General features: G+C 41.1%; 1 protein-coding gene and 1 long non-coding RNA gene across 2 annotated transcripts; both read right to left on the minus strand.

Annotated features, from left to right (window-relative positions):
* Positions 1–1,185: 1,185 nt before the first annotated feature.
* Positions 1,186–5,566, minus strand: LOC142099147 (uncharacterized). The gene is made up of 3 exons (XR_012678481.1): positions 5,463–5,566; positions 2,607–2,698; positions 1,186–1,374 (listed from the first exon to the last, which is right to left on the minus strand). It is a non-coding gene; the product is annotated as an uncharacterized LOC142099147 (long non-coding RNA).
* A 1,459-nt stretch (positions 5,567–7,025) lies between these two features.
* Positions 7,026–33,931, minus strand: LOC142099987 (uncharacterized). The gene is made up of 11 exons (XM_075183994.1): positions 33,824–33,931; positions 33,656–33,717; positions 32,531–32,590; positions 29,274–29,330; positions 27,822–27,875; positions 25,440–25,508; positions 21,702–21,749; positions 14,564–14,608; positions 13,555–13,602; positions 12,262–12,306; positions 7,026–7,139 (listed from the first exon to the last, which is right to left on the minus strand). Exons 1-11 carry the CDS (start codon positions 33,876–33,878, stop codon positions 7,026–7,028), a joined length of 657 nt encoding a protein of 218 aa, XP_075040095.1. The 5' UTR covers positions 33,879–33,931.
* Between the last annotated feature and the right edge of the window lie 38,158 nt (positions 33,932–72,089).

The raw sequence follows: 72,089 nt of genomic DNA on the forward strand, positions 1-72,089 counted from the left end.
GCTGTGCTGTGTCCTTCTAAGGGCATTGTTATTTCCCCAGCACAGCACAGCACGAGATATAGCAGGGCAGAGGACCACCTAACACAACCTCCCTCTACCCTGATCAATGCCCGATTGAAGATGGCGGCGGCTAGCGGGGAATTTATAGGATCCGAGTATCGCGAGATCCGACAGCGGGATTATGACTCAGAGCCTCGAATTCAGTTTTGCAATTGGCGGGAATACCCGGATCTGTCTCGGATCCGGCTCGGATCGGCAACGTTCGGATGGGCTCGGATTTCAGATATCCGAGCCCGCTCATCTCTACTCAAAATACACTGTAAATTTAAGTCATATTACCTCTGTGGTTTTATATTGGGAATCCCTTTGTATGTAAAATTAAAAGTGAAAATGTATCTCTGCTGCATTGCTAATACTAAGTTAGAGCTCACAAATGTATGTGACTTAGGGGGGAAATTCAATTCCCCCCGAAGTAACGCCGGGTTAAAACTTTTACCGTTATTACAGCAGTTTTAACCCGGCTTTCAGAGATCTGCGAGCACAAAGCCGGCGTTAGAACTACCGTAATTACGGTAATAATGCACAGGCCGCGTTACTTTTAACAATAACGCGGCCAATTGAATATGCCCCTTAATGTTTGCATATGTGTTACATTAATGCTCTAGTTGTCAATGAGGAATCCCTTTGCCTGTAATTGAATTCTCACAGTAACCTTTGTGAGACATCACAGTTGTATCTTATATTTTGCTCATTTGTTGAAAAAATGTAATTCAGAGATACTTCGTACATATAGGTTACATTTTTTTCTGGCTAGAGGTAAAAATGAAGTTAGTATGTGACAGATATCTTGTATTTTAACACTGTGAATTTTGAATTTGTCTTGTTGAGTTTAGTAGCAGAACTTTGTATTACAGCTGTTCATTTACATATATGTTTATTGTTTCCTTCATATAACTACAACCCAGGGGCAGGCTGGGCTGGAGGGCACCAGTATTTTTTTTTCCCATTTAAAATGTTCCTAATAGGCTGCTGAGTTGAGTTTTACCCCCCAGGCTAAAATTTGCCAGCTCTCCCCTACTACTACCATTTGGAGTTTCTTATTTTCATTTGTTTTTTTGGTTTTTAAGTGTATAAAATTTTCTGATTAATTCATCTGGATTTTTAACGAAATAATTACAATACACGTTTTATTTGCAATAGATTTATTGATTAAAGAAATCATTCAGGAGATAAAGCAACAATCAACAATTCTCAAAAACATGGAGCGTCCAATGCGAATGAGAATTTCAGACAATCATTAATATTAATTTGCACAGATTTGGAATCAGTTTTCTCCCTTGGAAGGCGATGTGTTATGGTTGGAGTCCTCTGCATCTGTAAAATAATATTGAACAATATAAATATATAGCAGTTTGATCCAAGAATGAATGAATAATTAAGCTCATACTATATCATTTGTTAAAACAAAACAGATCTTTAATTGAAGTAGCTTAAATTTAAAAAATGTCTATACAGTACATGTTAGTTTTGCACGCTGTGCATGATAATAAAATAAGAGGGCAAGTTAAACAGATATTTACACATCTAGGTTACATTTCCTCTGGGGACCTTAGACAGAAGAGAGTAAGATGCCTTCAGTTTATTCTATGTGCTCTGAGTATTCTCATACTCTTCTATGCTGCATGACAGCTTTCTATACTGTGTGGACTGTGTCCTTGTACAACAGTTACACAGCCAATTTGTGTGAATTCTGGAGCAGTGTCTAATGTTACTGTTGGACATTTATTGAAGCTATTGCTCTGGAGAATACACAAACACTTCCATACACTAGTGAAACATTAATAAGTGCAGGTGTATCTTTTCTCCACCATAAGATTACATCTATGTATTTGCAAATATTTTCACCAGTCTCAAAGAATTACTAAAATAAATCAAATGAGTTTAAAAAAAAAACGACAACACCTGAGAAACACTTTGATGCAACATTGAAGTTTTTCTTTCTATATCACTTTTTTATTGCCAGTGACAATGGGCATTTCAGACAGTGATTGAGCTCATTATAACATTACATAATATACAAAAGTGTGTTATTGCCAGCAACAGTATTGCTATCAGTAGTAATATACATGAGTTTGCATGGGAAAGCCTATATAACAAGTATTGTGATAGTAGTTAAAACTCTGCGATGCATGTTCTGTTATCACCATATCGGAATGGTGGTAACAGAGCAAAACTATTAAAAAAAAAATGTAATTATTTAAATATAATAAATAGTATTTTAATGTATAATTTTTTAGATTTTTTTTTTTTTGTCCTTTTTGTTACCAAAAAATCATCTATTTCCCAACAAATTTTTTTTTAGCTGTGCTTTCAGTTCTAAGCGATGTCTGTACACACACTGACCAACTGAAGATGTAAGTTATCCCTAACCACTCTGGGCCAGTATCGCTGGGGCAGCAGAGAATCACTTAGCTTCTACGTTATTAAATTGCAGCAAAAAATAGATATCAAATCGGGCTGCAGTGCTCCAGCAGAAGCGCAACATGGTTATATGTAAAGTTATACGTGCAACCTGTTACTTTAATTGCTATCTGTTTTACACTTACCAAATCAGATTTCAACCGATAGGTGCAGGAGCTAAACCAGGTAAAGAAGGTGCACCAAGTCCACCAGGGCCACTGCCACCTCCACCTCCAAGCTTACATGGAATAAATAGGATAGTATTATAAGCAACTTGAAAAAACCAAGTTGTAACATAACCAGTTATTCTAGTACATGGGGCTAAATAGACAGCCTACATTCATAACAGTCTGGAATACATTGTTTGTGATCTCTCCCTGAAAGTCATATACATTTGGAAAGTATGGCTAAGACTGTAGTTGGCTATACTAACGTCCAAGCCCAAGGGTAGGTAACATTTGCATAGACACCACCAGTCAGCTGTGAAGTTGCAGCTATCAGATTATTCCCATGTGATCAGATTCATGTGTGGCCCATATCACAGGGCTCCAGTGCTCTCTGATGGCAAGTAAGGATTTATCATGTCACATTATTGCAGGGATTTATTGTAAGCTCCAGCTTTATATATGAGGATGGAACAGACACTTTATACTGTTATGATATATTCCAGATCAATATGTATTTAAAGAGTGTGAACATTAAGCATATTCTGGAAGGGATTGGTCATGCCTCAAAAAAAGGTAATTTATATAGCCAAAAAGGTGGCATTACTCCATAAATGCCATTTGTGACATTGTGCTATTATTCTCAAGCCAATGTACCCCTTTATATGGGTTAAGTACAAGGCTCAGCGCAAGATGGGGGTGAATGTGGAGGTACAAATGTTACTCATTATTATGGGGGACATGGAATAGGGTGTTTCTAGTTGTATGCTGGCTAAGTGCAGGAAAGTGCCATATCTTGTGTTATAGGACAAGTTGCTTAAATTAACTTGATCAGAGGGAAATAGCACATGTAGGGGGTGTTACTGCTTTACAGGGTAGTTACAAATCTATTTATCCCTTCTGAGTTCCCTGATTTATACAGGTTCTGATAAGTATACAATCTCCCTATATGGGTTTATGGTAATTTGTACTCTCCATCAGCATATAGTTCCTCTCTATGCAGCCTATCTATAATAGCACTATTATATCAGACAAACCATATTGTCACAGCTCACCATTTATGCTAATTATGCTTCAGTGTGTATATCATACATTACTATTATACTCATAATTGTTACACTGTTACCATAACATGATTATGTGCTAAATGTTTGGACAAATAGTTTCCATATACTGTACTCTTATATATTTTTATAACAGTGTACACTGTGGGGTTTAAAAGTACAATTGTTATATTATTAATGTCATTTTAGTTGTACTTGAAGTAATACATTTTTCATATATAAGATTGATGTATGATTTGTAAACACAACTAAATCTGTGGTTGGTTTTCAGGATAACAGCAGTTACGCTGGTTATTTTATATTCTAATGTATGTGGCAGTAATAGGGAGACTCAATGGGATGGACTTTGTACACTATATATGGGTAAGTACAGCTTTATTCACCCCAATACCAATGAGTCTCAAGACTCTTGGAAGAAGAAGGGGAGAATGCTCAGAACCCGCCTCCCAAAACAGGGACAAGGACTAAGTGCAGTTATTCATATTAATAACAGCAACCAAAGGTTATCATAGAGCCACAATCGGACAAGAAGCCAATCATTGAAGCTTAGACGCTTTACTGCCAATGGGATCAGGTTTGCAAGATATCATTGGCCAGTGTGTGTCTGCTGGACCTGATTGGTTTCCCATCATAGATCTGCTATTTATACTATGTGCAGCCACATTTGTCACTTTGTAGAGGGATAGTAAATAAAGAAGCTGTTTTCTTTATAATTGCTCCTGAGGCTTCTCACTCACAGCACAGGAGAGAAGGCAGATAGCAGATTGGTTGGGGTCTAAATGAGAGGATCATCTGGGGGGAGGGGGAAATAATAAGACTAAAAGGAGAAGAGAGAGAAATAAGAGGAGGAAGACAACAGAGGTGAGAGAGACCAGAGAGTTGAGGGATGAAGGAAAGGGCACATGAGACAAAGCATCTGGGGAGAACAAGGAAAACTGAGGGAAGAAAAGAAACTTAGTTGGGGGAGGGAGACTGGGTGGGAGAGGCCTTGGTGGATACAAGAGCATTGAGAAGAAAAGTTCTTTCCCTGGTGACAGATGAAATGTGCTGGTGCTGAGAATACAGTGTGAGCAGATGTACAGAACAAGCACAGCAGAAGAAGGCATTGGATCTGCTGACAGTGCTGGAACACGTGTGACTGACAGCATTGAGATAAGTGTGTGTGTGTGTGTGTGTGTGTTTATGTAAATGTGTTCAGCAGTGTTCCATAAATTGTTTACCAATAGTCTTTTCGTTAATGTACTGTTAGTGTAAATGTTGGCACTAGATAACATTTTACATTATGGGCCTGATTCAGAGTGAAGCAAACATTTGCATGGCGTATACTCAGAAAGTGAACATACATAACTGGGGCGATTCAGACCTCAGGGAAGGGGTGTTCTAATGTAGGTAATGTACACTAAGGGCTTGTTCGAACAATTGTGTATGGATTCAGTCTGGGACATAGATTCAGATACGGTTGAAAAAGCAGTTTTATTTGAGGATGTCATGGGCAGGTGTAAGTAGTGGAAGATGATGATGACAAACACCAGAACTAGTGAACCGCTTGTAATTAGAGGTTTGCATATGATTCACTGACGCTTATTGAGTCTATAGTAGTTGCTCAGCCGCAGATTAGGATTTGCCAAGCGTGTTGTAGCAAAGATAAAAAAAGTTGTTGTTTTTTTTTGTACGTATGTCGGAGATTTCTGTCTGTAGATTATTTATTGCTGCTCATTAATGTTTGAATTTACTAGCAAATATTTTACAATATTATTTAGTATTTCACACTTACCAGAGTACACGCAGGGTCTAGTGGAGGCAGTTGCAGAACTCCACTCACAGTTGCCTGAAATAAAATTATACTCTATTTGAGTCTGCATAATAGACTTTGCAAAATAATTGAACTGTATAAAGTACTTTACCAATGTCATTGATTTAAAATATTGAGCTACCAATTTTCCACTATGTTATGACAAAATAAAATCACAACGTGCAGTGCTCTTTTTCCTAAATGGATTTGAAATAACTTTAATGTTTTTGGGTTTATAATGCGGCATATTGGTTATAACAAAATACAATGGAATACCTACTAAAGGTGACTATTGGCTCAAACAACAAAACATAGCCAACATATTTCATACCTGAACGTTGATTTCATTAACTTTGTTTGTTACATAGTTTGATCCTGAGATAACATCTGCATTGCTAACATGTGGAATTCCCCATCATAGTGTAACTTGTAGTAACTGTGATACTGAATAGTCAATGACTGAATTGTAAGTCTAAATGTAAGAGGTCAAATCACAAAAATGCCTTCAATTTGTCTTTAAATTGCATCTTAAAATGAATACTTTCAAACCAAATTCACAAATGTGAATGTATTTAAACATTTTTAATATGGATTTTAAAATGCAGAATTAAACAAAAAAGTTTCGGATTTTGAGCTAACTCCAGCTTTGTGCATCTTACTGCCTGTCTATTAATTAGATTTACACATGTGTTAAGACAGTAACACCAGATTGCATATCTATGTGATTATACAACATACATTGTAATTTAAACTTTATAGTGCAATAATACCAAAATATAATATACTTAATATTTACCACTATTTTCTGAACTGTTTCGCGTGCTAGGCCATCAAGCAGATTACCCAAATTAGGTGTTTCATTCTGAAACATGATATTGTTTTAGTTATACAGCATAGTAAATCATATTGCAGACTCCACAAGAAGCATTATAATGTCAACATATAATGCAGCCCTTTCCAGAGAATATTTAATCATTCACATTAGTTCCTGCTTAACACGATGTCTAAACATCAGATCTACACTGAACTACAGAGGAGAAATAAACGTGTAGCCTGGAATGATTGTCAAATATTAAATAAGGTTTGTTGGCCAAATGTAGCAACATATGATCATTGTAATTTTATAGTCCTTATGCCCAGAATCTTAGGCAGGTGATTTATTAAATAGACGTCAAAATGTTTCTATTCTCTTCATTCTGCAGCACTAAATATTGCAAATTAGAAACTAAATAAGGTGCTATGGCAGACCACTGTATACACCCCCACTGCGACCACTGGTCTTACCATTTTGTATGTGCTTTATTGAATTTACTAACATGCCTGTGACTACCTTCAACATTCTTGGAGTTGGAGACATTCCCATTTTGGGGCTCATTACCAATATACCCTACGTGTGGACCTTACTTACAAAAATGGAGCATGGCCTCATTGTGTCCGGATGTGTATAAATAGGTAATAACAAGGTATGGCAATCACAGAGGGTGATAGCCTGGTCTAGGGGCATAGCAATTTTAAACTTGAGAATGTTCGTACTAGAAAGAAATGTTATATAAGATTAAATGATGTGATAGAACTAGTATTTGAACTAAGATATAGAAAATATCTTACCAATAATTTTAAAGCTTTCAGAACATCTCCGAGAATACAGGGAATACGATTCTTAAAAATAGAAGACAGAATTAATGGCAACATTTAACACTTTTACTTGTATCTGTTAAGCTGAAGACTACAAAGTTCTAACACTGTTCTTGCACCATGTGTGGATGGCCCACTGCAGGGGCATTTGTACGATAGGCTCACCAGAGACCTCACGCCCAGCCCCACAACCAAGCTTACCATAGCGATGTAGTGCATTTCTTATTGGGAAAAGGTGCAATCGCATGTTGTTTGCCTCTAACTGTACCCCATTATCTTCTGGGGGGGATTACTGGATTGCACAATTTAGTTAAGAGAAATGGGCTATATTAGTAGTTCACCATCACTGGTGTCCTCCTGCAGGAAGGAAGCCTTTGGGCTTTATTATACCTTTGGATTATCAGTTTCCAGAATATCAGGTATAAATTGGAAAATGTTCTTGTAAAAATACCCTGTGGAAATTGTAACATTATTGCATACTGTATGTTCACACTGAACATTATAAAATAATAGCACACCTGGATTGTCCTGCATGAAGATAATAGTACTTTAGTTCAGGGTTTATCAATCCCATTGCTCAAGTTCATGCTTTGAATATCTCCTTAATCATACATCAGTAAAGTATTTGTTCTTTCCACTAAGGAAAGTCTTCAAAAAAGATCATGTCTGTCTAACCTATGGCCACTGAGCTACATTTATCTTCTTTTATCCTAATGGGCTCCTAGGTTGATTAGGGAAATTAGAACCCAAGATCACTATTTGAAAAAATAAAATTAGAAAATAGAAGAAAGCAATGAGGGAGAGGGAACCAAAAGAGTTTCTTATCATATGATGCTTTATCTGTAACAACAGTCCTACGGGCAAACAAAACTACAAAATAGTGAAAGCACAAAATAACATAATATATCTAAATTCCTATATAAACAATTAAAAAAATCATATGTATATTATTATATAGAAAAAAACTATAGTTTCCAAAAAGATTAATTATTAAAAAAACCTGTGTATGTATATAATCGCCTTGTAACAAAGTGTAAAACATTAAAAAACAGCAGCATCTGTAGCATACAATCGCTCAAGAGGAAAAAAATGGTATTAGTATAGCATCCGGCACAAAAGGGTTCCATATAATATCCACAATTATGAGCTGCACTTTATAGAACTATATCACCATGCATTAAACAGTAATTTAGTTGTTTCCAATATTGATTAGGAGGAATAAGAGAGATCCTTTCATAAATAGTTCACCAAATGAAGTAGTATGAAAACTGCTTCATAAGAGGATTTGTGTATTTCAAAATGACTTTATAAGCTGATATATCCACCTGAGTTGAGTGGAAAAATATGGAGACTAGCATATAAATTCCCTAAGAGGAGAGAAGATCAGTTCTTGGTAAATAAAGAAATTCTTATAATACACTGCTTACAACCCGTGTTCCAGAGCGGCAGATAGAATCCACAGTGAAAGATGTTGTGAGACTAGCGTTCAAATCCCATGATAAAAAAGGCAATCGTAGATATAAAGATAAATAATTGCGGGGTCCTGCAACCACCCATATTTCAGAACGGCAGATGTAGCTGCACAGTCCTATAATCGGATGTCTCCTGCACTGATCACTATGTCAGCGTGCTTGTTTTGCTCAGTTTGATTTAGATGTAATCCCGGCATTCCCTGTACCAATTGTGTACCAAGATCCTTCACCTGATTCATTTCCTTTGATGGTGTATAATTGGATCCAATGGAACTCTCAATATTTAAATAGCGGATATCCAATTGTAGAACAGGTTTTTTTTAAAACACACCTGTAAATAATCTCAATGGGAATGTGCAATTAAAATTCAAACACTTAAATTAAAATTTATCAATCTAACTGTGTATGTACATTATCAAATATCTGTGGACGGCTCATAGCACACTAAAAAAAAATCACCATCACTATACATAAAATAATATAATTAAAATAAGCATATAGGGCCTGATTCATTAAGGAAAGTTAAGCAAAAATTAGTCAGTTTCAACCTTGGCAAAATCATGTTGCTTTGGAGGGGGGGTGGTAAATAAAAAAATGTGATGACAGATTTATAGTTGGGGTATAGATTGTCCTATAGATTGTAAACTTGCGAGCAGGGTTCTCTTACCTCTCTGTCTGTATGTATTACCCAGTATTGTCTTATCAATGTTTGTTCCCAATTGTAAAGCGCTAAGGAATTTGCTGGCGCTATAGAAATAAATGTTGATGATGATGATGGTATGTCCTAGATCAACTTTAAATTTCAGTGCAAATATAAGGCGATCAAGTATTTGTATGCTATATGAAAAAACAGCCAGTATTTAACTTGTGTGCACAATAATAAACTGATTTGCACCCCATACATTGCAACATGATTTGTCCAGGAGATAAATTACTATTTTTTTGCCTTACTTTTCTTAATGAATCAGGCCCATAGTGTTTATAACTTCAAACCATTAGAAAATGTATTTTTATATTATAATTTTACAACCAACAATACATAAATAATAAACAAAGAATAACAATAGATAAGATGAAAATAATATGAAATCGTAGGTTAAAAATTAACAAAATATTTCTCAACTATATTGCACTCTTCACTCAGAATTCAAGTGCAGGCAAACACTTCATAGACTTGCATTTATTTTGCTAGGCTTATTAAGCTGATTATCAGAAAATACTCTGCTACAAACACAACTTTAGGAGGGTTGCAGAGGACCAGTATGGCACCCTCTGCTTTCTACTAATAAATATTGCTATGGAAGTTGGAGTGTGAAAATTTAAAAACCAGTGCAAAGTGGATGTAGTACCATTTGAGGCAATTATCTAATCATTTATTAGCAGCCCCTTGAAGTAATTTGTAAACTATTTTGGGTTAAAATGGCTATAGGCTGTAAATGTATATTCCATGTTATTGCTATTCATATATTTTTGTGTTATATGTAAGCAATGCTTAAATGAATCATGTAAAGGGACAGGGAGAAAGTTAGATATATCTGGGCTTCATAGCAAAATTTTGAAGGGACACTCACCCCTCCTGTCCCTTTCTCTCTACTCACCTACCTTGCCGAACTGTCTGCCCCATTGGATGAGGGGATGGGAACAATAGCAATGGGCAGAAATTATTTTGGGAGTCCCAAAATGCTGGCATTCTGGAGCTTCAAATGCCCAGTGGTGTTGGCACATTAAGCTCTCTGCTGACCATCAAAGGGGAGCAGGGTCCAGAGTAACATGGGTGACAGATACCAGGGGTCTGGTAACTGAGGGATCCTGATAGACCCACTTAAATGCCAGGATCATTAACAGCTGCTTCACCTGCTGTCACTGTATATATGCCCATGCAGGGCCTGATCAACCACTAAGCTGATCAGGCTGCTGCCAAGGAGGCATGTGTGAGTAAAGCATGTGGACAGAAGGGGCATGTGTGAAGAGGGGGGCACAGTAATGAGGGAGACAGTGTGATGGGGGGGCAGAGAGATGAGAGAAAATGACATAAAATTAAAAACTCCAATTTATTCATAAAGTAACAATATGTATCACAATGCAAAAATCATAAAATATATATCGCTGGCAATTAAATCTCCCCCATATTCTTATTATTGAATAAATTAGTTTGGAGTTTAAAATTTTATGTAATTTTTGAGCGCCTCTTAATTTTTTTTGTGTATTTATCTTTGCATGGGGTTGCAGAGCCACTAAAGGCAGCCATTTCTCTTGTACACTAACAATTGTGTTTCAGTATTTGACCCTTTCCAAACATATAGATATATGTGATTATTTTTATCACACATAGTTTGCTTGTTATAAAATTATATACTGTAATATATTATGAACAATACACTACACACTTAGATCTTTGTTATGTACTGTGCTCACTTATTATTTTCCATATTTCATGTACCTATACATTTTCCAAACACGTCCCAACATTCCAGGATCCATAAAAGAACCCAGTACCAGGTTGTGAAAGCTGCAATAACGGGTAGGTGAGAGCAACACCATTTTAATACACAATATGTCATGTCTAAAGAGGCGCAGCCACGCCCCCATCACTATGTGATCACGCCCTCTTCGGCACACATCCCTTCTCCCACTATGTGTGGAGGGAGAGGGGGGGCAGAAACTTGCAAATTCCTCTTGGCAGCCCTGTGTATGCTGAACAGCTCCACCAACCCTTTCACTTGTGCCTTCAATAACAAAAAATATCTTCAACCTTCAGCCTTACTTTGTTATTTATCTCATAAATGTCTGCTGGACTCTACTAGAGCCGTCACTCTGCTCCTGAATGCTCTACCCTGTAATATCAGTCTTTTCCCAGTCTCTCAAACACTATAAGCAGTGACTGAGAGCTAACAATGCTTAAAGGCTTATCATACCTCTTGTTAATGTTATGCCCTCCATCACCAGTTCCTTTCTAACCCAAAACATATTCAAACAGTCTGCACATTGTACAGCCACAAATCTGTCTATTTCTTCTCTCCCTTTAGATTGCAAGCTCTCAAGAATAGGTTTAACCTCAACCCTTCTTTGGATTATGCATGTATATAATATCTGTAAATATTTCACAACTGTACAGAAGGCAAGCACTCTTAGGGGCACATTCAGTTGTTACTGCCGAAAGTAACGCGGCCCGCTCTCTATTACCGTTAATACGGTCATTTTAGCTCGGATTTCTGCTCGTGGCTCCCAGACCCGCGAGCAATAATCAGCGTGAAAGATTACCGTCCTAATGATAATAATTTGCATTTTACCGTAGTAATAATACATGGAGAATTCCAAACCCCATTTACAGAGATTTTAGGCTTTATTTCCTCCCCACAATATATCATTCTCCATGCATCATGGAGGAAAGCATCAAGTCTTGTGAAAGCTGGGGAAACTATTAAGTAAAAAAAATCAACCAATAAGTATCTCTGTGTCTAGAGAGAGTTTAGCTTATCATAGAGGAAATTCATCTACTGAATATATAGTGGAAACAGTTAATCAATTTTACGATGTAATAAAGCAAAATAAACTTGTTTATTGAAATATTATAAATGTAACTGATGATCACAAAATAAATTATACATTAAAAACCCACTAAACTGTTAAAGAAATATTAAACTTTGACTTAGAAAGTTAATAAAAGATCTTACCAAAATGTTATTGATAGCGGCCACGTCCAGGACTGTTTTTTTAATCTAGTTCAACAAAAATATAATATTGCATAGAAATCATAGAATGTATGTAGGATCTTAAAATTTGCGTTATATTTATTGATGCAATGAAATTCAAAATAATCTGTGTTAATAATATGGAGGAAAATGTATACTGATACATGATAAGAATATAAGAAGTACCTGAGAAGTTCCGTGACCATATAACATACATTGTCATAGCCAAGTGTCTTTATACAAGTCACAGAACTCGTAACTGTGGTGTAAATTGTGTGTAGTGATTCATTGTTTTGTATCAATTAGTACACGTTATAAACATGTCTAGTAATATACGTCCTACATTAGATTTAATATGTGAAGTCACTATTAACATTCTGTGAAGTAAATGAAGGTTTTGGCATCATTCATACTTTTGCTATGTCCTTTTTATAAAGAAATACATGAGTCTAACACAGAAATGCTCCACTACAACTTCCCCTTACAGTTGACCAGGTATTGCTGGTGCTCCTTGGCCCCATGTCATATACAAAATAACCTATTCTTTCTGTTGTTGGATGCACTTATTGGACTATGGTTTACAATTATATTTGGTGAAATGTTTTTTTCATTTTATTTTTTTTCCTGTTATACTGTACATATATTTCTGTTGTTAAAATAGACTATCAATCTGTGTTTTGGCAAAGTTTATTATAGGGGCACACAGGAGAGTGGGATGTTTCTCCAAGAGCACACGTAGTAACAGGTGGACTCTATGTCATAAAACTATTATCTTATAACTAATATATCCCTGTTTTCTAAAATGTAAGTATCAAACCAAATATCCGTGAATATACCTAGATACAAGACTTGTGTCAAACATTACCTTATTGTTGTGTCAAACCTTACATTTCCTTACTCCCCACAATTTTAATATTTCCAATATTTTCTAAAATGTGATCTAGTTATGATGAAGCATGTTAGTGGAAGGGATGACATTAGCACAAGGCCTCTGTGTCAGTGATAGGCTGCGAGAGTGTCACTGTGCTGTAACTGGTGCGCTACACTATGACATCACTAACTCAGTCTATAACAGACATGGAGGAGCAGCAGTCGGCATTATCACTACCAAACGTAAAAAGTCTGCACGGGGGGCTCAATATATTTTGAGTTGTTAAACATTCCCCATTGAGGAAGGGGCTGTGTTCAATTTAAATCCATTGTATTGGAATACTTCTCACCCAAATCAGTTCAATGGCACAGGAGGGTAAAGCTGAAACTTATATTCTTTCTTACCTCACATATTAAAGCTTGCACGTCCTTAACCAGCTGTGGAAGATCCTCCTAAAAGATAACAAATAAACAATTTCAATTAGTGTAAAAGAAGTGAGGCCTTTGGTTACCAAGTGCTGATTATGTAACTCAAAAAGACATCCTATAATTATACGCCAAGTAACCCAAATATCTACTGTGTGCCAGGATTCCAGGGAGGATGAAACAATAAGCAGTAAATGTCTGTTATTGGTTGACTGCTTGCTGCTATTACACTTATGTGGCTTTAAAATAAAAGAAGACCTAAATTCTGCAAAAACATCTGACGTTATGCAGTGTGAAAAAAACAATGATTCCAAGAGCAATATGTAAACTACAACAAAATTGTGCTCCTGAAGTCCCAGCAACTCTCACTGAAATAAATTCACAGATCATACAGTTCTGTCTGATTTCAAGGGGGATATACAGTATATATATATATATATATATATATATAAATATATTGATATTGACATATTTCTGCCATATACAGTATGTAATTAACATTCCTATCACATTGCCAATTTATGTGTATGCTACAAACAGATTAGCTTGTTTATTTTCTGTCTTTCAGTACTGTGATCTTTGTATATCACCCCTCTCCACTTGTTCTGAGACATCCCAAGGGTCCAGGGAATAACCAGGGGACAAGCAATTCAGTTTCTGCCAACCAGATCCCTTCTGCTTTAGGTACTAGGTGGATGCTAGGAAACCCTGTGATGTCATAGTGATCCAATCAGATGTAGGGAAATCCTTTAGAGAAGGTCTGGATTGGATCTCTCCTGACCCAAAACTATTAGATCTAGTGTAGCCTGGATCTAGGAGAAGTAATCCATCAGTCCCTTGCCCCACTATAAAAGAGATTTTATATATATATATATATATATATATATATATATAACACCTATAATGTAATTTCAATGTATTTACCATAGTAATGTATTCACCTTAGTAAAGTCAAAATATTATCATACAGACAGCACAATATTCATACCTTTGTTAGCTTTTTCAAACACTCTGATGTTATTACGGGTCCCAACTGTAAAAAATATTGATTGACATATTTAAATATTTATATTACAGCCACTATCTCCACCTCCTGTCTGTCCAGGATGTCCTCAGTTTTAAAGTGGGTGAGGATGAAACAAGCTAATGAGACAATCACATCTTTGAAATGCTCACGGCAGCAGAAGATGAGTGTGTTGATAGCAGATGATAAAAGAATCATAGAAAAGACCACAGAAAGAACAAAAGAAAACCTACTGGAGAAATGCAAAGCGGTAGAATAAGAGAAAACAGGCAGAGAAACCGCTACATCCAGGAGTAAACCAACATGAGAAGACGGCAAGGAGAGGAGATATAAAAAGTTTTATATTACATTAAAATATTTTTTCGCCAACCCCACCACACCACCATGCTACCCTCCCTCCATCCCATTACAAGGACCTCAGCTGACATCACATCCCAGCTGTAAAAAGTAATGAAATGTATTCTACAAGAAACTAAAATGAATTTTGCACTTGCTGCCCTTCTGCAAGCAGAAGATATTATATAAAATAAAAAAAAATAAAAAATGCATTGAAGTATAAAGCACCAGTAGGACATTAACAATTCATAAGCAACAAAACATTTATATCTCATCCACAGGTAAATATCTCATTCTACCACTGCCTAGCTATCTCTAAAGATCAATTGTGCAGATATTGTAGTTTATATGGTAAATATCTCATTCTACCACTGCCTAGCTATCTCTAAAGATCAATTGGGCAGATATTGTAGTTTATATGGTAAATATCTCATTCTACCACTGCCTAGCTATCTCTAAAGATCAATTGTGCAGATATTGTAGTTTATATGGTAAATATCTCATTCTACCACTGCCTAGCTATCTCTAAAGATCAATTGTGCAGATATTGTAGTTTATATGGTAAATATCTCATTCTACCACTGTCTAGCTATCTCTAAAGATCAATTGTGCAGATATTGTAGTTTATATGGTAAATATCTCATTCTACCACTGTCTAGCTATCTCTAAAGATCAATTGTGCAGATATTGTAGTTTATATGGTAAATATCTCATTCTACCACTGCCTAGCTATCTCTAAAGATCAATTGTGCAGATATTGTAGTTTATATGGTAAATATCTCATTCTACCACTGTCTAGCTATCTCTAAAGATCAATTGTGCAGATATTGTAGTTTTTATGGTATGGTTACAAGAGGTATGAACAAGAGGAGAACAGGAGGGGAACCTTTTACCTGCAAACACTGCTACATGAGGACAACATTCAACAAACTGCCTTGAGCTCTGATTTCCTCCACCACCTGGATTGTTACCTGCCTGGACTCTCCCTGCTGAACTGTTTCTCACACTTATTCAGGCCTGCTGCAGTATTATCACTTGGTGATTCCTCTTATGCTGCTTGGATTCACACTTTTAAACCACACTGTTACTCCACTTAGCTTGAACTTTGAACTGGCTCCCTCTTGTCCTGTGGATTTGTATCACCAGCTTAGTGCACCTTGTATTATACCTTGTTTTATACTATTGCCTTCCAATCGTGCCTGATGTTCCTGTTTCACCTACCTGTTTTTTCTAAACCCACCCATCTGCTATCTCTGCTGTCCTTTCTGCTTCTTATTCCCTGACTCATACTTTACATCTCTTCTTCCTCTTTTCTCTCCTTCTACCTTTGCATTCTTTTTATTCACCTCTTGTGTTCTCACTATTTCCTCACTACACTTGTAAGCCATTACCAGTCTTGCTTTCTGAATTCTTTCAACTGTATATTCCACACCTTCTATAGCTTTATCATGATTTACTCCTCTCCCACTTCTGTCCTCTCCCTTTATCCCCCTGCTTCCCATGTTCAACCTTTCCATATTGTTCTTCCTCCTCACTCCCCCTTCTCACTTCCCATCCCCTCCCTATTTCACTCCTCTCATCTCTTCTGTGCCTCTGGGCCCCTGATCTAACATGCTGCCCCATCTTACATCTTTTCCTCTCTCCTCCCTTTCCCCACTCACACCCTTTCCCTCTTGTCCCCTTCGCTGCTCTTCTCTCAGTGTCAATCTGCTCCTACCTACCTCCTCCCTCTCTTTCCACCAGCTAATCTTATCCCTCACGTCACTCCTAGCTTCTGCCTCTCCCATTCATAAACCCCCTTATCTACACTATCTCCACTCCTCCCCTACCTCTTGCTCCCCTGCCCCTCATCTCCTGTCTGCTGACAAATCCCCTCTTATTTCTGCGTCTCGTCTAATTCCTACCCTCTCTTCCTGTCATTCCCCTCGCTCCATATCTTACTCACCCTTGCAGACAAGCAACCCCAACAATCTCATCCACATCTCTCCTCTTCCCTCTCTTCCACTATCCTGTGGTCTCTGGAATGCCAGATCAATCTGCAACAAATTGACCTCTATCCATGATCTCTTTATCTCTAGATCCTTCAACCTGCTTGCCATCACTGAAACCTGGCTATCCCCTGAGGACACTACCTCTCCTGCTGCTCTCTCTTTCGGGGGCTTGTCCTTCTCCCACACACCCAGACCTGGGGAACGGCAAGGTGGTGGCGTCGGCATACTTCTCTCCTCCTGCTGCTCTTTTCGGGTTCTTCCCCCTGAACCCTTCCCCTCTTTTTCCTCCTTTGAGGTACACTCTATCCGCCTATTCCACCCAGTCCACCTTCGTGTTGCTGTTATCTACCGTCCTCCTGGTCCTGTCTCCCAATTTCTTGATCACTTTGCCACCTGGCTCCCTTACTTTCTCTCCTCTGACCTTCCCTCCCTGATCTTGGGGGATTTTAATATCCCTATAGATAATCCCTCAGACCCTGCTGCCTCCAAACTTCTCTCCCTCTCCTCCTCTCTTGGTCTCTCTCAATGGACCAACTCTCCCTCCCACCGCAGTTGCCATTCCCTAGATCGGTTTTTTTACACTTCGGTACTGTCTTTGACCGCATTAATTCACCTTTTCCTCTCTCGGACCACCATCTCCTCTCTTTTAGCATCTCTCCACCCCTCTCATCGTCCCAGGCCCCCAAGGTTACTCTCACCAGGCGTAATCTTGACACAGTTGATCCTACCACTTTCTCCTCCTCTCTGGGCTCGCTCCTCTCCCCCATCACCACTTTTTCTTGCCCTGATAAGGCTGTCTCCTTCTACAATCGCACTCTTACCGCTGCACAATCGTGGCACACTAAACTTACCCGCTATCTTCAAAAATGCTCCCGCAGTGCAGAACGGCTTTGGAGAAAGTCACGCACTCATGCTGACTTCCTCCACTTCAAGTTCATGCTTGCATCTTATAGTTCGGCCCTTTCCCTCTCTAAACAATCTTTCTTCAAAGCTCTCATTTCTTCCCAATCCTCTAAACACCTGTCGGCTTTTTGCCACCTTCAACTCCCTCCTCTCCCCTCCCCCTCTCCCACTCCCCACCATGCTCTCTGCTGTCGACTTTGCTACCCACTTCACCTCCAAGATTGAGTCTATACGTCATGACATCTCCCAGCAGTCCCTTCTTACACCAGCCTCTCCCCCCTCCATTCCCATTCTGTCCCCCTTCTCACCCTCCTCTGCTTCTACTATCTCCTTTCTCCCCTCCAGCTAGCTCTCCCTCCTTCTCTTCCTTCACTCCGGTATCTGCAGATGAAGTCCATACCCTTCTCTCTTCCTCTCCCCCCTCCACTTGCACACAGGACCCAATCCCCTCCAACCTTCTCCGCTCCCTCTCTCCTGAAGCTTGCTCCCACCTTGCACACCTCCTCAACCTCTCCCTCTCCTCTGGAATCTTCCCCTCCTCTTTTAAACATGCTCTTGTCTCCCCCATACTCAAGAAACCGTCCCTTGATCCCGCCTCTCTCTCTAATTACCGCCCTATTTCACTTCTTCCTTTTGCCTCCAAACTCCTTGAACGGGTTGTCTACAACCGTCTCACCTCCTTTCCTTCCTCTCACTCACTACTTGACGCTCCAATCTGGTTTTCGCCCCCTCCACTCCACTGAAACTGCCCTCACTAAGGTCACTAATGACCTTCTCCTCGCTAAAACCAATAGACACTACTCCCTTCTTATCCTTCTTGACCTCTCTGCTGCCTTCGATACAGTTGACCACGCACTCCTTTTGCAAACTCTCAAATCTTTAGGCCTATCTAACACTGTCCTCTCCTGGTTTTCATCTTACCTCACCAACCGCTCCCTCTCCGTCTCTACTCATGATTCTACATCACCCCCTCTTCCCCTACCCATTGGCGTTCCTCAAGGCTCCGTTCTTGGCCCCCTGCTTTTCTCCCTCTACACCTCCTCCCTTGGTGTCCTCATCCGCTCCTTTGGCCTCCAGTACCACCTCTATGCTGATGATACCCAAATCTATCTTTCATCCCCTGACCTCTCCCCTTCCCTTCTGTCTCGTGTCTCCTCCTGTCTCTCGGCCATCTCATCTTGGATGTCCCAACGCTTCCTTAAACTCAATATTTCCAAGACCGAGCTTACAGTCTTCCCCCCTCCCAGGACTCTCCCACCTCCCCCCTCTCTATTTCTGTTAATAACACTACCCTCGTTTCTGTCCCCCAAGTCCGATGCCTTGGGGTCATCCTTGATTCCTCCCTCTCATTTAAGCCTTACATTCTGTCCCTCTCTAAATCCTGTTACTTCCACCTTCGGAATATATCTAAGATACGTCCCTTTCTCACCACGGAAGCCACGAAAACCCTTGTTCACTCGCTTATTATCTCTCGCCTTGACTACTGTAACCTTCTTCTCTCTGGCCTACCTGTTTCTCGCCTTGACCCTCTTAAGTCTATCCTCAATGCTGCTGCCCGCCTCATTTTTCTCTCCCGCCGCTCTATCTCTGCGGTCTCCCTTCAACAGTCACTACATTGGCTCCCCATACCCTACAGAATTAAATTTAAACTCCTCACCCTCACCTTTAAAGCTCTTAGTCAATCTTCCCCTCTCTACATCTCCAATCTCATCTCTACCTACACTCCTACCCACTCCCTCCGCTCTGCCTCTGACCGCCGCCTCACTACTTCACTGATCACCTCCTCTCACTCTCGTCTTCAGGACTTTGCCCAGGCTGCTCCCTTGCTGTGGAACGATCTTCCACATTCCATCAGGTTAGCATCTACTCTCAAAGGCTTCAAGCGTGCCCTTAAGACTCATTTCTTTATTCAAGTCTATCAGTCCTCCTAACTTTCTTGTCCTGGCTCTCTCCCCTAGTTAGTACCCCCATTTATGTATCTCCCCCCTCCCTCTAGGTTGTTAGCTCTCATGAGCAGGGCCCTCTTTCCTTGTGTGCTCCTTCTACAGTTCCTTCACCCTCTGTACCTCTTGGCCTGCTTCGCTAGCCCTGTTTTCCCTGTTTTATTAATCTTCGGCCTTCTTCTTGCTGATTTCTACCATCCCTTTCTCTATCTGTCAGATATAATCTGATTTGCTTTACCCTGTCACCTGTGTTTGTATATATTTGTATTATGTTGTGTCTTGGTTCTGTTTTCTGTATATGAAATGTACGGCGCTGCGGACCCTTTGTGGCGCCTTATAAGTCAAAGATAATAATAATAATAATAATAATAAGATGCCACTATATACTCCCTAGTCCTGTCCTATGTGGTCTTACTATAAATCCTAGTCTACTTGTGTTGACAACTACACAGTTCCACTGATCTTCAAAGTAACTACATCTAGGGGTAAATGTATTAACATGTGGGTTCTTCAACACCTGCGTGTTCAGCATCTTTGGCGATAAAATTTTAAGCGGCGCTGCATTGTAAAGGGAAGTTTCCCTTTACAATGCAGCGCCGCTTGAAATTTAATCGCCGAAGACACTGAACACGCGGGTGTTGAAGAACCCGCATGTTAATACATTTACCCCCTAGTGTCCTTTATACATTTCACACTGTGGGCCAGAGCTGGATGCAATTGACACTTAATTTGTAAATGGTAATACTATGCAAATTGCACACGCATCTCTTTATCTGCCTTATGGGCCACAGTGCATGATACACTTGTCAGTCACAGCGACCTGGTATGGTAGAGAAATGAATAAATAAATTAGTGTTAAAAAAAAAAAATGCTCTGCTTCTCCCCCATAAGCAATACTAGGGTTAGTTTGGCTGATTCGGGAGGGGGGGTTGCACGCAGTTCTTTTTAAAAAAAAAATAATTATTTTGTTATATTTTTTTTAAAACAGCAAGGCCGGTGCTGATGGTCATCATCATTAGCACGGAACATGCACCAGGAGAAAGTTCCCGCAGCAGATATGTCTCCTAGAGACCTACCTGCGGCAGCCTCCAACTCAGCGAAGCAGCATGTAAATACACCTTTACATTGCTAGGCCCGCCCACTTTCTTCCCTATTCCTCCTCTCTAAGCATAGAGAGTTACTAGAGGGAGATCCGTCTTAGTCTGACATGCGTAGCGGCCAATAGTGCTTTTTGCATATATGAGTTGGACTTGCGTCCCACTGTACATGAGGTCCTGTATGTTCTTTTTCTGCTTTTTTATTAAATGAGAGCAGTTAAACTAAAACCTCTACATATGGACTACTGTAGAGTTCCACTCATGTTCTTTATTCTGTAAGTAAATCCAAATTTCCTTGTATACTAGATGCATGGCAAACTGAACAAATACCATTTATCTTACCTGTTAGGTCCTTTGCACTATTGCATTACTAGTGCATTTCTTTATTTTCCATTTAGTGGTTTTATGAATGGGAGTATTCAAAATAAAAGCTGTATAACCCAGACCCCAATATTTCCTGCATTGATCAGCCGTAATGGCACTGGTAATGAGCCCCTCTCAAGTGCAAGACATACTGGAGAAGTTTTACTGAATACACCTTATAGTGCAGCATTTCATAACATTGGTTGGATGGCTGTGTTGAGCCACTGCAGATGTCCAATCAGCATTATCAAAACACTGCACTAAATGCTGTATTCATTGAGAGTGTTGAGCCCTGGATATTGAAGTGGTATTTGTTCCAGCTGGGGTGGATTATTGAAGACATGGAAGACATAATTCTGCCACTTGGGGAGTGGATTAACTCTTAAAATAAAAAAGAGATATAAGTCAATAAGAGCTATAACATCATTTTCAAAATGGAATAACTATTGTTAAAAAAATATGACCTTACCGTATGGCAAACAGCATCCTCAGTTTCTTTAGAAATACCTAGTAATTCCTTGAAAATATGGAAAAGACAAAATATTCAGAATAAAGAAAATTCCCAAAATCTAAAGATTTATAAAAATAGAAAACGTAACTGAAAAGCTCCAGGGCATTTCCGTTTTATATCACTGTGTATTATTTATGTAGGGGGCACACTTCGGCTACAATAGATAAAACCTTCATTTTATTGATATGCTTTAAAATCAGACCATCCTCTTTGCATATAAGGCAACATGTTTAAAACAACAAGTGATTTGTGATTGTGTAAGTGAAAATTGTGTTAAAATAAAGAAGACTAAAATATGAGCTGTCAGCTTCCTCTTTTATTGTTTGTAATTATTGCATTTATATATCTGCTTGCTACATATTTATTTAAAATTTCTGACATTATATTTTATTTCAAGTACAGCTGGTAAAAGCACCTATTTTGGATACATTATCATCTTATTAATGTATTCACATAATATATCCTCATAACGCAAATCAGTGTATTGCTGTCTCTTTAAAAGAATTTTCATATCAATCATCAGAATGTAAATACCATTCCCTTATTTAGGAAATTATCAATATTTAAATATATGCATATATCAATTAAGTGGGTAATACCCTGAATATTTAGATTATATTCATCATCCAATACACTCCTATAAAGATTTACTTTTTGACATATATATTACTTATATCATATCTGAGACATAAACTGCTTAAATTACAGATTCCTCTGATGTCTATACTAAGAAGCTTTTGTAAAATGTAATATGCATGAAAATGTTTCTGCAAAATTGTGTTTTTATTTAAACCCCTTTAAGAATTAAAGATACTTCTGACCAAAGTGACTAGATACATTTTCTGTTGTTCCTACATGTTAGCATTTACTGTACAAACAGCTTTTGGATGGTATGAGCACACTCACTGTTGCCTGGAGAATGTTTAGTAATAATATCACTAATATTCTTAGATAGGAATTCCTAAGCTCAGTGCTAAATTACTGAATCTATTGTTCATATTGTAAAATGGTACAAGTTATCACTGGAAACATGCAGTTTAATTGACAGACTATTTTGGAGAATAAAACTGGATATTATGCGCCTTCTATCGAGTTAGGAGAAACTCCAGCTAATGGGTGCACCTGGAAAAACCATTTTGTGCTGAAGGGGGGTGGGGAAGGGGGGGTGCAGTCTAGTCCAACTCTAGAATACAATGTAAAATAAAAGTTGGGTAATGTGAGTGTGCAGCATGGAAGTGCAGTATGCGCCCTACCAGCAAAATATGTTTGTATTTGCACCCCTTGCAGTGCAACATAAATTGCTCAACTGTAATCGCTGTATATGTTCAATGTACACAACATCACTCAACATGTGATCACATGTCAGCAACAGCAGAAAATTTGATAGGGCTGAAACAATGACAATGTATTTTTTACCCCATATATTAAGTTATTTGGCCCGAAAGCCAAACAATCATATTATAATATATTGACACTGATCCGGACACCCACAGAGTGACCAAATCTGCCTGTGTATACAGCATGTATGATGGAAAGTGCACAAATGTTTAATATTTCAAGTGCCAGCATGTTCAGCAGTTTTATATAGTGAAACAATATATAAACTGTAAGGCAACTGGAAATCATATGAGAAACATATACTCCACAACTGTCTGCCAAGTGAGCTAAATACTTTAGCATTTATCCGTTCAGCAGCCTCTACATAAACATCTAGCAACGTTTTGCACATTCCTTGATACAACTGCATTTTATTTGTTCTTTGATACAATAATATTAACCTGATTATTTATATTGAAGTTTTGCTAGATTCTCTATTGATAGATAACATTTTACTTTTATGACCATGTTATTTTATTATCATATCATACTGATTTAATGTGGGTTACTCATATTCATTAATATCTGTGGACATATAGTTCTGGTGTTATGTTATGTTTATAGGTTTTGACTTTTTTTTTTTCTATTGGGATTGCTATCATTACTTTTCTGTACACACAAACATATTTCTGTATACCGCAGGTGTAATTCAGGAACTACCTACCGTAAGATACACAGTTATAGCAGAGAGCTGTAATTACTACATAACTTTGAACTGTATTATGTTTATTATATTTTCATACTACTCTGTATCTGATAACCAGTGATATAGCCATTGTTGGTGGCTCCTGTTTATGGGAATCCTTTGTAATTTTAATCCAAGTGTTTAATTGTTGTTATTGCAGTTTTGGTATTTTACTTTTCGTTAGTGCATGGGACTATAAGTTGAGCATTATTTTATAAAAAATAAAACGTTTTGTTTTTTTATATTTTAGAGTTAAATATTATATATAACAATTGCACCGCTTTTGTTGACCTTAATATTTAGTGGTGCTCAACATTTTCTTTCTTTCAAACACGACTACATCTGGGTAAATTAGATCTCAATGTGAAAAGCAATGAAGTCTTTGTAGCAGAATGACAACAATTGTGTGGTATAAAGAAAGCAGAATTCAGGGTTTCATCTGCAAATACTTTTAGGATTTATCCAAGTGGTTTTTAGACATATAATATGGGATTGGGAGCAGGCAGGAAATCCAGATTACCCCATTGCATGGAGCTTTTCAGTCAGCATTATATTCCTGCAGGCAGGTATCCGGGGGTAATAATCAAGTACAATTATGTGAGAACATGTATCATCCTCAAGGTAGACCATGTTAATAATATGCATTCATTAAAAAATCAATAGGCCCTAGGTTTCCAAACTGTGCGCCGCGGCTCCCAGGCGCTGTCACAGGGGTGCCGTGGCTAGGAAGAAGAAGAAAAACACACAAAAAAGAAAAACTCCTCCCTCCTCGCTTCTCACTGAATGCCGGGCATGACATCATCAGTGAGAAGCGGTAGGAGAGAGGATGCTGGGTCCCGGGCGCCGCCGGATTAGTAAGTTTTTCTTTTTTTTTGTTTTTGTTTTTCTTCCTGTCCACGGCGGGATACAGAGGGGGCAGAACGAGGGGGCACAGCGCGGATGCAGCGGGGGCACAGCGCGGATGCAGAGGGGGCACAGCGCGGATGCAGAGGGGGCACAAAGGATGCAGAGGGGGCACAAAGGATGCAGAGGGGGCACAAAGGATGCAGAGGGGGCACAGCGAGGGGGCACAGCGAGGGGGCACAGCGCAGATGCAGAGGGGACAGAAAGGATGCAGAGGGGGCACAGCGAGGGTGCAGAGGGGCACAGAGTGTGTGGATCAGCTGCTTCATTTCTAACCATTAATAACGCTCTAAAAATACAATGGAGTTCTATGGAAATGCTCATTCAGCACTGGCTAAGCTCTTAGCAAACATTTGTCAGTGTCCGTTTAATGTGTGTATGGTCACGCTAAATGATGCTGGAAACTTTGAGATGTGTCCTTTAGTGCATTGTTAATGTTCATCAAACGTGACGTGTACCCACTTTGACTGCATGGACATATTAAAGGTTTTGTCTATCACATCTAATAAGTGTTTTAAAACATGCCGTGTAATAACCTTAATTGGCTGATTTATTTACAATGTGTCACAATAATATAATGATATAAATGCTACAGGTCTTATAACTTCAACATCACTGTGAAATTTTGCCAGCAATAATTTCAATGTACAGTATGCACTATTTATTTCTAACTTATATTTTGTAACATAAAAGATTTAAAAAATATAAACAAAATAGTAGACATAACTTACCAATATTTTTCTTACTACTGTTAGCAATTCATCTGCGCCCTTTGTACCTTCTAGACTTTGTAGGAATTCCTAAAATTAGATTTAATTATTAAATATAAACTGTGCCAAGCGCTAAATCCACTATATCTCTGAATGGAACATTTATTTATTTATTTTTAAATATTTTTTATTTTATACTCTGTTTACAAATAACAGAACACATGTTGGGTCACTCAGGCATCCCTACTCTTTTGAAGAGGTAGCTTCCATGTACAGTTATTATAGCAAGACATGTTCTATACGGTACAAACTATATAAAAACTACATTATTTAAAGGGGAACAATAGGAATAAACAATATAATTTATGAAATTTCAAAAATGGAGATCTGACAGCACACATTGTTACTCACATCTTCATGTTTGTCCAGCATGTTCATACATAGACTAACATCCACTTTGTGCTTTAGGTAAGTGTTTCTGCATAGATCCTTTGCTCTATTATGTATAGGATTGCTGCCCAGATGTAAATGCACATGCCAGTAAAAGTTAAAAAATCACTTCAAAGTCCTTTCTACTATTGCTTTCGGACCAACCCTTAACTAATAACAACTTTTATATTTTTCCCCTAAAATACTGCGTGTTGGATCCACATTTAAATATTTTAAGTCATGGAAGTACAGGAATATTGGTCTACATATCATATGTTACATTTTTATATTATTTCTTTAAAATATCATTGATAGAATTGCACCTATAAATGTGGTTTCCTGCATGAAGTGCTGATGCTTGGTGTAAGCGGCATCCCAATGAAACTACAGATGGAGAACCTTTCTTATGGACAAATAACACGATCAAGTCTCCACCGCACAGCATAAAGTCCTGACAATCAGGAACATTGCACCATGGTACAGCACACCCACTGTGGTACGGTGGTCACTGGAACACTCCATTATTATAAAATAAATATTATTCATCTGTATATGCCTAGCCTGATCTCCACCACCTCTAAAGAGGAAGGGAAATCATTTATTTTTAAGAGGGGGGAAAGGGCTTTTCAGTTATCTGTTAAACTAGGAACACCCTTCCAAATGGCATATTCTCCAACCATTAAATGCTATTTAAATAGCATTTAAAGTGAAGAATACCTGCGTTTACAATATGTGGAACTGTGAGCATTCATAGTTATAACATTATCAATAAAAACTTCTCAGAAACACCTGTACATTTTGTTTTGTCAAATTACATGAAAACTAGGTATATCAGTCAAAGTTGTGCCCTCGAACTGCCATATACTATTTTTATTTGCTCTAACTTTCTTGCCAGTGACTGAATAACCACAAATGTAAAATTTTATAGTGTTAGTGGCTACAAAATGTCTGTTTGTTCAAAGATACAGAGGAAACCGAGGATTCCAGTGAATGCTGTCCCATGCCTAAGGATCAGGTGGAGAATATGCTATCTTGTGACATATCTGTGAGTAGATTGGAATAGTTGAGATAGAAACATTTTGGGCCTCATTTAGGGTTAGGAGTAAATCCAGATAGAGGGAGCAATTTTGCACTTTGGCACAGCCATGCTGCACTGCAGGGGAGCAAATATAAAATGCCAGATGTAGACTTGAGATTGGAGAGCATCCTAGATGTCCAATATTTGTTGCTACATGCAAAAGCAAGATTTTTCCATGCATGTAAACCTAAAATAGCATTTGTACCCCTTGCATTTTATGGTGTGTCCAAATACAAGTTTGTACCTTTTAGTTGTCTTTGTTTATAACTCTAAATGAGGCCCTAAGTATCTGTGTGGAACAATCTCTACATCATCTGTAAGCATGAATGCACTATCTGCATAATCCTTCTCTTCTAAACATTTTCCAAAAGCAATATGAAAAATGCGTTAGGTTTAATAAATATAGTCCTAGAACACTGACAATTTCTGGATTTGAATATCAATAACGTTTTGGATTCATGTGAATTCTATTTCAAAAAATTCCATAACATTTTACTATTTACAGTATAGGAGATGGGAAGCAGTTTGATGAATACAAACAATCTGTAATTTATAAGTGATATATCTCAGGGGCAAGTGCAGAACTACAGCTGGTGTGGATATTCCATATGTAACATGTCTAGTAGATCAGATTGCTTCTTGTCCTTACTTTTTTTAAAGCAGACATATTTCTTCTTAGCATACATATAATGCACACAGAAATATGTAATATTTGTATCCTGATCTCGCATAGTCTTCAAATACTATTGGAAAATTTTTACTTTGTATCATATTTTGGACAATATTTCTTAACCAAATCACCACCCCCTTAAACACACCAGTGAGTTGTACACAGACTTTTACAATCTTAGATTATAGGATTATTGTGCATATGAATTTTGTGTATGTAAACTTACGTATGAAGTTCCAAAACCTGCAAGGATATTATTCAAGCTACAGCCAAGACATGTCTGTGAATTGATCAACAATGATAAAATGTCAAATATACACTTTCACATTAAATACTATTAAATATTTTAATGACTTAAAATATCTATTTTACTTACGAAAACTCTGTTCAATTCTGTCATATTAAGTTTGTCAGCAAAATATACTGTATCCTGAAGCCATGCTTCCATTTTATTTTGTTAACCTAGCAGACTCACAAATAACACAATACAAGCAGTTACCCAGTGCAGCACATCTATAAGTACAGAATATCACCCACCGATTAGTCTAATCATACATAGGTGCACGTCTACACTGAGCGCTGTCATGGTCCATCTGTATATCTGTTTGTGAGATTTGTAGTTTTAAAGGTGGAATTAACCTCGTCTTGTACATGGGACAATGTCACCAGTAAGCAGGTTCTACTGTCTCATTGGGCCTAAACTTTCATTAAGTTATACTCTTCCATTTTTCTTCCAATATGCAGCTCATTTCAGCCTGATTTATGTGTCATATACTATATTTATGGTCTATTTCAAGTGACAGATATTTTAATTTCCTTTCGTGAAGTATATTGGTTTACATATGCTTTACTTGCTGGGTATTTATGCTTATTTGGATCTAGGGATGTAGTTGAAATTACTAATTTCCACCACCTGCTTCATCATATAAACCAGGAAGCCTATATATATATATATATATACATATATATATATATATATATATATATATATATATATATATATATATATATACACACCCAATATCCATTGTTTTCTGATGATCCTGAAATCTTGGTTTTGAATAATGATTACATATTTGGGTGCACTATTGTGCTTATCCCGCAGCTAATAAGAGTGCTCAGACTTCCCCATTATTACTGTGCTAAATTTACTCGCTCCTCATCCATATGTTCTATAGAAATAGGTGTCTGATTCCCATATACATTTTGTAACATCACAAAGGTACTTGCCTGAGCAGGTCTTCTATTTTTTTTCTTTTTAAAAGGTTTATTATTTTAATGTGAGCTCTATGAACAGCTCAGTGGGAAAGTACAGGCTTCCATGTTGGTCACTGGAAATCATGTGACCAGTGTCAATAAGTATTTTCCTATGTGTAGGGAGATCTGTCTTAGATGCCTCTGCCTTCCAGCACTGATAGATATAGTGTTTTGTGCCTAACAATAGCTGACCTATCAGATGCTGTTAGATGTAGATTACACTGAATCCAAACCTCCCAATATTTCAACTGGGCAAATCAGGACAGTATTTGCACGGAGCGTGGCCGCACCATATTGGGGTCCGCCTAGCGCTTCTGAAGTGCTGGGCACTATAACCTTCTTCCTCCTCTAAATATATCCCGGCATTGCCAAGAGCAGCAATTATGCTAATATTAATATTTATACAAAAAGATTTACTTACAACTACTCCGTTCAATTTTTCAAGAAAGGCTTGATAGTTTTTCGCCAAATCATCCGGCTGTAATAAAAAGTAATAATAACTAATATGCTTAATTAATACATTATGTTGTTTGCATAACTGCTCAGAGGGCTATACACAAGCCATGTAATTGCAAAAGAAACTGGAACATAAAGTGTCAGTTTGAATAGGTCCTCACTAAGTTATATTAAGAAGTTGATGGCTTTCCAAAAACTTTAAAAACTTTTAGATTGTATACAAAATAAATTTGATTAATGTTCCATTTTACAGCAATTTTTTTCCAATTGAGGCTTTCACGCCCAACAAATCCTGTACATCGTATGTTTTGTAGGCAATATTTAAAAGGTCATTAATAATGTATTCATGTAAATAATCACTACAGTTTTGGTTTAATCTTTTTATGTTCTATGCTACTTTCAAAATTAACACAAATGAAAATATTCTGTGCAATGTTGTACCAAAATGATAAACTTAGGAAAAGCATTGTGTATATTCTAAAAACGTCTAGACCCTTTGCATATGGGATATGCATATTTCACAACACTGTCTGTTGTGAAATATAAGGATATTAAGAGACACTAAAGGAATATTGTGCCCAAACAAAAGAACCAGGTTGCAGGCCAGGTGCTTTTATAAAGGAACAGAGCTCCAAGCTTACTTGTAATGTCCTTATATTTCACAGGGGGAACATTGTACGTAAAACTGTATTCTTTCTGTTACATGCTCTTAATATGATGATTACACTTCCAAGTAACATTGTTTAGTGTATTGTATGTGGTGTAATCTTTGTCTGAGGCAACTGATATGAGGGATGATAGAACTATGGCAGATCAGTAGAATACTGAAACACAGTGGAGGTTATATATGAACCACAAAACATCCATCATGCAGCACAAAATCCACTTTGGCCCCACCATGCACTTTGACTTGTACAAGTGCACCTAGATTCCATCAAAGCGCTCTGGTTTGTGGAACATATTTGTGGTATTTGCAGATGAGCAAGTGAAAGGAAAGGCAGGGGCAGAATGAAGGTTGTCCTTGCAATGTACAGATAGGCACAGTGGTGGACTAGCTTTGAGGAGTAGAGCAGCAACAAGATTTATTTTCTGAACTACATTATGAAATGAGTACAAGGGGTAAGGAGGGTGCGTTTTAGGGATTTCCATTTCCTCTTTTGCCAAAGGATGTTTATTTTGCACCAGCCTATATCTGATGGTCTTTGGGCCTATTCTTATACTTTTAATGGGGCGCATTTTGTGCCTCCATGTTGTTCGTTGGTGGAGAACTTCATTTCTACGCACATTACTAGCAATGTAATAAAGAACTTCATCAGAAAATTGTCACATGCATTAAAAAAAACCTCAATGTCCTCTTACTGTCATGATTAACCTAAGCCATAAACGGGACAGAGCCAAGTATATTTTAGGAGAAGAACAGAATAGTCTGTTTTAATGAAAGGAGTTTAAGGTTGGACTTTGCTCAGTCTGCCTATGGAGATGTTTCTGCCTCTCCACAAGCCTAGGATCATTTGTACTTTGTGGAGAAGGCTCAGGAATACAGATAATAAGTGTGCACCTACCTAAATTCAAGGCATTTTGCAATGCTCATCAAGTTTGCTTTGTAAATGAGGCCCAGTGGTTGAACTAGTGTGAAATATATAGTTATGTATGTCACCCTCCGGCGTCAATAAGTTATATCCTAAAATTAACTCCTATGGTGCATTCCTGCTAGTGAGGTTAGAGATGTTCTCTGTTATGGTAGCTGGTAATATTTATATTGATGCTAGCAAGTGAATTTCCATTAGCTGTGATGTACACAGAGGTGATTAACATGAAAAGATACTCTGGCTTTCCTCATGCTAGAACCACATATCGGGCAGCATCTACTAAAGGCAATTTATTAAAATAGTGATAACATTGCTATTTTTAAAGGACAGTTTCTTAATCACAAAATGCATCAATGGTAAATTGACCTAGAAATCACCAGTTTTACAAATCAAATTTTTTTTTAGTAGCTTCAAACAAGTGATAATAGTGAGTTTAAGAAAACATTAAATTATTGTATGTGCAGACAATGACATTAATTCATTCATTTCAATTGGGTTTCAAAACAAGTGATAATAGTGAGTTTAAGAAAACATTAAATTATTGTATGTGCAGACAATGACATTAATTCATTCATTTCAATTGGGTTTCAACAGGGAAGCTATTTAGCCCATTGAGATTCATTTGGAGTATTGATATTAATATTAAAGCTTTATCTATAGTTAAATTGACAAGTTTTAGAATAGTAATTTGGATACCCTGAAAGAATTGACAGATATATTAAAATGAAAAATGCAGGGTGGACAAAAGTGAAATGTTTTCCCATACATTTCAATGCACCCATTAATTTCAATTGGTATTCTATAGGTAGCGAACATTCTGGAAAACAGAATAACATGAATGGGAACACTAAAATGAGTGGGATAGTTCTGTGTTTTTCTAACTGCTAGTGAAGCCAATATTTTTAAATCCTTGAAATTTGGTAATAATCACTGCATTATAGGTTAGAGTTGGGGCAAAAAAATATTGTTTTTGGCTATTTCCAGCTATTTTGGTTGATTTTAAATATGGTTAAAAATTACCATTTGGTAGATATTTCTCATAACATGTGAAAAGAACAGTTTGTAGGGTCAGTGTAATTCTGCAGAACTTGAAAGTATTTGCAGCAGGAATAAATGAAAAATATTATAAAGGGAGGGATAGAGAAAATGCTACATCTACCACTTTCATGTGTTTAGGTTGTGATTTCTCCAAGTTGTATTTGGAGACCCATCTGTGGACCACCCTGGTTCTATTGTCAGAAAGGGAATCTCATTAAACCTGATACTGATACTGATACTGATACTGATAGTGGCGAGACCCCGACTAAAACGAGGCCCAAACTGGACTTTTAAAAGGAGTGGCGTGGTGGGGAAGGGTCACAAGGGATTGTTGGGCACCAAAATGGAAATATAGAAAGGAGTAATTAAATGATACAATAAGATCCTAGCAATTACAACTATTAACTATTCATAAACAACTAAAATCACAGTTTTGATATTTTTTACATTTCAGGAATCAGGTCTATTCTAAGTACAAAATGGTCACTTATCACCACTTTTACGTAGTCTTATCAGTTAGTCTTAATGTTTTTATTTTCATCTATATTTATCACCACTATCGAAAAAACATATAAATAAAGCTTATGTACAGTACCGTTGCTGCTAGAACTTCACAAAGGAATTTTAAAAGTTCTATAACAAGTCCTCCAGCGTTCTAAAGAAAATAAATCAGCAGAAATCAACCATAAGTAAGTACAATCTTTTATAGAAACAAAATTACATATTACAGAATACAAGGAAAATAAAGTATATTAAACAAACATCAAAACTCAAGATATGATAATGGGAACAGTAATAAGTATTTAGGTGCAATATGTGCAGTGTGTAGGTCAGGTGTCTCAGAAGTATAATGATTGAGAATGTTATTAATATAAAAATAAAATATTTCTCTAATTTTAATACAGTTAAATCCATTACATTCTTTGGGCAAAATATGGTGTAAATAAGTAATATTATGTATTTTCTACCTGCTGGATATTTCTTATGATGTGATTGTAATTTTTGCAATATTGTTATTGTGATGACATCTTTTTTATTGCCTATCTGTACCAGGTTCTTAAAAATTGAAAGGCAACATGTTTTCATGTTTTGACGTTAATACCAATGTATTTGCTTTACCGATATCTCTTTCTTTCTGTCACCTCCCTGACTCCCTTCCTCATGATAGTGAATTTGAAAGGGATATTTCTAAAGTGCTGGGAGCTTGGACTTTGTTGTTTATACTTTTGCACAGTGCACATCTTCACATTCCCTCTCCATTCCTACAATCCTAGCAAACCTCTAGTTTATAGAGTCAGCTCTTGAGAGTAGACGTGTATCTTAAAGTGTGGATCATCTAGGCATTCAAAACCAAAGCTATTTGTTGTGTGCATCCAGTGTGCTCCGTAAATGAGGTACAATGAGTGAACAGAGAAGGATATAAGTAGGAGAGAACATAGGAGGTAGCCAAATACAGTGCATCAAGGGAACCGGTGACTTCACATGAATCTAACCAATTTTATTTACAAGATCGACAACATTGTATATAGTTTTGCAGTTTACACAAGTCTACAGAAGGAAAAAAATCGAATTGATATTTGTGTCTTGGACCAGCAGAAACCCATTATCGCCACATAATGATTTAGTTATTACAATATTAGTAATATCTTTCCCTAATTATTTTTATCTATTAATTCTGGACGGCTATTGATATATTTCATAGAAATACAGTACTACTTACATGTACTGTATTTGGCAAACAGTCTTTGTCATCAGATGTAGCTTTTGCACAATCTTTAGTACCTGAGTTGAACAGAAAATAGCATTCACAGTTAGCATAGAAGCATTAAAATAAGTCAGTAATAAAGTTTTAATTAAAGTTGTTGTTCTACTCCTATTAAATACATACCACCATCATTACAGAGGGCTGCACCAACCAGCATGAGCAGTGTGATGAGAAACATTTTGCAGTCTGTTGAGATCAGCACAGTGTATGTGACAACCAGTAAAAGCTCCTGTTTTTATAGTATTAAAAGTCCCTGACATCAAAGGCATAAACATGGCATCATATGCTGGAATGTGTCCAAACCAATGACATATTCAATACTCAGAAATACTCCTTTATAATGTGTTGGCAGTAGCTAAGTAGACATTACATGTGTGCCAACAATTTTCCATTTAAGGTTAAATGTAAATATTAAAAATGTACTGATATTTGTAACCCTTACTGTACTATATGTTTTTAACCCTTTTCTCTGTAACATAGAGATTGCAATGGTGGTGTTTGCTATCTTTTGGTATGTACTAGGCTATTATTAAAATGTAACTAAACCCACAAAATACAATTAGATTTTGAAAGTGGATTGTGTTGTGTACTGCGAACAGCTCTGGTGAATCAGAAATATATTCAAATGTCACTTTGCGTCCCCACATTCAACTAGTGTAACAAAAATAGGAGATTGATATCTGAATTTGTCGTGTTTGACAATTCCATTTAAATTTATACAAGGTACAGATGTAATGTGATTGATTTGAAATAAGTGCCTTCTACCTGTCACACACACCTGACCATGCTGTACTAACCCCACCACTCAGTATTAGTTCTAACTTTACGTGAAGCACTTTATGACTGAATGTTCCCCCCCACACACACACACACACACACATACACATACACACACACCCTTCATGACCTGGGCAATATTTACATTTTGGGGAATATATCATCATCGTCACCATCAGCTATTTATATAGAGCTACTAATTCTGCAGCGCTGTACAGAGAACTCATTCACATCAGTCCCTGCCCCATTGGAGCTTACAGTCTAAATTCCCTAATATACAGAGAGAGAGAGAGAGACTAGGGTCAATTTGAAAGCAGCCCATTAACCTACTAGTGTGTTTTTGGAATGTATCCTTTTCACAGTAAATAACTTATTTATTTCTTAGAAAAATTACTTTTTTTTATCTTACAGATACAGCTTCCTTTTGGTAGAATATTGAAATAAATATCTCACAGTCAAAATATTTATCAAAAAGAGTAATCATTGAATTTTTCTTTAGTAGAGATGCCTGAAACTTTCAATTTTGAACCTTGAATTCTGAACTTTTGTGGCTTGTCATTCGCAGTTCTTGTTTAACATTCACAGTATTTATCATTTTTGCTTTGTTTCAAACTGTGAACAATAATCTTCTCCAGAAAGTACACACTGTTCATGATGAAGCAGTGAGTGTAGATGTGAAACAAATAGAAGCTGTTATTGTTGTAGTTGTTAGGTTTTCATCTGCTTTGCTGTCTGCTTGTTACTCTGATCTGTTATGTAGTTCAGGTGTGTCTCCCTCTGACTACTGATTGGAAGACTTCACTTTATATTTGTGACTCTAAGGTGGTGCAGGGATCAGTTGTAAACCAAAATAAAATGCACGAATATAACACAATCTTTGTGGTAATGCAGATATATAGCCGTCTTTATTGCAATGCAGAAATATACAGTATTTTTTATTATTAAACTGTTGCTATTGAAAATGATAGAGAAAGACTATGAGAGTTTGATCTGTTGTGAGAGATCTCTTCAATCTGGAAGGTCCATTTTCTGTATTTCCAGGACTGAGCAGAAGACATCTGAATCAGGCGATGTGTGAAGTGTGGCTATTTCCCTGTTGCAGGTTACTTGTACTTTAAGTGGGAGACCACAGTGGTATTTCAGGTTACTTATACAAAGTTCTCCTGTAAGATATTTAAAGACTCTTCATTGTTGTAATGTATCCCACAACAGATGTGTATTCTGTGTCTGTTAAAGATGATTCCATCAAGTTGATGCATCTTCTTGAGAATTTCATTCTTTTGCATGAAGTATTGGAGACTGCTGATGACACCATGCAGCCTACTGGTCAGAAAACCTCTGGGGCTTAACGATCTGTGGACCCTGTCGAAGGAAATTTGGTCATTCAGGTCCTGGTCTAAGAACTTGTTGAAGATCTTTTTTAATATATCTATCAAGCAAAACAGTGGAATGTCCTTTGGCAGGTCTCTCATGCAGATGTTATTACAGCATCCCCTGTTGTGCAGGTCTTCCAACATGACGTTTAAAAATGTTGACTCAGCTGCTTGTGAGGAGATAACTTCTCTAAGATTAAGCCCATGTGATCTGTAGCTTCCATTCCTTCTTCTAATGTGGTGAGACAATCTGCTGATTGACATATGTCACTCTGAATGGCGGCCACTTCCTTTCATTCAGTTTCTTGGAGATCTTGTTTTGTTGGGAGTGGTTTAATGTATGAAAGAATCTCCCTGATCTCATTTCTGTCATTAGAGGACAAATTAAACTCTCAAATAATCTCTCTGGGGGAGTTGAATTTGCTGGGGAAATCTGCAAGTTGGTGTCAGACTTTGCCCTTAGTTTGTGATTTTTAAGTACTGCCTCATATCTGTCTGGGGACCGTGTACTCTCAGACTTCCAAAGTGTTTTTTGTGTGTCCGTTCTTATCCTTCCCAGTGAGGTTTTGTGCAGGTAGAGGTTGCAAAGGTGAAAGTACTTTTTTACTGGTGAGCTAGAAGAGAAGGTATACTGAATAGGTTATTGATGGCCATGGTGCCCCATGAAATAATTAAGCAACCATTGTTAAAGAGATATTTTCCTTTTCAGTTACTGGGGGCACCAATTAGCTTATTGGTTGGAGACGTATGTATTCAGACTGTACCTGAGGAGCAGAATAGTTCTTTTAACCAACAGTCTTTAATTTCATAAGTTTATTTAACAGTGGTAGCACAGCCTGTTTTTTCACATGTGGCCACTGGGTGACAGCATGGCTTTACACTCTTCTAATGTACATATTGATTGATATGGTTTAAAAGAAGCTAGATCCTTGGATTACAATTCTTGTAATATCAAGAATAATAATGCAGCAGTTAAAAAATAAATGGATAATAAGAAAGTCTTCTCTGACCGATGGTCTGAAGACAAATGACTTCAAACTGAAGCTTTGACCATGTTGTTTGTAAACTTCTGATGTGAACTTGCAACATAATGCAGGATTATGTGGATGAGTATGTATAATAAGTTATATAAAGGTTTGTACATTCACTCCGGAGTCTATTCTGGGGATTGCTGTGGTCCTGATCTAGCTTTGCCCTCTGGCCAAGCCTGGCTACCTCTGCCATGTCCTGCCTGGGCTCCAGTCCCTAGATTCTTGGTATGTTTAGGTCTCAGTTCTGCTGGTTGTTGTCTGGTGGATGTGTCCAACCAGATCGAGTTGCCACACCAATTTGCCATAGACGCCAATTTGTTGGGTCAGGTAGGAACGCAAGGGTTCCACAGTGACTAAAGGTTCTCAGTCATGGAGTGTAAGGCTTTAGATTCTTCTCAGTGAGGTGGTTGTTCACCGGAGCTCTTGTAAGGGAGTAATGAAGCACTTGCGCACTGCCAGTCACGGAACTCATAGGGCCTGAGGTGACAGGGGCTACAACACTATTTAGGCCTTGCAGTGCTGCAGCAGGTTAACAATTTGGAGATATTGGTGCCCCACAATGACAAAATGTGGAGTCCATGGGTATAAAATTAATTTGAGGACCTAAAGTACCCAATGCAGAATAATTATCTCCTAAGTGAAGTAGATTTTTGAGCAGCTATAATGGGGCCAGAGTAGCATTTTTAGCCTTACACGTACAACAGTCACTTTTGTGTGATTGTCACAAATTATGTATTACTTGGAGGTAATACAAACAAAAATTATTACATGAAAAATTGATGCCATCCCTTATTTTAAGGAGTGGAGTCAGTGCAGCAGTGAAATCATTGTTTATCTGTAATATTTTTTTAGGAGTGCTCACCCACTACTCTGGGGGTCTTCCTCATAGGCTCACCCCTTCTTTACAGAAAGGTTAGCAGTACAGCAGCTTTTATAGTTGGATGACACTGGACGGGAAACTCTGGTCTGAACTGGGGCTACAAGGGTTCCCTGTAAGCAAGGGTCTCCCTACCAATTATCAAGTATCACAAAATCGTGGAGAAGCCAGGTAGACCCTAAAGCATATTGGAGTAACAGAAGGTATCCCCAATGCACAGTGAAATCTCTGAACTGATCGTCTTATTTTTGTACAATATAGAGCCCCCTTCACCTCATGGGAACAATACCTGAAACAGATAAATGTGCAAACTGTTACACAGTGCATCAAGTAGGTCTAATTATAATAGAAGCCAGCATATTAGAGTCATTTTCACAGGTCCTAGGATCATTCCTATCAAAGTGTGATTATAGCACTGAAGGGTTAAATGTAATTTCTCAACAAAACAACTTATTATACCTTTCCCAGGTGTACCTATGTAATAGGGGCTTGTAGTAGAATAGTAGCTCTCACCATTATCTCTTTTATGCAGTTCCTCCACCTTAGACAGAATCATGTGATGTTTTCGCCATATATCCAGGAAACCTGCAACACCAGTGGGAGTCTAAGGGAACCTACTACCCACCTCCTATCAATGACCTCAGACACACAAATCAATTAGTGGCACTTCAGGATCGTCTTTAGAATCCACACCGGCACATTTATTTCTGAAGTGCGGGAACCACTAAATATTTTAACTTTTATATAAAATAATATGTTTGTTCATGAGAAGGTTGCTTTGTAATATGTACATAAACGGGTCAAGTGAAATAGCATATTAAACAGAATTTCCAGTGCAATTGAATTAGCACAACAGCAATATATATATATATATATATATATATATATATATATATATATATATATATATATATACATATATACATATATATATACATATATACATATATATATACATATATATATATATATATATATATATATATATATATATATATATATGTGTGTATATATATATAAATATAGATAGATGGATAGATAGATATAAACAATGTTTTATACTAGAGAGAGTACCTCTATTTTACCCGCCTTCTAGGTTATTAAATTAAGAAGTACCTCAGGTCCACTTATCAGTGTGAGATTTCTTTGGGGATAAGGTTTTAATACATTGGGGTACAGCACAAAAGCTTCATCTGCTACAAAAAGAAAATTTAGTCCAAATTGTGTTTTGGTTCTTGGTGGCAAATTAAGTGTATTGTTTTTAAGTTTGTCATGGAAAGGAGTCTGCTCCAATGCCCCGTCATCTGACACTTTTCCATTTTCCCCACTGTCCAAGAATAGGAATTCATAATTGGCATCCGCTATCGCCATCAGATTAAGGCTGAAGAATCCTTGTAATAGGATCCACTTTTTGAGGGTGGCATAATTCTGACATGTTTGCCCTCTATGGCACCGACACAATTATCTGAAAAAGGATTTGTTGCTGTGGCAGAGTAATGTGGGACAACGCCACATGTCACCCAGCTGACAGTAGACAGCCAGGAAAGCCCATTTCTACCCACACAGCTTACCACAAACGGACCCACACTGGACAATGCCAACAAAGCCACCCTGACACAAGCGGATCAAACAGGCAGGGGGGAAAGAAAAGGCGCACTTGAGCATAAGCAAAGTGATGTTCTTACACGAAAAATGATAGAGTCTGCAAACCACTTGATGTCAAAGAAACCAGATACCAGATGCATTTTACCTGCTTGGAGCAATAGTTGCCAAAAAAAATGAGGAATTCAAACACAAAGATGCAAATAGAGATGGAATGCTTGGTTTATTGTCACGAGCCACGGCGGTGCATCAAGCCGCCGCGACTCCCCGTGCCCACAGGACACGTCCCGGCCGTTACCATGACAATCAGGACGTCACATCTGCCCTCCTTGTCCCAGTTGCCTAGGCAACAACCGGGACGCTTGTGTCTCCCTGCCGCCAAGTCCGGCCAGCTGTCACACAGCCGGCCACGTGCACGGAGGTCTGTCAGCTCAACCTCCTTGGCTGATTGGGGGGGTGTCCCTCTAGCCACCTGGGCTGATTAGTCTGCTGGGCACTCTGCCTTTTTTATTGGACAACTTCACTATTTAAGGCAGTGAGGACTGACCCTCACTGCCGGTTATAGGGTTCTGTTTCCAGTAAGCTGACCTGCTCCATTGCTGTATTTGGTGAAAGCCTTTTGGATTGACTTCTGTGTATGACCTCTGCCTGTCTCCTGGATCTTGATACCTGCTTGTTGCCCTGACTTTCTGCCCGTTACCTGGACCTAAATCATTGCTTGTGGCCCTGACCCTGCTTGTATCTGACCTTCCCGCCTGTTCTCAGTTTAGGCCAGTGAGATATTATCTCTCAGCTCCGGACCACAGATCTCTGGCCTGTCCCTAACTCCGTGCGGTTACCTCCCACTCCTGTGCTGCTGTGCGACCATAAACTTGTACTACAAGGAGTGTAAGACCCAGTAGCATCCGAGTAACTGTGAGCATAACCAGTCTCTACGGGAAAGGCGGCTGCTATAGGTGAAGACCTCTTCCGCTAGTTCTACAAGTTTATGACGCACTGGTGGCCATAACATTTATAACATAATTAATAGGTCACATAGGGAGGATCTCTCACAAGACACAATATTGACCCAATCCCCCACACATAAGACTAAGGACTTTGGCCGGCCCAATCTTATAGCTCCCAGTACCACTCCACAGGAAACATCCCGTCATGGGAGGCTATTAACCCTCCTACCCCTCCTACCTACAGGACTTCAACACCAATGGAAAGCACAAGTATGCTTCAATACACAGGGAGTTCATCATCATTTGAAAACAGTGAACATGTTCAATACAAACAACTGTGACACCTGTGCTTTTTTTAAATAATAGTTTTATTTTTATATCTTTATATGCTTTTTGTGTGCTCTATTTAAGTGAAAATATTCGTTCTGCTTTCCCTTCTTCTGCCCATCTCTGGTCTGCACACCAGAGATGGGTTTCATACTCCTGTAGACCCTAATCAATGTTTGCCCTTAATTCTCATAAATATTTGTTCCGCTTTCCCATCTGCAACCCATCTCTGCCCATCTCTGATGCGCAGAGACGGGTTCCATATCCGAACAGCATAAAGGTAAAATAGTAGAGATGCTCACTGACCCCCGTGAACTGGTTTTGGTAAAACCGCCCTAGTGTGTTTTGGTTTTGGAATTTTTAGAAAAAAAACCTATAATATGCTAAAATCACATAATTTTGCTCTTTTTTTTGTTCCTACATTGTTATTAACCTCAATAATACTAATTTCAAGTTATTTGCAGTCAATATTGACCACCTCACAGGTCACAATATTATTTTTATACACTTTCAGGCAAATACTGCAGCGACCTGGCTGGATACTAAGTGACAGAGCAATGACACAAACACACGGCATTTCCTAGCACATCTAGGTCACATTGGCACACAGCAGTGGCAGAAAAGAAAAATGGGGGTCCGTCCTCCTTCCCACCCCTTGCTATGCTAGATCTTTAAATGGAATCCAAAACTCGCGAGATCCGAGATCCGACGACGTCACAGTGATGTTTCAATTCCGAGGGCGCGCAACAGTACCGAGCCGCTCAGCTCGGTACTGGGATCCCCTAAGTTCGGGTGTGTTCGGTTCTCCAGGAACCGAGCCTGAGCATCTCTAGTAAATAGCAGTGCTTATACATCTCTACAGCTTTTTGTACTGTATATTTTGTTTGTGTAGTTTATAATATGTTACTATGTTTAGTTTCTATTTTAATTAAAATATTTTTTTTTAAAAACAGACTATTTCTTTTGCCAAACTTCATCTATTGTCCACGCAGAACTTGTACAATAACAACACAGGTCTCAGGTATGATCAAACCCAGAGCTTGAGGTGAAATTGATGTGCTGTATTTGAGATCAGCCCATGTCTTTCCAGCGTCCAAAAATCTCATGGTAGCAACCAGTCTTTGCTCTGCAGGTATGGGGCTCCTTAAATGGGTGTCCTCCTTTTGGGTGAGTATGGTGACAAGATGAAACAACTCCTGGAATATGGGGTCATTTATCCTCAGGAAGGTCCTGCAGTCATCAGGGTTGTTTTCCTGAATGTATTGTAGCTGTGCAGCCACTCCTGTCTCCAACAAGTATGATTCTTTCTCCTTCTTTTCCTTCGGTTCTGTGCTTGCAGTGTTCTTGTTAAAGCAAAAAGCAAAAGACCATGAACTTGCTGTTGATCAATTGTGGGCATCATATTAAATAAACTGTAGTAAACGTGCAGTTGCAAATGAACATACACTATACACAAATGTGCTATAGAATGAATTACGATAACGTATTTCCTTTTCGAATCTTTGTTTGTGGGAGTTTTTCACGTTGAGATTTATCCCTTTATTTAAATTTATTGAGCATATTGCTGTTGGGAGGCCATATATCAGTTTAGAGTATATAGAGTCACAATCTTTTGAAATGAGATTATGACAGACAAAAATGGCTGCCCCAACGCTGAGTTGGGCAAAAAAATATTTAAAACATGTATAGCGCGCACGCATGAATCAGCCGACTGATCACAACTTCAGTCGTTGGTACAATTGTTGTAGATAGCACATTGGTTGGAAATTTCTGTAGTATGTACACAGCCTAAGATAGCGAGATGATGACAGTTCAGAGTACACTGAAAGGAGCAGTGGATAGCAAGTGTCTTAATGCTTCAGTCGTACAAATCCAAAATGCCACAGCGTGGTTTCACAGGCGCTCCAAATCAAAAAATAACTTTTATCAATCTCAAAGAAAATATCAGCTCTTGATATAAGTATTAAGGGAAAGGTTACTGATGAATGTTGTGATTTGTCTTGAAAAATGAAAATAGCTGACTTTCCAAATACCGCCGCAGGGGCAACAAAACCCTGACTATGTTTTGCTAGTAATGGTCCTGTTACATGCACTAAAATGACCATTGCAAAGAGTGTGCCCAACACAATTTTGCATCTTCTGTAACTTCCTATGCAACACCTTGTTGTCCATATCAGAACATGGAAAGAACACAGAGGCTGAAAACCAAATTGGGCATTCACAGAATTCTGAGCAGAGTCTTAGGGTGTCCCTGAGAGCTATATGTGAGTCTGACATTTCAGATTCTGACACTGTACTTATAGGGCAGACACCTTCCAAAATTTCACAACCATATGAAAATGTGAGTAAGACTAAAATGATTATGATTTATACATAAAAATTGAGGATGCCACTTTGGAATTTGCTAAAATGCAACGGGATGTGGGGGATAATTCTAGATTTGAAAATGCTGGAATGTGTTGGACTTGAACAAGATAATGAGGAGGACGATGACTGTGTCCAAGTAAGGAAGCCACCAGTGGTACCACCTTATACCTTGATAAGGGTATTGTCATACTGGGCAAAAGACAAAAAAATCCACCTCTTGCATGTGGAAATATTTTTAACTCAACCCAGACAACATTTGTCAAGGCATCTGTAGTATTTGTGACCCCCCAATAAGTAGAGCTAAAGACATTGAACATCTAGGCACCTTCTCCCTGTTACATAATTTGCAGCAATTTAATTCAACTAGTTCAACAAAAGGTGGAAAATCATTTATAGTAACAAGCAGTCCAGCATCAGCTAGCAGCAGAATAGACACCTCATGCAATATTCACCGTCAAGACCTTCATCTTCAACGTCCTCATTATTAGTGTGTAGTTCACCATCCAATTTTCAAATTTAAACTGACTTCCAAAATGCAATCCATGATTCCCAAGAGGCATTCTAACTCTGCTGGGGGTGAAAATTCTATACATTAGTGGACCAAGAATAAGCATTGTTTTAAACATTAATTAGTATACACAGTGACTCACTAGAGCCATGATAGTTGTTGTTAGCATTCGATCTGTGTCAAATTTCTGCTATCAATGCATCAGATTTAAGCAAATTATTTCAGATCATGTGTCCACTATTCCAAATTCCATCTCGATTCCATTTCTACCTACAGCAATTCTTCATCTGTATCCAAAGGTTAAACAAAATGCTATTCAGTCCCTAGAAAAGGACACATGATCGTGACAACCAATGGGTAGGTGTATCGCCTTCTGCATCATTATCCTCCTCCTCATCCCTTTAACATAGTAGTTCTAGCACACAATGCCAGGTCATTCACAGCACGCTGTCTTTTGGCCATTTACTAATACAGATGTGATACTGCCCCTTACACAATTGCCTTCACAGTCACACTTGGATTTTGAAATCAAGAATTAAATATATTTTAGATTTTTTGGGTGTGTGTTCACAGTAAAACAGCACCCTGTATTTTGTCCAATCAATAGGTCAGATGTCAGTGATACTGTTACTCGCAAAATTACATTCAGATTGAAACACTTGGGATTTTAAAAGTAAGAATTAAACTTTTGGGGGTGGGGGTGTGCTGCTCACGGTCAAAGAGCTCCCTGTTTTTTGACCACTTAGCGATATAGAAGTCAGTAATACCGTCCCCCACACAATTGCGTTTAGATGGAATCACATTTTAAAAGCAAGATATAGATAGATAGATAGATAGATAGATAGATATACATATTATCTGTTTTATTTATTTTCTATTTGTTTTGAGGATGTGTTGCTCACAGTCAAACAGCAACATAAATAGTTCAGATGTCATTGATACTGACCCTTGTCCAAATGCGTTTAGAATGAAACACTTTGATTTTGGGAGTGTGCAATGAGATTAGGTTGAAGGTGTAGGGGGAGGGTGGAGTGGCTGACAACTTTGTAACAGACAGTGAGGAGTTTAAATTGTATACTGTAAGTAATGTAAGCCAGTGAAGAGTTTGGCAGAGCTGGGAGGCAAAAGCAAAGCTGCGGGAGAAGAAAATCAATCTTGTTGTGGCTTTGAATATGGACTAAAATGGGGAGAGATGAGTGAGTGGGAGGCCAGACAGTCGGATGTTGCCGTTGTTTAGGTGGGAGATTGAACGAATGGATGAGAGTTTTGTTATCTTCTTAAGTGTGGAAGGGTCTAATTCTTGCAATGTTTTGAAGGAGGAAGCAACAGAATTGGGAATGGGATAGAATGTGGGGGTGAAGGAGCTGGTGTAGTCAATAATGACAGCCAAGTAGCAGACAAAAGGACAGAGCAGAGCACAGTTTTATTGACAGAGAGATCTAGGGGGGTTTGGAGAATCTATAGGGAGGGAAGTTGATGAGCTCAATTTTAGACATCTTTTAAACTTTATGTAATGTTGGTAAATTCAAGAGGAAATAGCAGAGGGACAGCTGGACATAAGAGAATGGAAGAGGTTAGAGGAGGAGAAAAGAGGTAGATTCGGGTGTCATCAGCATAGAGGTGGTCTAGGAGACCAGAGGAGTTGACAAACTCACCAAGTAAGAAGGTACAGAGAGGACAGCAAAGAGCCAAAGACAGAGCCTTGTGGGATCCCAATGAGGAGTGAGAGAGAGGAGAGGAGAGGAAGAGTAGTTGGAGTTAGAAAGAGAAGGAGGGGTGGGGCAGGAAGGAAGCAACCAAGGAGAGGAAAGTGTCATAAAGGCCAATAGAAGAACAATGTGGTCCAGGGGTTCAAAGCTGCAGAGAGGTCCAGTAGAATGAGCAAGGAGAAATGCCCCTTAGACTTGACAGGGAGAAGATCATTGGTGTTCTGGGTAGTCTCTGGAGTGAAGGGGACGTATCCAGATTAGAGAGGGTCAAGGAGGAAGTGAGAGCAGAAAAACTTTCACAATGGTTATAGTCAAGCTGCCTGAGTAGTTTGAATGCAAATGGCATTGGAGAAATTGTGCATTAGTTAGGAAGACAGGAAGGATCGACGGGAGGGTTTTTTGAGGATGAGTGAGACGAGATTGTGCTTAAAGGATGAGGAGAAGATACCAGTGGAGAGAGACAAGTTGAAGAGGTGGGCTAAGTGATGTCAAACATTGACAGAGCAAGAGAAGAGAAGATGAGAAGGAATAGGGTCAAGGAAGCAGGTAGAGGCAAAATAGATGTCTGAAGGCATGGACTGGAGACAGGGTTGAAAGAACAGATTATAGGTTGACAAGAAGCCGAGGGTATGGGTAAGGCAGGTGGGGGTCTGGCAGAATTCTTGATGGGTATTGTCAATTTTGGAGGTTAAATGGGTGACAATGTCAAAGCTTGTTAGGAAGGAGGGGAGATGAGGAGATTAGGATCAGCTAGTCTAATTGTAATACATCCTGCCCTAGGCTGGAAGACTAGGAGCTAAGTCAGTCAGGCTGACTCTCACTATCAACAGCAGGGGATCTAACATGCTGTCTAGTCTATGGGGAGTGGCTAGCCACTATGAATGCCATCAATGCCCTCTACAGGTCTGGGTATGCATTGTAAAGTTTGTGCAAATCAGGGCTATTTTTCCCCCATACTAATAAACATTTTTATAAAAAGGGGTAATAAAAACAAGAAACAAAAACAGGCTGCCCTGCTGGAGCTGAACCTGTGGGCCCCTTATTTCCCTGGGCATGAGACAGTCGCCCCATCTACCATTATTATAATGTGCCAATGCTCAGAAGCAACTTAAGTTTCTCTGGCTCTGTACAGGTTGCAATATACAGGCTCTCATCACTGCCAACATTGAACACCATCAGCTTTAGCTCCAGGCAGATTTTGTATACAGTTCTCATTTCTTAGTCCGGTATTTCTAATTTATAGCTATGTCTATGTACTTTATCCTGCAAGAACCCAGGTTGATGTACTGGCAGATGAAGCTTAGTTTAATGTTCTGTGAATGGTATTTACTTTTTAATATAAGCTGTCTATTTGACAAATCACATTTAATATTAATTCTTCATCCTGGTAGTGAACAAAGCTAATGTAAGTAGTTTACCACTCACTATATTGCTCTTCTGCTTTTCTGTAAGAGAAATGAGGACAGTAGTTTAAGTATTCAACTGTGTTCTGCATAGAGCCATTGTGGAATTAGGCCCTCAAAGCACCAAGCAGCATTGTTTTTATGTGTCTCTACTTTTAAACCTCCTCTATTATATATGTACACGTTGCTAATTCTCGATGGGAGACTGCATGTTTCGTCTTCAACTCAGAGTTGCATTACCCAATAGGCTACCAAGGCACAAGTTCCTACTGGGGCCCTGGCAGGAGTGTAGCATGGCGTCATGATGCCCGGAGGAAGCACATACTATGGCATCCCCCAGTACTGAAGACTGCCAGTAGAGAGGTTGGGGTCAGCATGTAGGGGCAAAGTGAAGTGGAACAAAAACAATAGTTGGTCTCTGGCAAACATCAGCTGAAAGTAAAGTTTTCAATTACATGAAGATTAATGGTTGGACGCTACTCTTTGTGCCTCAAGCTGATTCTGGTTGTCCTGAAATTCTGTGGAGAGAGGATAAGATGGAAGGTAGAAACACATCTGGGTGATGGACAGGACAAGGTGGAAGGTGAGAGAGAGATTCAAAAAGGTATAGGGAGAAGAAAAATAAATAAGGATATAGAGAGAGTAAGAGAGGTTAGGAAATAAATTAGAAGGGCTAAGGGAAAAGGATTTTTGTGGACTGTGTTATTCTCTTCTAACTGTTGCTGCTGCTTTCGAAGTCAGCTGCTGGTTTGTTGTCTGAATCCTGGAATATCGGGGTCTGTTTGGAAAATCATAGGTACATGAAACATTCAAAGTCGAGCTGCATTGTGCAGGTGAGGTCACGTGATGCAGAATTTAGCTGATCCCGTTTATTCTTATAGTCTACTTTAAAGCTGTGAGTAAGACAGATTGGCAGCATCAAGCAAGGGAGACAGCACCTCATGATCTTTCTGATCCCGGTTGACTGGTCCAGTCTACCTTAGCTCAAACCTGGCACCTGTAGCTAAGCACATGGAGCTGGAACCCAATACTGGGAACTCACAATACTGGGAACGCAGATGTAAGACACCCTTTAGTACTTTCAGTTTCACACCGAAGCACAGATCACCTCGTTAATTTAGGCAGTACGGTTACTTCAGAGAAGAGCTGACATTTTTATGTAGTAGGACTGTTACTCTGTTGCAGTCACTCAGCTCAATCACTCATACTGGGTACTGGTTCACCTCCTTACTGCCTAGGGACAAAGTGCTTATTCGATCCTTATTGGTGTTTCTCAGAACAAGCACTCACACTACTTGACACACAGGCAGGACATCAAGATCACATTACCAAGTCTCTACAGCATTATAAACACTCTTCATCTCTGATTTTCGGAGACCCCTTTTTGTAAATCAGACAAACTCGATTTTGTCCTTGGCATCACCCAAACAGATTCAATTTGTAGAATTGAACAGTTATCACTCAAAACTTTGCCCATCAATGAAACTCTCTCTCCTGTTTATTTCTGGACAACCAAGTCAATTTTGAAAAATGTTGCGTCATGCTAAGCCTCTCATACATGCATGGAGGCATACACACAAGGGGAACGACATGCACTTACACATGCCTCAGGGGCAGCGCCAGACTAGCCATCTAGCACTTCTGGCATATGCCAGAAGGGCTGATGGCTAGATGGGCCGGTCCGACACTTACTGGCTTCCTGGTGGCTGGCTCCTCCCTAGGAACCAGCCACCTCTTTTGCGTGACGGATGAGAGCTCCTCCGCACCCTCCCTCCTTATCCTCACCTGCTTCTTCCCTCTGTCAGTGCTGGAATTGTGCCAGCACTTCTAGACTGGCACTGTGCCCATCCATCTGGACACAGTTTCCAGTTCTGCCCTAAAGATTTTTTTTTTCTGAAAGGGGGAGGGAATCGTGGGGTTGTCATGAGTGTGAGAGAGCCAGGGGGGTAGGGATTGCAGGAAGACGTGTGAGAGAACCATGGGGAAGGGGGTGCAGGAAGAGGTGTGAGAGAGCCAAGGGGGTAGGAGTGCTGGAAGAAGGGTGAGAGAGCCAAGGGGGAAAGCGGGTGCAGGAAGAGGGGAGAGAGAGCCTGGGGGGTAGGAGGTGCAGGAAGAGGTGTGAGAGAGCCAGGGGGTAGGGGGTGCAGGAAGAGGTGTGAGAGCTATGGGGGAAGGGTGTACAGGAAGAGGTGTGTGAGAGCCAGGGGAAAGGGGGTGCAGGAAGATGGGTGAGAGAGCCAAGGGGAAAGGTGGTGCAGGAAGAGGTGTGAGAGAGCCAGGGTGAAGGGGGTACAGGAATATGTGTGAGAGTGTCAGGGGAGAAGGTGGTGCAGGACGACGTGTGAGAGTGCCTGGGGAGAAGGTGGTGCAGGGGGCTGTGTGAAAGGGACAGGGAAGAAGATGGTGCAGGGAGACATGTGAGAGGGACAGCGGAGAAGATGGTGCAGGGGGTTGAGTGAGATGGACAACGGAGGAGAAGATGGTGCAGGGGCATAGGTAAAAGAAAGTGAGCAACATCTTAAGAATTGAAACATCAGGGATGCAGCCATCATAAAACACAAATAGTAATGAAGAATGGGAATGCACAGAGGGGACAAGTGTTAAAAAAATAAAAAATTAAGCCTTTATACTCCATTCACTTATATTTTCCATACCCCCACTTCTAAATTTTCACTTCGACCACTGCCCTCTGTCCCTGCTCTCGACTGCCTGTGTGAGCGGAGAGCTGTGGATCCCTCCTCGCCCAGCGCGCCCAGTTAGATTTTTATTTTGTGTGGGACGATTCATGAAAATTCTGCCATTGCTATTTACTTGAGGGTACCAGTTAATTATATGTGTGTAAGTACTCTGTTGTTGCTGTTTTGTGGGAGATTTGAAAAAAGCAAAACATTGGTTTCCTACAGTGGCGCCTGTATAATTGATGGTATTGCTGTAGTATGGGGTGGTGTGGTGATTGCAATGTTGTAGTGTGTTTGGGGCTTAGTATTGCTATTAAGTAGGAGAGGATATTGCTGTAATGTGGGGGTGATGCTGGTTGCTGTAATGTGGTGGGTGATGTTGGTTGCTGTAATGTGGGGGTAATGCTGGACGCTGTAATGTGGGGGTGATGCTGGTTGCTGTAATGTGGGGGGGGGTGATGTTGGTTGCAGTAATGTGGGTGGTGATGCTGGATGCTGTAATGTGGGGGGTGATGCTGGATGCTCTAATGTGGGGGGTGATGCTGGATGCTCTAATGTGGGGGGTGATGCTGGATGCTGTAATGTGGGGGTGATGCTGGACGCTGTAATGTGTGGGTGATGCTGGTTGCTGTAATGTGGGGGTGATGCTGGATGCTGTAATGTGGGGGGTGATGCTGGATGCTCTAATGTGGGGGGTGATGCTGGATGCTCTAATGTGGGGGGTGATGCTGGATGCTGTAATGTGGGGGTGATGCTGGACGCTGTAATGTGTGGGTGATGCTGGTTGCTGTAATGTGGGGGTGATGCTGGATGCTGTAATGTTGGGTGATGCTGGTTGTTGTAATGTGGGGGGTGATGCTGGTTGCTGTTATCGATGTAGTATGAGTGTGTGGGGGGGTATTTATTGCTGTAATTTGGGTACTAATAATGTATAGTCATGGTATTTATTGATGTAATGGGGGTGCTAACAATGTATTGTTGAGGGTTATTAGGAGAAATAAATACGCCCCCCCACATACACATTCATACTATATCATGTTGTACTGCACCAGTAACGCATACTACGCCAGCATCAGTGTGCAACAATATAGTGCATGGAGCCCACAACAGGTGGGCTCCATGTGTGCTCTAAATGCCAGGGCTGATTTTTAGTCCCAGTTCGGCCCTGCTCAGGGGGCATTACAAATACAATAGCATGTGGCTGTTCTCCAGTTTATTTTAATACATTTCCTTTGCCACACTTCCCCAACTTGTCCACTCACTGCTGACTATTAGGTTACCTCCTCTGCAATGCACTTCAGAGATCACTTAAAGAGCCTGAGTCATAAAGGAAAGATAGGTAAAATGGAGTGAATGTTCTCCTGGACAAAATCATCTAACAATGCAAGGGGTGCAAATTAGTTTATAATTTTGCACATGTTAAATACTGGCTGTTTTTTCATTTAGCACACATTTGATAGCTTTATTTTTACACTGAAATTTAAAGTTGATCTAGAACATGACTTACCCCAACTATAAATCTGTCCCCACATTTTAAATTTACCTCCCCCTCCAATGCAACATGGTTTTGCCCAGGTGCAATTTTACTCCTTTTTATGCTTTGCTCTCCTTAATAACTTAATAAAGCCAAAGAGTGCAGTGTGAAAAGTGCAACTCCTTTAATTAAGAGTACATTATACAATTATGAATTGTTTCCCTCACGCTGCTGCCTTATTAATACTTTTAGCCGATGGACAAAGGAATGTTATATGAGTCGACTGTGTTTGTGCCTTTAATCAGACAGAGAACACAACAGCTTGCACTGCCATCTCGTTCTCCTACAAAGTACACAGTAAACCTGTTTCTCAAAGTATATGAAATAAAGATACAGGCCAATATTATATGTCAATACTAGGTATGTTTTTTATATCTATCCCAGGGCTGTCCAACCTGCGGCCCTCCAGGTGTTGTGAAATTACAAGCCCCATCATGCTTTGCCAGTAGACAACCTGTTGATAGCTGGAAGGGCATGCTGGGACTTGTAGTTTCACAATACCTGGAGGGCCGCAGGTTGGACAGGCCTGATCTATCCTGTATAGTATGCAGAATTTTCATCACTAGCTTGGCTATATCCCTCCTGCAATGTATAGCTTTACAGCAAATATAAAAGAGAATGATTTACAAATGTAGGGATAAAATGAAAAACCAAAACAATCCAAATAGGTATGAACATATTGTGTGACTAATTCTAACTCATTCATTGGGAGGTATTCAATTGGCCGCGTTACTATTAAAAGTAACGCGGCCTGCGCATGATTACTGTTATTACGGTAATAGTGCGCATAATTACCATTATTACGGCAGTTCTAATGCCGGCATTGTGCTCGCAGCTCCCTGAGCTGCGAGCTGAAAGCCGGGCTAAAACTACCGTAATAACGATAATAGTTTTAGCGCAGCGGTACTTGGGGGGAAATTGAATTCCCCCATTAACTGCTTCAGAGACCAACAGGTCTTTTTTATCGTTTTTCTTGGTTTCGTTTCAGAAAATTATTTGACTGCAAACATTACCTAAATCATCTCTCAAACTGTGTCAATATTTAATAATGTGTGATGTTTTGAGGGTTCATTATAATACATAGTGATGCTGCTGCATGCAGTATATTATTTTTTGATATTTATTTATTCATCAGTTTTATATAGAAGTTAATTAATTCTCTCACGTTTACTCCTCATATTCCTCATGTCATACAGCAAGGATTGACAAATATTTTCAAATTTAGGAGCCAGGCAAGTTTTATATGTTGTCCATTAATACAAAGCAGACTATATACATAACTCTTACCCCTGTACATACACATAATAACCCTTTTCTATCCCCTTCTATTTCTACATTATACCTCTTCATCTAACTCCTCTTTCCCTCCCTCAAGTCCATTCTTTATGCTTCCTCCCATTCCTCCGAACTCCACTCTCACTCAACCAACTTACCTCTGCCCACATACATACACAATGGCCACCTTCTTGTCTCAGCCTCACCTCTGTACATTAGATTGTAAGCTCTCACTCCTCTCACTCATCTCTCTTTCTATCTTCCTGTATGCTCCTATCTCATTCACCGGTGCATGGTTATATTAGGCATATACTTTACTAAGCTTTTGTTTGTTCTGTATCATGTCTAATACATATTATGTTTAGGTTTTTGTATTATTGCATTTATGTTTTCATTTTACCTTTACTTGTTCTGTATTTTGCTTGTTGGACCCAGGGCCATCTTAACAACATTATGGGCCCCCAGGCAAAGCAGTGCACCGGGGCCCATATATATATATATATATATATATATATATATATATATATATATGTATAGAGATATAGATAGATAGATAGATAGATGTATAGAGATACAGATATAGATAGATGTATAGAGATACAGATATAGATAGATGTATAGAGATACAGATATAGATAGATGTATAGAGATACAGATATAGATGTATAGAGATACAGATATAGATAGATGTACTTGCTCAGTGACCCTTGTATGTTTTTTTCTTTTGCAGGATTATTTATTCTAATTAAGAGCCCTGCCTATGTGGCCCCCTTGCCCGTGGGGCCCCCGGGCACCTGCCCATCGTGCCCAATGGAAAAGATGGCCCTGGTTGGACCCCTAAGTTTATGCACTCCTCCTCTTTTCACTTTATGGTGCTACTGAATTCTTCACATGCACATGTTTTCTCTCAATAGCATTTAACTCTGGAACACTCTTGGGTCAACAATTGGGGTTCTGTATGCCTGGTAAATACAAAACCATAAACCTTCTCCAGAACCAGAATAGCAGCTGACTGCCAACTATTACCATTTTAAGAAAAAGTGGGCAGAGTGCAAGATCATTGCACACGGGCAGATGAGTCAAGGGGACCCTGTGCCACCCACCCTGCACCCAGAGTTTTACACTGCAGCCAGAATTATTTTTTTACCTCTCAGTGAGGAGCTGTGCTCAATCATCTCATCAATGCATTGGTGCGCCTTTGTGGCACCATACTGCACCTGTCAGGTGGTAGGGCCACAAAGCCTTGCCAATGCCGTGAAGTCACAATGAAGCCTAGCTCCTCATTGGGAGGAAAAAACAAAATTTTGAAAGCATAATAAATTGAGTCACTTATTATAGATACGCCATCTTAATATTTCTACGACTAGTTCATTGTTATTCCGTTACCTTATGAATCTTTCCCTTCTGTGTTTTATTATTGTGCGTAATTTGTTTGTGTTATGATTCCCTCAATGTACAGAATTGCGTAAAATGTTAGAACTTTATAAATAAAATATATCAATAATCTCAGGCATCTGTGAGTGAATCAGCAAACAAGTGTACCTGCACATGCTGATTTAATAAAAGCAAAGTTTATAAAATGTTAACACACCAAGGGTAGCAACGTACAGTTACCAGCAGAAAAATTGCGCTTGGCAGTGTCGGACTCATACATGAGGGGCCCACAAAGTAAACAAAATTATATGGGCAAAAGAAATAGTGTGAAGGGGTGTGACCAGCCACCAGCTGTCACACACCGGGGTCTTAGTCCAACTTACCTTGTCCGTCGGTGTCATCTCACAGCCATCCAGGCCTCTCCTGGTCACCTGCATCATTCTTAAGCACTGTATCACCATTTGTAAAAACACATTTTCTATCTGTTCTGCTACATGGGCGTGGCCATATTGGATTCTGGCAGGTGATATTCCCAGTCCAACCACACTCCAGCAGCTGCATTCACATGACCTGTGCAGCCAATAGGCACTGGGAGCACCCTATTTAAATCAACTCCTGAGTTCAGTTCATTCCCAGAACAACTCACTTTCTTCTCCTGAAGATTGTTCCCTGGCTCCAGGCTTCAATTGTTCCCGAACACACATTGCATTTGACAAATTTGATAAGTTCATTTCTCAGCAAGAACTTATCAAAGTGCTTATTCCTCAGTAAGAATTCTGCATCCCGCAACACACTCCTGAAGACATTATTATTTTCTTCATGGACCTCCTTTCCATTCTGCCAAACACCTCTAGGTTTCCTTTAGCACTCCCATTTGGCAGTAGCCTGGTGTTCTGCCGGTATCATCAGTCTTGAAGCTGGGGCTAGCCCTGAATCTCTAGGGCTCATTTCCAAATCTGTGAATCTGTGTGTGGGTTCCAGGCCTGGAGCCAGCTCGCAGTACTGCGTTCTCCACTCCTGGGGGTAAATGTATTAATCTGCGAGTTCTGCAACTCGCCAATATTCAGCGACTTTGACAGCTAAATTTAAAACGGAAATGTCTTTAAAGATAAAACTTTCCCTTAAAGACATTGCCATTTTAAATTTAGCTGTCAAAGTCGCCAAATATTATCGAGTTGCAGAACTCACACATTAATACATTTACCCCTGGTCTCAGTTCTGAGCTCTGAGTTCCTTTTTCCAGTTTTAGCTTATTCTGGTCTGAGGTTCTGTAGGTTGCATCCTTCTGAGTTCCCAGTATTAGATTCCAGCTCCATGTGCTTAACTACAGGTGCCAGGGTTGAGCTCTCAACGAACGGTTTCAGATTATTACAGCAGTGGTTTCCAGTTCCATATTCCGAAACAGACTCTGTTCCTAGGCTCCTACCTATCTGCTTGTGCTGCTCTGAATTCTGGCAGTTAACGAAACATATCTTGGCAGTCCCCAGATAAACAGAGGTTTTATCAAGGCCCCCAATTTCAGCTATATTCCTGCTTCAGAAAGACCCAAGGGTACCAATATAGATAAACAAAAACAGAGGACAATTTGTTCTGGCCTAATGGATCCAGTAGGGGAACATACCCTGAGTGAGGATGCAGTCCAAAATCTAGCTGAACACATCGAGAGGAAGGAAACTAATCTGGAGCAAATTTTGAGAGTCCTGCAGGACTTGTCCACGTGTATGAATTTCTTGTAGGTATCCTTAAATCAGATCAGAGATTCACACACACGGATCTCAGACCCCCATCTACCTTTTACCTGAACCAAGTGAAAAGCAGTTACATAGACACTTTTGAGAAATTCTTAACAGATGAATTGGAAACCATGGACAATAGAAACATTCAAATTAAACCCAATCTCACTAGAAAAGAGAAGGAAGCATTACAGACACTAAAAACAACTATACTTATTAGACCCGCAGGCAAAAACGGAGGCTTAGTCATTCTTAACCAACAAAACTATAGATCAGAAGCACAAAGAATTTTGAATGACAATACAACCTATAGCCAATTAAAGAAAGACCCAACACCCACTTTCCAAAAGGAATTCATAGATCTATTGGACCAGGGTAAGGAAACGGGAATACTCAACTCCATAGACTTTCTTAAGCTACAACACCCCGTAATACCGGTATTCTTTTATTTGCCCAAATTACTTAAAAGACAGCGTTAACCCACCTGGTAGACCCATCATATCAGGAATAGGCTCACTTACCTCCAATTTATCACAGTATCTCCATCATTATCTCCATAATTTCCTACAAGATTATGTCAAACACCAGAAATAATATCTGAAAGACATTACACAGGCAATACAAGCTCTACAGGGCATAACATGGATGGATGAGATGTGGCTGGTCTCCAGCAACGTCACATCCCTATACACCATCATCGACCACACTATTGGGATAACTAGTGTAGAATATTTACTAAAGAAAGAAGGATTACTGAACCCAGAATAAATTACATTCATACTGAAGGGGATTAAGTTCATACACATGATTCGAGAACCAATATTACCTACTGACAAATGGAACAGCAATGTGCAACAGATTAGCACAGAGCTACACCAACCACTTTATGACAAAGTGGGAGGAAGAACAAATTTGGTCAGGGGGCAACCTCCTGGTGCTCTGGAGGAGATACATAGTCCATGTCCTCTTCATATGAAAAGGGGATAAAAATTCCCTGAACATATTTCTTGACAACCTAAACACAACAACAGGAACAGAACATTCACATCATAAATCAGCAAAGAAAACATTGAGTTTCTAGATATAGACATATCCATAACAACATCGTAATCACAAAAACATTCCAGAAACAAGTAGACGTTAATAGCCCCATTATGGCCACTAGTCATTAAGACTCAAACTAGCTGTTGAACATCCCATTACGTCAATTCACCAGAATAAGCAGGAACTGTAGCAACCTCTCAGACTATGAACAACAAGGTAGGGAGCTACAATACAAATTTATGGAAAAATCCTACAACCAGAGCACAGTAGACGGAGCCTTTAAGAAAGCTAGGAACATGATCAGAAAGGAACTACTCACATACAAAGAGAAGAAAAATAACAAAAAAGAACGCACAAATGCGGAGTAATTAATTGCAAAATACTCATTGGCCCCAAACCAAATCACTAAGATGGTGGGGAGAAATTGGAATATATTACTGAAAGACTCTACCCTGAAAAACATCCTGCCCACCAAACCCAAAGTGGTCTTTAAGAAAGCCCTGAGTCTCAATACCACATGGTACATAACCACACCCCCCCAAAATAATCTAGGCAAACACACTTATAAAGTACAAACAAACCCATGGGATTTTATCACTGTGAAAATGCATTAGTTGCAAAAGTTTAGGATAGAAGAGCACAAAACCAACACAAGAATTCCAATCAAACATCACCAAAGAAACAAGCAGCAATTGCCATCGTGCGAGAGCACGAACGTCATCTATTTAATAGAATGCCCTTGTAACTTACAATATGCAGGCTGCACCATCAGAACACTTAAGAGTAAGGATCAGTGAGCACATCTGCAACATCAAGAGTGGAAATTTCTTACATAGCGTGTCAGATAATTTTCACAAATTACATAATTACAACCCAACAGGTCTCAAATTCAAAGATATAAAACAAGTAGAAAAGAACTGTAGCGACGGGGACTTCACAAGAAAAATCAATAGAGAAGAGGCTGACTCGATATATAACCTCAAAAACCTCACCAGGGGCTTGAACATAGATTTTGAAGGCCCTAGGCAAGTAATAAACTCACCTCCCAGAACTACTTGCCCTTTACTGTACAGTCATGGCCAAAAGTTTTGAGAATGACACAAACATTATTGTTCACACAGTCTGCTGCCTCAGTTTTTATGATGGCAATTTGCATATACTCCATCAGGTCAGTGATTCTCTCGTTAACACAGGTGAGAGTGTTGAGGAGGACAAGGCTGGAGATCACTCTGTCATCCTAATTGAGTTAGAATAACAGAATGGATGCTTTAAAAGGAGGGTGGTGCTTGAAATCATTGTTCTTCCTTTGTTAACCATAATTATCTGCAATGAAACACATGCAGTCATCATTGCCTTGCACAAAAAAGGCTTCACAGGCAAGAATTTTGCTGCTAGTAAGATTGCACCTAAATCAACCATTTATCGGAACATCAAGAACTTCAAGGAGAGAGGTTCAATAGTTGTGAAGAAAGCTTCTGGGTGGCCAAAAATGTCCAGCATGTGCCAGGACCGTCTCCTATAGTTGATTCAGCTGTGGATCAGGGCACCAACAGTGCAGAGCTTGCTCAGGAATGGCAGCAGGCAGGTGTGATTGCATCTGCGCGCACAGTGAGGCAAAGACTTTTGGAGGAAGGCCTGTTGTCAAGAAGGCCAGCAAAAAGCTACTTCTCTCCAGGAAAACACCCCCGATGACCCACACCCCGCATGACCCAGGCTGAAGATAGCGGGCCCCCTGGTTAGAGTGTGCTGCGGGGCCCCCTGGTGAGACCGGGCCCGGTACACGGGTACCCCCCTAATGGCGACCCTGTCTGTGATTGTGCAGCTCTGCTACATTCCATATATGATATTTACGTCTTAACCCTCTTCATACACTTATGAAGAATACATTTCTTATATAAGGAGGATGATAATTCATAGATCCACCATGTATTTTCTTTTTCTAAATGTTTGCTTCACTGTAGATGCTTTATTTTCATTTTTATAATTCCTCACCATGATCTATTGCGCCTTGTATGTATCATCTCTTTTTCCTCCTCACAAGCACAATTCGCTGTCTTCTATCTCGTTCTTTGAGTTGATATACACTGGACTCCAATCTAAGATCAAATATTATGAGGTGATACTCCTGGGCAATAAGTGGTTCATAAAAGAGAGAAAAAGGAGAAACTGCCGATCCTTGTGTAATAACTTTTATTACATATAAACAGTGGATGTGAATTTGAATGACAACACATTTTACAAATCTCAGGTTATACATTGTTTAGTTGCGAGTGATTGTATTATTCAAAGCCGATACCATCTCATATTGCGGTAATTATATTTGCTACAACATTTTAGGATAAGCTGTGGTTTTACATACGGCAGACAGATTGGGGGTGAGGAATTATAAAAAAGAAAAGCAAAGTGGGGCAGCACAGTGGCCTATTCGTTAGCACTTATGCCTCCAAGCACTGGGGTCATGAGTTCGATTCCCGACCATGGCCTTATTATCTGTGTGGAGTTTGTATGTTCTCCCTGTATTTGCGTGGGTTTCCTCTGGGTGCTCCGGTGTCTCCCATACTCCAAAAACATACTAGTAGGTTAATTGGCTTATATCAAAATTGACCCTAGTCTTCCTCTGTCTGTCTGTTTGTGTATGTGTATGTTAAGGAATTTAGACTGTAGACTCTCTCTGTCTATGTGTGTTTGTTAGGGAATTTTGACTGTAAGCTCCAATGGGGCAGGGACCGATGTGAATGCATTCTATGTCCAGCGCTGCGGAATTAGTGGCGCTATATAAATAACTGATAATAATAAAAGTGTGTATAGTGGAGCAAACATTTAGAAAAAGACAACACATCGTGGATCTGTAAATCATCATCCTCCAAATATGGGAAATTGATTCTTCTTAAGTGTAAGTAGACAATATGAGGGCGATAAGAAGTGAAGCAAGTTTTATCAGTAGATTTGTTGTTTGGGATTATTATCCTGTTTTGACTTAGAATTATGTGTGATCACCTGGGAGTGTGATACAGATTGTATAGGAAGCATATGTTGGTGCGCCTGAAATAGCCCTTGGTCATTTTTTAAACACATGATATTTAGCTATTACCTGTGATCATCCTGCCTATGCTACAGACAACATATTTCAAAGCCTACTGAGCATTGTGCTATGTGCTATGTTCTGTTCGCCTACAAAGTCAGCAAACAAGATGCCATGTGTCACACGCCGGTCCCATAAACATGTACCGGCGCTGTTACCTTCATCTGGTAAGCGGTGATTGAACTTACTATTTTGTTCTAAGACATCACTTTTACTCAGGTGCTCATTATTTTCGTTTTTGACCTCCTTTCCATCCGGATTGGTTCTGGTAGTTTGGAACACTATTTAAACCTCCCATGAGTCTCTGTTCCTTGTCTGTTCTTCGTGTTACTCACTCAGTACTAGGATTTGGCTTCCATAGGTCTGACCTACCTATTAATCATTTATCGACTGGAACCTGCTGGACTCTTTTACCGTTATGGTTCCTCTCACCTGGACTCATTATTACAACGGAACTTTACTCCGCTGCTAACCCGCAAGTATACCACCAATGTGAACTGCTTGTTACACCTATGTCCTCTGCTGCAGCTCAAGTTCCTCACTTCTGCTTGCCTGACTCAACACTGCTACTGTCTTATTGTTAGAGCTACTCCTGAGTTACCTGTCACCTGTAGTTCCACGCCTGCTTTAACGGAACTCCATCTCGCTGTTAATCTGCAAGTGAGTCATTACTGTGAACTGCATGTTCAACCTGTGTCCACTGCTGCAGCTCAAGTTCCTCACTTCTGCTTGCTTGATTCTATTCTGCTATTTCCTCACCGTTGGATCTACTGCTGAGTTATCGGTCACCTGTAGTTCCACGCACGGCTCAGCTACACTTCACTCCTCCGCTACTTCTAGGTAACAGACTGCTTCATAGACTTGTGTTCATCTCTGCCATTTGGGATTGATATTAGTTGGTTAACGGGCTCAACGCCTTGTCTTCGCTATTTCGGTAATACTGCTATGCCAGTGACTCACCTGCTACATTGAATCATCTATGTTTATGGATCAGCTTGTTCTATACTTTCATTCCACTTGAACTGTTGCTGTGTCAGTGATTCGCCTGTTGTGCTGTGTGTTACCCTATTGGATCTAACATTTTCCCTCATTCATCTCAGCGTTGAACTGTTGTCCTAACTCACTACCTGCAGTTGTCAAGGGTTACCAACTATGAAGTAGCGTGTAGTGCTTCATCTCCTCTTCTGATCATAGTGCCGTGTGCTCAGCCTATCATCATCTCAAGTTATTTCATCACTCATTATCGCAGTATCTTTTTCAATTACTTTGCAGCATCCTTTGAGTTTACAGCTACTACTTGCCAGTATTACCCCTGCCTGTGATGCCCGTGAGCTATGAACTTTTAATTCATGTCTTGGAAGTCTCCTGTTTATACACTGTGACTAAACTCCACCATTCTCTGCCAGCTCTCTTCTAGGAGACCGCGACCTGCGGGATAGGAGCAGAAAACTCCATATTCCCTTGCGGGGATCTCTGGCGAAGACCTCCTACCCGTTAGACTCCGCACTCCTGGGCGAGCTTCATCTCGGCAGAGACGGGGATCTATTAATTCGTCCAGAGTCGTGGCACCACGCCATTCTTGATGTCGCAGAATTTGAGGAAACAAATAGTAATAACCATAACTGTGGTTCCATGAACAGTATTTATGAATTTTGCCACGCTAAGCATTTTGCGGCTGAGCAGCCATCTGACAAACTATTCAATCCATGCTTCCGCAAGGGCAAAGTCAAATTGGTTGCAAAAGGGTCAAACATGATCTTACTCTTATTGTATTCCGTCGTTTTGATGGGTTTTAATTAGTATACTATAAGCATAAACTCCTTCCTAGAGATTGCTGCTATTAGCAAATAAACTTTTAAAAAATGTTTAAACATTACAAAGGTCTAACCATTGTTAAGTATTTCAGCCAGATGGTGCAAATGCTGCCAGATTTTGATACTGGTACAGCTGTTATAGTTAATATATAGGCTCCTCCGTACTCAGGTTTTTTTGCTGGCGATAATGAGGAGAGACAATAGAAACATTTCAAGATGTCTTTACAAAACACAGATAATTGTAAAAAAAAAAAACACATACACATATCATATCATTTGTGAAAAAGAAAATTCTCAACCTTTCATTAAGATGTTCCTTAGTGTTTTTCTGACACTCACAAGAATTCACAATACAAGGTATTGTGGCCAACTGTGAGCAGCAGAGACTTTGTGCACTTCATTAATTTATCTTTCCAGTAGTTTTAAATATGTATATGTATTTCATTAGGTAATAATAAAGTCAAGTAAACCAGCGGAAGAATCTTTGTTTAACGTCCACACCCACTGTATTTACTTTTAATATAAGTTGTCTAGTTGATATATTACATTTAACTCTTCAGTGCCATCATCACACTTTGGCAGGAACAATTCAAGGACCTGTGCCATTGTATCTATGAAACTGCCGTTTCCTATAATGAAATCTACTTTATCCACTGTGTAACATTTTGCACATTGATCTGTTTTTTTTATTGCTCCTGGGGAAGGGGGATGAATGGGGAACTACATTGCCCACAAATAAGCTGACCAGCAGCTTTTCCTGTTGTTCAGATTTTTATACCATGGTATCCTGTCCACTGTCAGCAACCATGGAAGCAGCTGTGTTGCTCCTGCGCTGTAGTGCTGCTTTCTGTAAGTAAGGGAAGACGGGTGGGGTATGGAATTGCAATTACCACAATTTTGAAAACAGGTATTTATCCACTAAAATGCCGATGGGTATAATTGCGACATGTAGGAAGAACAGAGTTACCTAAAAACTGATTGGCAACATTGCCGACAGCCTTGCTATAAACACCGAAAGCTGAAAAAGCAGGCAGTGTGATTGTCGTCACATAAAATGGCGACACCGTCATATTACTGGTATTAAAGGGGCAATGAGAGCACCGGCACCTGTATAATGTGTGAGAGTGTTTGCTATAAACACTATTAACGTTAGAGATAATAGTGTTTATAGGGGGGACCTTCACGTTTTTTTAAAATGTTTTTTTTAGTAAGGTTTGCACATTATACAGGTGCCAGGTCCTCGAATTACATTTTGACTACATACCGCATTTTTAACCTTATACTGTTAAACTTACATTTAATTACTGCATTATCAGGTGGCTTTGGTTTATATCTTGAATTATTCCCTGCAACCACAGCCTAGATGCCTCTGAATCTCATGTGGCTCAATGCCCCAGATAAGCCTATCAAATGTTTACCAAATCAGGGGAAAATGCAGGCTTTGTAAAGAGGGGTTTCCACACTACGCCGCCAGTGGGCGTGACCAGCATGCATGGGGGCGTGGCTATAATTTTAGACAGTGCTTGGCTGCTCTCCAACTCTTCCTATCCCCATAATATACACGGGCAATGCTGTATGAATTACTTTAGGTGCACACAGCTCTCCCTTTTCAAGCAGAACCGTGTGAAGTGGGGGCAGGGTCCAGCCACCTCAATTATACAGTGCCCCAGGATTGGAGGGGGTTTACAGGCACCAGGAACCCCCTCCCCCCCCCCACCACCACCCCCCCTCGGTTTGCCTATGCAAATGTACACATTTTGGGAATTGAATTACTCTACAGCACAATAATATTGCAGTGTTTCCTGTCTTACTCTGCTATAAAGAAATGCTGGGCTTTACTCACCTGCGTATTTTGTTAAACTGTCATCCTATTTGTCACTACTCTGCCCCTCCATTTTCATTAGTATTCAATGCCATCTGTTTGTACTATTATATTAAGAATTGCTGATCTTTGCCATCTTGTATCTTTTATTGACTGCCATCTTACTATCTCATTGGGGCTTCTCTTCCTGCATGTTTATTTTGCCTCCAATAGCATCTCTTTTACCTGTAGTAGGACATGTATCTTTGGCTGTAGGCTGTAAAGTTTCTGACTTTTTAGCACTCGGCAACACCATACAGAAGACTTCAACAGATGCAACAACACTAATATAATCTGCCATACCACCAATTGAAGGAACAGGTAGCAGTAGGATGAAATTAAACACTATCTATCCTTCAGCAGCTTAAGGAACAGCAACAAGGCAACAAAGGCTATACAACAAGCCATGAGATAGGCAGAAGAGGGACATGTTACCTTGAACCAGCGTTCTGAGAAATCATTTCAGTGTTATGTAACGCCCCCTGCGGGGAAAGACAGGGACAGACGCAACACAAAAGAACTTGCCTTGAAAACGATGGTCACCTCCAGTCCGCTTCCGATTTCCCAGCTGCGATCCAATCCCAGCAGATCCGCAGCCGCAGTCACCTCCAATCACATCCCTCTAAGATAGAGACAGAGATTACGGCCATGCCTACCAGGTAAGGGCTGTCCGAGACCACGGCAAAGAACAAGGGCACAGTCAGTCCAAGCTCCTTGCCGCCTCCTCACTTTGTTCTTGCCAAGACGCGGGGGACTACAGGCACTGAAGGCCAAGACTAGTCCGAGGACTAATCCCGCCTCAAGTACCTCACACACCTGCCGGTGAGGGCCTAACCGAAAGGGGGAATCGAGCTTAATACTCACCGGGACACTCCCACTTCCGATCCGGTTCCCCTGCACCTTCCCGACTCCTGCGGATGACAAGAACACACAGCCTCCCTCTACGCTCTCAGTGAGACTAAAATGGCACCCACAAAACTGGACTGGCTACAACAGCGACCCGACCCTAACAACGTTCTAATGGTCGGCAACGCAACTAATCAAACCACTATGCCTAACTAGGTGTGGTGCACTAACGGAACTGCTCACTTACACGCTACGGGGAACACCAGCCGGTGTTCACAGCCTAAACCGGAGGGCGGTTCCTAACCCCCTCACCCAGGTCGTACCAAGAAGCTGCCTTCTTGCTATGGGATCACCCACGGACCCTAAGGACCGGTTCTTTAAGCCCGGCTGAGGCTCAGTAGAACAGCACACTAACCCGCGGGCCGACTGCCGCACGGAACAGCCGATCGAACTGAACCGCCCGACTGCCTGTACTCAGGTATCTCATACGTGTCCCTACGTCCGGAACCACAGGTCCACCTGCACGGAACCGGCCTTGAGGACCCTTGATCAGAACCACGGCCGCCCCTGGAACTGCCTCAAGGTGTGCTGCACTGCCACCGACTCACTCAGCCACCCCCTCTGGGTACCAGTGTGACCCCGGGGACCTAAGGGACAGGGAAACTACGTGTGTTCTCCCCTGACTATGTGTTTGCTGGTAACTACACTTGTCCCCACAGCACGGGTTAGCACAGGAAACACAGGGAACAAGAGCCTACCTTTAATGGGGGCCTGACGTCTTGCCCCTGAACACAGTTATGTAGCACACCCCAAAATACCGTAATGTAAACTATATTCGCCGCACAGACAGAATAAATACAGTATACAGTACTTTGCACGCTACTTACCCGAGTACACCGCTGTTAGCCAACCAGCAGGTTGCCACAGCACCACAGGAGCCTCCGCTCTACTGTACCTCCTAACCACGTGTGCTCACCTCACACAGGACCGCGCCTACACTCACGAGGCTCTCACGCCTCTACCACACACCACCAGGGCCTTATGCCCTACACACCATGGGTCTCTGCCCAGCTACACACAGAGCCTTCTGCTCTGTTTCATGGGCCTCAGCCCCCTCTCTAACTCAGGGCTCTGAGCCCTCTCACTAGGGCCTTGTGCCCTGCTACCTAGGGGTCCTAGCCCCTGCCTGAGGCCTGTGGCCTCCCTAACTGACTGAGGGCCTTGTGCCCTTAATAGCCTACGGGCTACCAGCCCCTAACCAGGCCCTGCGGCCTTCCTATGGCCTCTAGGCCACTAACTACCTAAGGGCCTTGTGCCCTTGTAACTGGGCTCTCACGCCCCCTGTCTAACTAATAGGGGCTTGTCCCCTTTATCATATATACTAATGGCCTACTGGCCCACTAACTTCGTTGGGGCCTAGTGCCCAGGTCCCTGGGCCTTGTGCCCCTAATGTACCGTGCCAACGGGCCTTGTGCCCGACTGTGCCCACGGGCCTAGTGCCCGAATTAACGCTGAGTATACTTACCTGCTCTGCGCAGGAATCTCAGCTTGCCACGCCGTCTTCTTCCGCCTTCTCCGGGTCTTCCAGACCCTCCAACCGGCGGCGCCTCTTCTCCGGTTCGGCGCTGTTGAGAGCTGCTTGGCGGGGGCGCTCTCAGCCCTTACAAGGGCTCCCCGCCGGCGATCACTGCTCCGGCGGCTTGATTGTAGTCTTCTGGCGGCAGGGTAGCTCACGGCCCTTACAAGGGCCCCCTGCCGCCGCTGCCGCTGGTCCTGGACGCCGTGAAGAGACGTCCTTCCTCTTCTCCGCCGACGGACTTCTGGCAAAATGGCGCCACCCGGCGACTTATATAGTCGCCGGCGTGACGTCATTAGCCGGCGCGAGCGCTGATTGGCTCGCGTCGGGGCCAATCTTTTGAATGGCCGGGCGCGAGCCGCGATTGGCTCGCGCATCCGGCCGCTGATTGGCCAGCGGGGAAAGATGAGCCCTGATTGGCTCATCCTTCCCCCGCGCACAGGACCTGCAAGAAAGAAGCCACGATACTCACCGCTGGATCGCTGGACGGGTGAGTACTTCTTCTCTTCTTTCTTCCTGCTGGGCACCATCGGGGACCTCTTCAGCCCCTCCAGGGGCACCAGGAACGTCTTCTGTCCCTCCAGGGACACAGCGATGGCGGGTACCTTCGCCCGCTTCTCGGGCACCATCTCCACATTTCCGCCGCCTTTTTCCATTGTGGTCCCCACAAGCGACGTCTTCTCCTCAACGTCCACCTCCAAGGGTCGCTTACCGGCATCCCTGACTTGCGTCCACCAGATCCTCCGCAATAAGGCCCTTTCGCGCAGGATCCACACCATCCTGGCAACTTCCTCGCCCGAAGTCGGTATCCAGGGAGTCTCTTCCTCGGCACCTGCCGGAACCTCCCATCCGTCCGATACCTCCTCGGTTGTGCGGGAAGCTTCTTCAGAAGGTGACAACATCCACCACTCTCCAGCTGCGCTCTCTAAAGTACAGTCTTCTTCAGGCAGTACTTCTTCAGCAGCTCTCTCTTCCGGGGTACTGATGGCTTCCATCCTCTCCGGTACCACCGGGCAGACATCTTCACATGTCTCCGGACACAACGTTGCCCCGTGGAGGGTCTGCTCAGTTCTCCCTTCGTCCTCTTCCACAGCCACGGACAAGTCGTCTGACGTATCCGACGTCTCCAATACCCCGGCTCCAGCATCCGGCTGACGCGGGTATTCCTGTCGCGAATCTTGCTTGGACGAGACGATCTCCTGCGATCCAACAGTCAGCAGGCTCTGCCGATCCTTCCCTTCAGACTCCGACTTCTTTTGAGACCATTGATGGAAGGCTTCCTCGTCCTTCCACTCGAAGACTTCTACGTCTTCCCATTCATCGGAGACTTCTTCGTCCTCCCATTCACCAAAGAGCTCCTCGGCAACTGGGCAGTGGTATGCGAAGTGTCCAGGCAACCCACACTTCCAGCACAGCATTTCTTCCACCGGTTGCCGTTTAGTACCTCTGTTCTTCTTCTTCCTTTTCTCACAACGTTCCAGGATTTGCTTCGTGAACGCTGCCACTTCGTCACGAGAGATGACACAGCTGTATCCCTCGTACAGCGGAATGATCCCCCGATGAGCCATCGTTGATACTGCCGACTACGCCAAAAAGTAATGCCCCCTGCGGGGAAAGACAGGGACAGACGCAACACAAAAGAACTTGCCTTGAAAACGATGGTCACCTCCAGTCCGCTTCCGATTTCCCAGCTGCGATCCAATCCCAGCAGATCCGCAGCCGCAGTCACCTCCAATCACGTCCCTCTAAGATAGAGACAGAGATTACGGCCGTGCCTACCAGGTAAGGGCTGTCCGAGACCACGGCAAAGAACAAGGGCACAGTCAGTCCAAGCTCCTTGCCGCCTCCTCACTTTGTTCTTGCCAAGACGCGGGGGACTACAGGCACTGAAGGCCAAGACTAGTCCGAGGACTAATCCCGCCTCAAGTACCTCACACACCTGCCGGTGAGGGCCTAACCGAAAGGGGGAATCGAGCTTAATACTCACCGGGACACTCCCACTTCCGATCCGGTTCTCCTGCACCTTCCCGACTCCTGCGGATGACAAGAACACACAGCCTCCCTCTACGCTCTCAGTGAGACTAAAATGGCACCCACAAAACTGGATTGGCTACAACAGCGACCCGACCCTAACAACGTTCTAATGGTCGGCAACGCAACTAATCAAACCACTATGCCTAACTAGGTGTGGTGCACTAACGGAACTGCTCACTTACACGCTACGGGGAACACCAGCCGGTGTTCACAGCCTAAACCGGAGGGCGGTTCCTAACCCCCTCACCCAGGTCGTACCAAGAAGCTGCCTTCTTGCTATGGGATCACCCACGGACCCTAAGGACCGGTTCTTTAAGCCCGGCTGAGGCTCAGTAGAACAGCACACTAACCCGCGGGCCGACTGCCGCACGGAACAGCCGATCGAACTGAACCGCCCGACTGCCTGTACTCGGGTATCTCACACGTGTCCCTACGTCCGGAACCACAGGTCCACCTGCACGGAACCGGCCTTGAGGACCCTTGATCAGAACCACGGCCGCCCCTGGAACTGCCTCAAGGTGTGCTGCACTGCCACCGACTCACTCAGCCACCCCCTCTGGGTACCAGTGTGACCCCGGGGACCTAAGGGACAGGGAAACTACGTGTGTTCTCCCCTGACTATGTGTTTGCTGGTAACTACACTTGTCCCCACAGCACGGGTTAGCACAGGAAACACAGGGAACAAGAGCCTACCTTTAATGGGGGCCTGACGTCTTGCCCCTGAACACAGTTATGTAGCACACCCCAAAATACCGTAATGTAAACTATACTCGCCGCACAGACAGAATAAATACAGTATACAGTACTTTGCACGCTACTTACCCGAGCACACCGCTGTTAGCCAACCAGCAGGTTGCCACAGCACCACAGGAGCCTCCGCTCTACTGTACCTCCTCCTAACCACGTGTGCTCACCTCACACAGGACCGCGCCTACACTCACGAGGCTCTCACGCCTCTACCACACACCACCAGGGCCTTATGCCCTACACACCATGGGTCTCTGCCCAGCTACACACAGAGCCTTCTGCTCTGTTTCATGGGCCTCAGCCCCCTCTCTAACTCAGGGCTCTGAGCCCTCTCACTAGGGCCTTGTGCCCTGCTACCTAGGGGTCCTAGCCCCTGCCTGAGGCCTGTGGCCTCCCTAACTGACTGAGGGCCTTGTGCCCTTAATAGCCTACGGGCTACCAGCCCCTAACCAGGCCCTGCGGCCTTCCTATGGCCTCTAGGCCACTAACTACCTAAGGGCCTTGTGCCCTTGTAACTGGGCTCTCACGCCCCCTGTCTAACTAATAGGGGCTTGTCCCCTTTATCATATGTACTAATGGCCTACTGGCCCACTAACTTCGTTGGGGCCTAGTGCCCAGGTCCCTGGGCCTTGTGCCCCTAATGTACCGTGCCAACGGGCCTTGTGCCCGACTGTGCCCACGGGCCTAGTGCCCGAATTAACGCTGAGTATACTTACCTGCTCTGCGCAGGAATCTCAGCTTGCCACGCCGTCTTCTTCCGCCTTCTCCGGGTCTTCCAGACCCTCCAACCGGTGGCGCCTCTTCTCCGGTTCGGCGCTGTTGAGAGCTGCTTGGCGGGGGCGCTCTCAGCCCTTACAAGGGCTCCCCGCCGGCGATCACTGCTCCGGCGGCTTGATTGTAGTCTTCTGGCGGCAGGGTAGCTCACGGCCCTTACAAGGGCCCCCTGCCGCCGCTGCCGCTGGTCCTGGACGCCGTGAAGAGACGTCCTTCCTCTTCTCCGCCGACGGACTTCTGGCAAAATGGCGCCACCCGGCGACTTATATAGTCGCCGGCGTGACGTCATTAGCCGGCGCGAGCGCTGATTGGCTCGCGTCGGCGCCAATCTTTTGAATGGCCGGGCGCGAGCCGCGATTGGCTCGCGCATCCGGCCGCTGATTGGCCAGCGGGGAAAGATGAGCCCTGATTGGCTCATCCTTCCCCCGCGCACAGGACCTGCAAGAAAGAAGCCACGATACTCACCGCTGGATCGCTGGACGGGTGAGTACTTCTTCTCTTCTTTCTTCCTGCTGGGCACCATCGGGGACCTCTTCAGCCCCTCCAGGGGCACCAGGAACGTCTTCTGTCCCTCCAGGGACACAGCGATGGCGGGTACCTTCGCCCGCTTCTCGGGCACCATCTCCACAGTTATGCAACCTGCTTAATCTTTTCAAAATAGTAACAAGTGAGTTCAGACTCTGTCAGCGTGAGCCAATGAATTTCACTTATTAAATTAGTGACAATATTTTTTATTATAATGTCATCCAACTATCTTGCTGGCGCTGCCCTTTTAATCTGTATAATTTATGTCCAATGCAATCATTTTTGTAATATTATGAAATGTTGCACTTTTCGACCTGTTTTATTTTTTGTAAAACTATCATCTTATCTGCTGATACTCTGCCACCCTGTTTTATTTATTTGCGTACAATGCTATCTTGCCTTACTATTAGGAAATGTATCTTTTATTAAGACTTTGTTTATCTGCGGCTGCCTTTTCACTCTGTTTCTTTGGCATCCTGTCAGGATTCCCAAAATGAAGACTACGGAGAGAATGCAAATGAAGCAAAGTGATTTATTTTAAACACAGGTCACATAGGCAAAAATGCAGTTAATAGTAATGCAACTATCACAAGTCCATAGAAACAATTGAAACCCAGGTTATCTAGGGAACAGGAGAACTGGATACCTGACACAACAGGTTAACTGCAGATACAGATTAGTCAGAGTTAGCAGGTTTACCTGGGAAGCTGGAGAACCAGGTTTTTTAAGTATGACAGGTGACTGCAGATGCAAAGTGTCTGGTTTGCCTGAATAAGCTGAGAAGCTGGAGACTGGTTTTCCAAGTTTGACAGGTGACTGTAGGTATAGGATGTCTGGATTGTCAGGTTAAGATGGGAAACTGGCGACTCTGGTTTTCCAAGTTTGACAGGTGACTGCAGGTATAGGATGTCTGAATTGCCAGATTAAGCTGGAAAGCTGGAGACTCTGGCAAAGGAGGTATAGGATGTGTGAAGGCACCGGATGATACACAGGAGAATCAGGCAAAAGGTGACAAGCCATAGGTCAGAAGCTGGAAGATCCACAATAACACCAGGGAGTAAGCAGGAGCGGGTATGAAAAGCTGCGGTCTGGGTCAAAAGAGGATGAGGAAAACATAGGAACAAGCAGGAGTCAAATACCAGGGAGGAAGTCAGGATCCACTCACAGGAGTTTTCACAGGGTGACTGTCAAGCAAAGCCCCCGCACTCTCCCTGCTGTGCATGGTCGCCTTCTCTTTCTGATCGGCGTGTCCCATCACTTAGCAATGAGATGTGACTTCCGCCCGGCCATCCCAGGAACTTCTGCATATGCGCCCCATTGCTAGGCTGCAATTCCCCTGTTCACAGTGACGGTTAGTGACATCACGGACCATTAGGTCTCTAAATGGGAGTCCTATATAAGGAGGACTCTGGCACCCTAGCTCCAGCACTTTTACCACTTCAAATTTCTGAGTTCTGCTACACCATTCCTGTTCTAAAATATAACAAAACAAACACCTGGGGGTAAATGTATGAAGCTCCGGGTTCTTCAACACCCGCGAGTTCGGCATCTTCAGCGCCTAAATTTAAAGCGGCGCTGCCTTGTAAAGGGAAACTTCATACATTTACCCCCTGATGGCGCTTAACAGGCTGTGGAAGAGAGGACAGCTGCGAGGGGTCTGCACTCCCCCTATAGAAAAGATACCAAGAAACAAAATTTGCAGCAATGAACTCTGAACCACAAAAAGAATGTGTACTGTGGATAATTCACAAATCAGCTCATTTATTGAGGTATATTAGATGTAACATATAAAAATACAATATTAAAAGCTATACCCTATTTAAAATATAACCTGGATATATGACATGCACCTTAAAATACTCAGTCCTATTTTTGTGAGCCGGGGAATAATATTAGTGATCAGAACATATCCTGAAATAATCCGGATTAACATATTATTCATTCAAACAAAGCCGTTGGTATACCAGTATACTTGGTCCACTCTAACTAAAGTTCCAAAAGCGTATGATCCTCAAAGTGTACACAATATCATCAGCCGATTGCACAGGCTTGCTGTAGGGAGTATATCAAACAATCAGTTTAGGCTGCGTATGTAAAAGTAGCTTACCGGAGCTAGAGAATATAAAGTCTGTCTATTCGCACAGCTCCGTGTGCATCCGGTATTGATACTCACGGACCTTTATGTCTTACAGCCATGCAGAGAAGCCCATACCTCCTTGCGGGGGTCTCTGGTGAAGACCAGGGGTGTGTTAGACTCTGCGCCTCTTTGTTCAGTAGCGCTAAGCGCTGATAAACAGGCTCCATCCACTATTTCCTTATAGTTTCGTGACAGCACACTCTGGCCACATGGATGGACAAGGTGAACCTTCGGCTCACGAGCAGTTACTTCATTTGGACCGGTGAATTGATCAACAAGACACCAACCAGTTCGCAGTTACCTCAGTGTATTCAGGGAACCAGTGTGCCATCCAGTTTGAATTGTCTCCTGAGAACTTTTTTTTTGTCAGGTGCCGCTCACGCACTCACCATCAGTGGCAGGGACGGACACCTTCCTCTGCCAGCAGCACGGTC

Source organism: Mixophyes fleayi, chromosome 8, assembly GCF_038048845.1.
Source record: "Mixophyes fleayi isolate aMixFle1 chromosome 8, aMixFle1.hap1, whole genome shotgun sequence".
In the NCBI taxonomy this organism is placed as follows: Eukaryota; Metazoa; Chordata; class Amphibia; order Anura; family Limnodynastidae; genus Mixophyes; species Mixophyes fleayi.

Excerpts from the sequence above, each read along its gene's own strand:
- LOC142099987 (XM_075183994.1), bottom strand. The coding sequence starts at position 33,878 with ATGTTTCTCATCACACTGCTCATGCTGGTTGGTGCAGCCCTCTGTAAT. Across the intron at positions 32,591-33,655 it reads GTTTGCCAAATACAGTACAT|AACGCTGGAGGACTTGTTAT; the intron begins GTAAGTAGTACT and ends TATTTTCTTTAG. Across the intron at positions 29,331-32,530 it reads GTGAAGTTCTAGCAGCAACG|CCGGATGATTTGGCGAAAAA; the intron begins GTACTGTACATA and ends TTTTTATTACAG.